Source organism: Musca autumnalis, unplaced genomic scaffold, assembly GCF_047663935.1.
Source record: "Musca autumnalis isolate F117 unplaced genomic scaffold, ASM4766393v1 scaffold_1, whole genome shotgun sequence".
Lineage (NCBI taxonomy): Eukaryota > Metazoa > Arthropoda > Insecta > Diptera > Muscidae > Musca > Musca autumnalis.
The window spans coordinates 134,855,894-134,927,982 of NW_027411644.1; the positions used below are offsets into that span (position 1 = coordinate 134,855,894).

The 72,089-nt window shown below is 33.3% G+C and overlaps 1 protein-coding gene and 1 pseudogene across 1 annotated transcript; both read right to left on the minus strand.

Moving 5' to 3' along the window:
- Positions 1-16,307: 16,307 nt before the first annotated feature.
- LOC141404799 (spermidine synthase pseudogene) lies at positions 16,308-37,967 on the minus strand (annotated as a pseudogene).
- Positions 37,968-38,606: 639 nt separating this feature from the next.
- Positions 38,607-54,968, minus strand: SpdS (Spermidine Synthase). The gene is made up of 2 exons (XM_073955679.1): positions 54,823-54,968; positions 38,607-39,426 (listed from the first exon to the last, which is right to left on the minus strand). The coding sequence occupies exons 1-2, from the start codon at positions 54,954-54,956 to the stop codon at positions 38,688-38,690; spliced, it is 873 nt and encodes a 290-aa protein (XP_073811780.1). The 5' UTR covers positions 54,957-54,968; the 3' UTR covers positions 38,607-38,687.
- Positions 54,969-72,089: the final 17,121 nt, after the last annotated feature.

The window sequence follows — 72,089 nt, forward strand, 5'->3', positions numbered from 1 at the left end:
GAAATTATGGGGGTTGATTGCGGCCCCACAGAGGAAGAAGCCTATTGATTTTGGTGATAGTCGGATAATATTTAGGGATCGGAATGGGGAAAAACTCTGTCTCCACATGAGTTCAAAGTTTTATTCTTTGTCAACATATCGGCTTCTAGTAGGGGTATTCCAAAAGCAAAGCCTGTCAATGGAAGAAGAAAATATTACCTTCACATTGGTGTAAAGTAGGTTGGCGAAGGTGGTGAAACAAAGGAGATACCACAATAGTTGGTAATGCATCCAATTCTTCCATTTTTTGCAATCACGCTACAGGTCGCAATTTTGATCGGATGGTCTCTCCCAGAGAGAAAGAGGCATATTATGTTTGGTGGCAGTGAAAAGCTATGCACAGAGGTAGTGGTGTAGGGTATCACATGGTCGGCCCCGTCCCGACTATAGCTTTTGCTCACTTGTTTTTAATGTTATTATTTTATTGTTTTATTATAATTGTAATTTTTCATATATTTACTTTTTTACCTATATTTTATTACTACTTTACATACTCAGCTGAATTGTCGTCAACATTAATTTTACCATAGATTAATGGCCTTTATATGTTCAATCTTGTGCAAAATAAATAAATGTAAACAATCACTTTTTTGATCTAAAGTAAGGTACGCAAGGGATTCTACACAATGTTTAAAATAAGTCAGAATGAGATAATGAACATGTTTCAAAAGACAAGAGTCGCTTTTTACACTTTTTCAGGCACTTTTAGGAGACGCATTTGCTGAGAGAAGATATTTTTCACTTCCAAATGTTTGGAGGGAAAGCTATCGTGGCTGCTGATCCAATGCAAAGCAAACGAACCAAACGACATACATACAAACACACATACATATAAATATAATGCCTCAACAGTGGTCATTGCTTCATAATTAGATCAATGAACAGATGGACGGACGGACAAACGAGACCACCAACGTTGATCATGGACACGATTCAGCATGCTTACGGACAGACAAACGGGACCACCCACGTTGATAATGGACACGAGTGAGCATTACGGACAGACGGACGGACAGGTGGAATTCCCAGAAGTTCCCACGGTCACCCCATCTCATGGTATGATATTTGTTTACCTTATAAATGAGTCTGGGGGGGAGCAACATTTTTGGAATTGATACTTTTAATTACTATAGGGCTTGTAATTTGATATTTTAAATTGCCGTGGAATCCTTCTCATTACTCTACTGCCGTTTATACTTGTTTTACTTTTATAATTAGATCGCGTTAGGATAAAGATAGTGGACAGGGACGAACAAATCAGACAAAGTCAGAGAAAGCAGGCATTTTTTCTGTAACTCACAGGCAACCAAACTAGCAAGCGAAGAGGAAAAGAAAAAATTGCACTAATTACTTTTTGTTGTTCTTCTATTTTTTGTTTGGTCGTTAATGCGAGAAATGCAGTTTAACTTGTATTTCAAATCTGGTAACTCAATTTTGACACAGTTGCAGTTAATCAATCGGACTAAAACTTTTTACACTTTTCAGATTTGGATGACAATACATGAGTATGAAATTAAAACAAAGATTGGTCCATTTTTTCCTATAGCCCCACCCGATTTAGTTCAAATCTAGTAACTCATTTTTAACGCAGTTGCAGTTGACCAATCGAACTGAAACTTTCCACACTTTTCAGATTTGGATGATAATACATGAATATGGGCTCATTTTTTCCTACAGCGGTTTTTATCTTCATTTTTGCCCGAATTATCTGTCATTTGGCATTTCCAATAATACAGACATTTCCCCACCAAAGATTGTGAACATAGGTCCAGGTTTTGGTATAGCCCCCATATAGTGGTACCACCCGATTTCAAGTGTTTTAAGGATTTTATCTTCATTTTTAGCCAGAATTGGCTGTAACTTGGCATTTGGAGTTCCCAATGGTAAAGAAACTTCACCACCAAAAATTATGGACATAAGTCCAGGTTTTGGTATAGCCTTTATATAACGGTAATACACGACTTCAGGCATTTTAAATTTTTTATCTAAATTTTCGGCCTAAATTGACTACAATTTTGTTCTCAGTGGTCAAAAAAATGTATTTACTAAAAAGCTAAAAACAAAAAAATAATTAAAAAAATTAAGTATCAGTTTTTTATTTAGAAATGCACATAAAACTAGAAAATAATTTGTCGCTTAGCCTCAATAAATATATTCTTTCTCTATTAAAATAAATAAGATTTTGTTTTTATTATTTTCCGATATTTCGCAATGGTTACATTGCATCTTCAGGGAATCTACAAAAATACATGTTTTTAATTTATTAGCACAGCATATGTATAAATGTATCCATAATCAAAGACATCAACAATAAACACAGAAAAATATAAATATTTCGCTTACATGTAAAACTAAAAACTAAGTCAAGAGTTGCTTAAAAGTACGATAGAACTTCACTATCATCGTCTACTGTAAATATTGCACTGAGTTGCTTTACATATTGCACGATCTATTTGTTTTTCTGTGTGAGATGCCGGTAGCAGTAAGCAGCATTGTCCGTGTCGCTCTTAAAGTTTATTCTCCTTGTTATTGGTAGGTTGTTGATGTGAAGCATTTCTAAGTATTTTATTTTAACATTTTCAAAGTTTGGTAGGTGATTATTTCTCTTGCAATGATCTGCAAGTGGTGTTGTTTGTGTAATATTTTGGGTTCTCAGTTTTATATTCGATTTATGTGCTGACATCCTCGTCTTTAATTTATTTTTTGTTGTACCTACGTATATTTTTCCACATTCTTCATTGCTATTACCATCGCATTCTATCTTGTATATTACATTATGTTTATCTTCGTTTTGTATTTTGTTTTTGATGTTACTAAATAGTTGTTTTAGAGTGTTGTTACTTTTCTGGGCTATTGTAATTTTGTTTTTGTCATATAAGTTTGATTTTTGGAACCTTTCGGATATGTGAGGTATATAAATCATTGATTTGTATGTTTTTTTCAACGTGTTCTTCTCTTCGCTGCTTGTTTCTCTATTCAATAAGGTGTTAGTCACTCTTAATGGAAAGCCGTTCATTGTAAGTATTTCTCTTATCTTGTTTTTGTTTTGGGTATGGAAGTTTTCCTCACATATGCTCAACACTCTATGTATAAAATTTTTTGCAGTGTTTATTACCATTTGCTTCGGATGTTTTGAGTAGCAGTTTATGATTCTACCCGAAGCTGTTGGTTTTTGATACCAATCTACTTCCAACTTGTCGTTGTTTCTGTATATTAATGTATCCAAATAGGGTATACATCTATCGCATTCTTCCTCCATTGCAAATTTTATGTTGTCATTAAGGCTGTTTAACATTGTCAAAGTATCTTGTATTGCACTTGTTTCAAGAATCACAAAAAGATCGTCAACATATTTCGTCAAAATCGTCGGTTTCGTCGTAAGTTTTTCCAAACAGGTGTCAAGTACTTTCTCCATTACCAAATCGGCTAAAATCGGAGAAGCCGGTGAACCCATGGGTAGTACTCTTTTTTGTTTGTATACTTTGTCGTCATATTTAAAATAGCGGTTGTCCTTGATGCAGAAAGTTAGAATACTAAAAAATAAGCCCTTTGTCATATTAGTGTATTTTTTAATTTCGTCCCATCTATCTTCTACTATTCTTATTCCTAGATCTACGGGAACGTTCGGAAATAGAGATACAACATCAAAAGAAACCATTCTTTCAGTTTTCTTGATGGTAAATTGTTGTTTTTTGTTCTTGAATGCAATAGACTTTTTGATATTATACTTGGAGTTGTTGGTTAGATTTTTTAAAATATTAACAATGTATTTGCGGAGATGGATAGATGAGGTATTGACCGAGGAGGTAATCTTCCTTGTGGATTTTAGGAAGTCCGTATAATCTCGGAGCTGTGGCCACGTCAGTTTTGAGCTTTTTTCTTTCAGTTTGTGAAATAATTCCATTTCTGAAGAGTTCTTCCACAAGTTCATTATTTCTCTTAATCAAGTTTGTTGTTGGATCCTTAATTATACGTTGATATGTCATCATGTCAGATATTATGTTAGTCATCCTTTGCCGGTAGTCATTTTTACTCATTGCAAATGTTGCATTCCCTTTATCTGCATTTACAATTAAGATATCTTGTTTTCGCTTCAGAAATGTACGGGTGAGTTCCACTGTGTTGTTTATGATATTGTCTCTCCCACTCTCTTACATTTTGTTCATATGTGTGTCTATCACTGTCGTAAACTTCGTTCTCATGATTTCGTGTTGTTCTCTATCTTTCCATGTTTGAATAACGTCGTCTCCATCAGCTATGAATTTGAATAAGGGAAACTGTGACTTCTTTGTTGGTAGACCAAATTTTTCGCCAAGAGATAGGAGCCACTTAATTTCTTGGGGAATTTCAGTTTCCGTTTTGTTGACGAACCATTTCTCGTTATGTCTAATGTTTAGTTCTATCATTTCTTGCTTTTTAAGTTTGTCAAATTTTTCTTTCTGAGTTGTTTTTAATTTATTTTGCATATTTGTTTTTATGTTAGTTTCGTTGTGTATGATGCTTTCTTTTTCTTCTTGTGTTAGATGTTCGTTCAATTCTTTTTCTATTACAAGTATTTCGTTGTGGTTATGTTTCAATTCCAAGTGTTTTTGTTTTATAATTAGGTTAAGAATTTTGTTCTGGAAAATATCAATATATCCTTTTAAGGTATTGCGAATGTGGAAAGGATGTGTATTTTTAAACAGTTTATGTACGTTTTTTGAGGCATTTTTAATGAAATTTGGAGTTATTCCATGATTGCGGCATCGTATACTTTTCTAATACCTTTCTTTTTGATATTTTTGTAGAGCATTTTTGTTGTTGTTCTCGGTGTGCTCACCGTACTGTAATTTATTCAATGTTGTTTTTGTTCGACCTTTTCCAAATTTATTAAAATAAATAGGAGTTTTTTTGAGCTTGAGGCCAGATTTTGTTTTTATTATTTTCCGATATTTCGCAATGGATTACATTGCATCTTCAGGGAATCTACAAAAAATACATGTTTTTAATTTATTAGCACAGCATATGTATAAATTTATCCATAATCAAAGACATCAACAATAAGCACAGAAAAATATAAATATTTCGCTACATGTAAAACAAAAAATTAAGTGCCAAGTTGCCAGAGTTGCTTAAAACTACGATAGAACTTCACTATCATCGTCTACTGTAAATATTGCACTGAGTTGCTTTACATATTGCACGATCTATTTGATTTTCTGTGTGAGATGCCGGTAGCAGTAAGCAGCATTGTCCGTGTCGCTCTTAAAGTTTATTCTCCTTGTTGTTGGTAGGTTGTTGATGTGAAGCATTCCTAATGTTAATCTCTTATTATAATTGTTCTCTGTTTGGAGTATTTTAACATTTTCAAAGTTTGGTAGGTGATTATTTCTCTTGCAATGATCTGCAAGTGCTGTTGCTTGTGTAATATTTTGGTTTCTCACTTTTATATTCGATTTGTGTGCTGACATTCTCGTCTTTAATTTATTTTTTGTTGTGCCTACGTACATTTTTCCACATTCTTCATTGCTATTACCATCCCATTCTATCTTGTATATTACATTACGTTTATCTTCGTTTTGTATTTTGTTTTTGGTGTTACTAAATAGTTTTTTTAGAGTGTTGTTATTTTTCTGGGCTATTGTAATTTTGTTTTTGTCATATAAGTTTGATTTTTGGAACCTTTCGGATATGTGAGGTTTTCTTCTCTTCGCTGTTTGTTTCTGTATTCAATAAGGTTGTTAGTCACTCTTAATGGAAAGCCGTTCATTGTAAGTATTTCTCTTATCTTGTTTTTGTTTTGGGTATGGAATTTTTCCTCACTTATGCTCAATACTCTATGTATACAATTTTTTGCAGTGTTTATTATCATTTGCTTCGGATGTTTTGAGTAGAAGTGACTACCGGCAAAGGATGACCAACATAATATCTGACATGATGACATATCAACGTATAATTAAGGATCCAACAACAAACTTGATTAAGAGAAATAATGAACTTGTGGATGAACTTTTCAAAATGGAATTATTTCACAAACAGAAAGAAAAAAGATCAAAACTGATGTGGCCACTAGGGTTATGACTTTTTTACAACCTCATATCCCTGTATCATAGCGTGATGAGTTTTGCCATAAGATTACATCAAATCTTAATTATAAGGTGATTCGGTGAAAAAACCTCACGCACAAAATGATTTTAAAATTTGAATTTATCAAAATTATGGACAATTTTTGAAGTCACTGAAAACAGATATATAATTGAAAATAAACTTTAGAGCCACATGAGATAATTAAAATGACATAAAATTTATTTCTCACTATTTTTCTTCAATTCTGAGAATCGTAAAAATGTCGTAAACGCTTTTATTCAAAAATATAATTTTTTAACAAAAAACAAAAAAATTTAAATTTTTTCAAAGTGACTTTTTTCGCGACTTTTTTAATATTTGAATGAAATAAACGTTATTATAGTTATTAGTAGGCTTATATTTATTCATTCGTGCAACAAAAAATAATTTTTTGAAACATTTTTTTTTTCATTTCATATATTTTTTCAAAAAATTATTTTTTTAAAATCGATTTGTGCGTGAACTTTTTTTATATTTCAATGGAATAAACGATAGCATAGTGATTAATAGGCAAAAGTTCATTCATCCCTGCTACAGGAAATCATTTTTGAGGAAAAATGTCAAAAAGTCATAACCCTAGTGGCCACAGCTCCGAGATTGTACGGACTTCCTAAAATCCACAAGGAAGATTACCCATTAAGACCAATTTTTTCCTCGGTTAATTCCCCATCTATCCATCTCTGCAAATACTTTGTTAATATCTTAAAAAATCTAACCAACAACTCCAAGTATAATGTCAGAGACTCTATTGCATTCAAGAACAAAATACAACAAGTTACCATCAAGAAAACTGAAAGAATGGTTTCTTTTGATGTTGTATCCCTATTTCCGAGCGTTCCCGTAGATCTAGGAATAAGAATAATAGAAGATAGATGGGACAAAATTAAAGAATACACTAATATGACAATGGGCTTATTCTTCAGTATTCTTACTTCTGCATCAAGGACAACCGCTATTTTAAATATGAAGACAAAGTATACAAACAAAAAAGAGTACTATCCATGGGTTCACCGGCTTCTCCGATTGTAGCCGATTTGGTAATGGAGAAACTACTTGACACCTGTTTGGCAAAACTTACGACGAAACCGACGATTTTGACGAAATATGTTGATGATCTTTTTGTGATTCTTGAAACAAGTGCAATACAAGATACTTGACAATGGTATACCCTATTTGGATACATTAATATACAGAAACAACGACAAGTTGGAAGTAGATTGGTATCAAAAACCAACAGCTTCGGGTAGAATCATAAACTTCTACTCAAAACATCCGAAGCAAATGATAATAAACACTGCAAAAAATTTTATACATAGAGTATTGAGCATAAGTGAGGAAAAATGCCATACCCAAAACAAAAACAAGATAAGAGAAATACTTACAATGAACGGCTTTCCACTAAGAATGACTAACAACTTTATTGAATACAGAAACAAACAGCGAAGAGAAGAAAACGTAGAAAAAAACATACATACAATGATTTATATACCTCACATATCCGAAAGGTTCCAAAAATCAAACTTATATGACAAAAACAATATTACAATAGCCCAGAAAAGTAACAACACTCTAAAAAACTATTTAGTAACACCAAAAACAAAATACAAAACGAAGATAAACATAATGTAATATACAAGATAGAATGCGATGGTAATAGCAATGAAGAATGTGGAAAAATGTACGTTGGCACAACAAAAAATAAATTAAAGACGAGAATGTCAGCACACAAATCGAATATAAAACTGAGAAACCAAAATATTACACAAACAACAGCACTTGCAGATCATTGCAAGAGAAATAATCACCTACCAAACTTTGAAAATGTTAAAATACTCCAAACAGATAACAACTATAATAAGAGACTAACTTTAGAATAAAGGAGAATAAACTTTAAGAGCGACACGGACAATGCTGCTTACTGCTACCGGCATCTCACACAGAAAAACAAATAGATCGTGCAATATGTAAAGCAACTCAGTGCAATATTTACAGTAGACTATGATAGTGAAGTTCTATCGTAGTTTTCAGCAACTCTTGACACTTAGTTTTTAGTTTTACATGTAAGCGAAATATTTATATTTTTCTGTGTTTATTGTTGATGTCTTTGATTATGAATAAATTTATACATATGCTGTGCTAACAAATTAAAAACATATATTTTTTTAGATTCCCTGAAGATGCAATGTAATCCATTGCGAAATATCGGCAATAATAAAAACAAAATCTGGCCTCAAGCTCAAAAAAGCTCTTATTTATTTTAATAAATTTCGAAAAGGTCGAACAAAAACAACATTGAAAAAATATATTCTTTCTCATGATGGAATCTCTCAAATAAAACGCTTGCATTTAAATTATAAATGGTGGCAAAATTAAACTGCATGAGAAAGACTATATAGATTGAGGATAGTTTTAAGTGCATTTCTAAATAAAACACTGAAACTTAATTTTTTTAAATTATTTTTTATCTTCACGCCCATAGATAAGACTGGGTTTTGGAAAATTCGTCCTTGAAGGGACTAAATATCATAAGTTGAATCCGTAAGTTCTTACTTTAATTCTTACCATCAATGTGTAGTAAATTCTAAATTATACATTTCCACCACTATGCTTAACTTAATCAATTTATGTATCATACCGATAGTTGTCTTTAATGGAATGAGCCACATCCTACAGTTTTAACCCTTTCGATATATGAGGTTATATAACTACTTGAAGGTAGTTTTATATGATAATGCATTTTTTACAACGTTAACTTTCATTTATTACTGTTTACGTGTTAAGAACATAAAACAAAATTAAGTATCACATTATATACATATGTATTTGTAATACACATACCCCGGCTCATTTGAATATGTCTGATTTTTATATTTATACACGGAGGAAAAAAAATCGCTCTAACATATGTCCCAAACATGCTGTATAATAAGCATAAATAAATGTTTGCAACTGTCCCAACATAACATATGTTTGGGCCATGCAAACAAATATATGTTTATGTGTAAACAAATATATGTTTGTGTGCAAACAAGTATTTGATTGGGTGCAAACAAATATTTGATTGGGTGCAAACGATTTTATGTTTTTTGTGGAAACAAATATTTGTTTGGGTGAAAACAAATATATATTTGCAAACAAACATTTGTTTAGATGCAATATAACTACAAACATATACACCAGCCAGAGAGCGCTTACTGAGAGCAAGTGAGCGTAAATTTCAATGTAAAACGTATTACTCACTTGCTCTCAGTATGCGCCCACTGGCAATACCTGACATACACACATTTATACTCGTAATGGTTTAATGAAAGAAAAACTGAATTTATAAAAAAGTAAATAAATAATGGCTGGACCGTTTTGGATAATTCTTTTTGCAAAATGTTCGCCATAACCCGACATAGGTTTTTATGCGAAGAAAATTTGACCTAGCCCACTTTTTTCAATTTTTATATTTTCTACAAAAACTTTTGAACCGATTTTCCGGAAATTGTCAGCGAAAAATAGGCTACAAATTTAGTTGAATTTCGGAGCGGGAGGGGTACTTCTCCTATACAATATTTTTTAAAAATGCTACATTTATAATAATTACGAATGTATCGTTTCGGAAATTATTTTGCGAGACAATTGTGGTTGTGTCTGCGATCTTATGTACTTATTTTGGACCCAAAGACCCGACCACGCTGAATCTAATTTCATGAAATTCTGAGAAAATGTTCTGTCCCGTGGTCCAAAATGCTGTTTGTTGATGAATTTCGGGGGCCTATTACTTTATAATCGCTATATTTGCTAAACTTAAGAATGCATCGGCTTGCAAATTAATTTTCGAGACAATGTTGGTTGCGCCCCCATGAAATGTTCTTTCTTGGTCCCCCAAGTCCGACCACGGACAGTTTTTAAGTATGTTATATCTCGAAAACTAAAGAACCGATTTTCATGAAATTTTGTGGAAGGTGACGCGGTACATGTAGGCATGAAATTCGTAGGTGGCGCGGTATCTCGACTATTCAGAAAAACTATATATTTACAAATCTCCTAAAATGGTGAAGTTCAACGGTCCATCAGCCATGAAAAACTAAAAACATATAATTCTCAATAAGCGGGAGAATTCGACTTTACCATTTTTTCAACTTTTTTTAATTAGGTCGTTTTAGGATAAAGATAGGGGACATGGGCTGCAATAAATCCTAACCGGCATAAATGGGTGAACAAAATCGACAAAGTCCGTAAGAGAAAAGAAAGGTTACAGGCAAAATCTGTTGATAAATTTAATATCCTGAATGAATAACTTGGTTTGACAATTGCCCCGAAGAAATGAGGTAGAAAATACCTATTTTTGAATTGTAAAGCATAAAGTCCATAAAAAGTTGACATTAAAACTCAATACGACGGGTCAGCAACGCGGTCCCGGGTCTGCAAGTAATGTAATAAATAGGTACATCCATTCGGAAAATAAAAAATAATTTAAAAAAAAAATTAAGTTTCAGTGTTTTATTTAGAAATTCACTTAAAACTAGCCTCAGTAAATATATTCTTTCTCATGATGGAATCTCTCAAATAAAACGCTTGCATTTAAATTATAAATGGTGGCAAAATTAAACGGCATGAGAAAGAATATATGGTAATATTCAAAAAAGTTTTTCAATCGTTGAAGTTGAGGTTCACCGTTTAATAAGTCGCGAACTGTTAATATATTTTATAAAATATGAATATATTTATATTAATTGAAGTGTTTTAGCCACGATCTCATAATATGGACCATAACAAATAATTTTCGTGGAAGGTGCGTTGGTTGTAATATAAAAAAAATGGGAAATATGTGTTGAAGTAAACATTTTTTTTGTGTTCTTTTTTGATTTCAAAGAAAGAACTAAACAATACCCCTTGGGCAACATGGTTCTAGTGTATGACTTTTGGATATATACACTGCATCCCCCTAAAATCGATGCCGATATTTTGAAGTTTTGATTTCAGTGCTTTTCGAATTTTTCTTATAATTAGAGGGTGCAACTAGATAATAATCCAAACTAGTTTATAGGATTCCACGTCGTTCGATGTATATCTCATGAGTGTGCTCCGTAGAGCTTCCTAGTAATAGGAGTCCAAAGGCGAAAATTTGTTGCGTAAATTTTCTGACAAAACCTATTTTTTGGCTTTAAACTTTACAACTGTCGTACAGGTACTCCTGAACCCCGCGTGATTTAATTTTTTTAACGTGCCGGATCTAATGAGCTCTTCCGCGGTCGAATCCATCCACTAAAACGCCGGATGTAGATACCTTGAAAGTAGGAAAATCTGCAAAAATATATTTTGCGAATTGAACCGCGATTTTCTTTGATTATTTTTGCATAAATGTAGTCCTTCATACGAGATTATAATATTTGCCAAAAAGGTGTGTCACAAATTACAAAGATTCAGGAGTAATATCCCTTTTTATCCCAAAATAGAATGCGGTGTCACTTCCGCAGTTCTTGACGAATCTGTCTAAAATAATTTATATTGACGTATTTTTAATAGGGGGCCATTGAAATCGGATGCACCTTATAATCATATGCACATCGCGTAATTTTTGCCCACTTGAAGGTTTTTTTGAATAGTAAGATGCAACTGATGGCACACTTTGGCCGCTGAATGAAACATGGGAAAATCCATGCATATTGATAGACATGGACTCCCTGTATCCGAAAAGCACATGCACCTCAACCGATTTAAACCAATTCGCGAATTATACGGTTTTTAACTTCTATGTTTTTTCTTTGATTGTAATTTCAATATTACTCTCTACTTCTTATTTCTATTGCTTATCACAGAAAGCTAATATACTTTCACGATGACTAATTACTTTTCTCGTAGAAGTTTAAGCAAAATACTCCAGGATTTGGATCGAAATTTAGCGAAATAATAGAATAACTCCCAACATTTATTTTTAAAATTTTTCGTATTTATCCAAAAATATATTTTTGAAATAATTTCCAAAAATAAGTTTCCGTTCTTTGTTGTTGCTGTAATATGCAAGTTATAAACGCGATCTTTACACATTTTTCTACGCGTTGTCTAGATTCTGTACGTATTTTTAAATTATTTTTTTTAGAGATTTTTTGGACTCTGATTTAGAATAAATAACATTTATTCCAAGATTTCTTCAATATTTTTTGATTTTCCGCGAAACTATTTTAGCATCTACGGATAGATATCAAATGCTGCTAACGATTCATCTATACATGTTCTTATTACAACACAATAGGAATTTTTAAATATTTTTTCTTTACAACCGCATATAACTTTTGAGTGCAGCATCCTATTTTGTGAACGCGAACAGATTTGAAACCACGATTTTTTTTCGTAACCCATAAAAAATATTTAAAAATTCCTATTGTGTTGTAATAAGAAAGTAAAGGAAATTTGAAATTTACCATTTTTATTGAGGCTAGTTTTAAGTGTATTTCTAAATAAAACACTGAGACTTTATTTTTTTTAAATTATTTTTTATCTTCCGTCTTCGACATCATTTGCAGTACCATTCAAATACAGGCACCAAAAATCAAGACAATTCACCGCCTATACAACCGGAAGAACACCAAAAACCAAAATTATTCTAGCTAAATTCTGGTCACCTTATGACAAAAATTTCTTTTTAAAATGTGTATCAAGTTTTAAGAAACAAAATAACAACAAACTACTTCTTTGTACGATTGGTTACGCTTCGAATTCTACATAAATGAAAATTTATCCAATACTAATTATCATTATCTACAAGAAGCTATTCAGTTAAAGAAAAAGGGCCTGATACAATCTGCTTACTCCTTTCGCGGTCTACATATATCAAACGACTCAATTGCAAAGAGCCCATATGTATTTACGATTCAAAAATCATCGATGAATTACGCTATGGGGAGCCAGGAGTTTCGGAAACCATATCACAAAATAAAACAACATATCCCGTTTCTACTACTGTTTATACTTTTATATCTCATATTTACTGTTTTAAACACGCAATTAACTCCTTTCAAAATATCTTTTCTCGATTCTACATTTAATTTCGTTTTCATTTTTGTCAGTTTAATTCAGTTTTCACTTTACAAACGCGCTGCTGATAATTTAAATATTCACACTTCTCTATTTATTTATGAATCAAATCGGTAATGCTATTAGAGATTCCAAGGACGTAATGCACACCTTAATCAAAATCCTTGCGAATCAAAGACACTGTTTAAGGATATGTCACATAAATTCACAGAGTTTGCTCAGCAAAATCGATGAATTTAAATATATATTTGAGTATTCCGGCATGGATATCGTATGCATTTCAGAAACGTGGCTAAACTCTTGTATACCAGGTAGCTTAATAAATCTGTGCGGATATACTGTGTTTAGATTCGATAGGGAACGTCGTGGAGGTGGTGTGGCAATATTTGTAAAAAATAACTTAAAAGCAAAATTCAGATTAAAATCTGCTTTAGGAGAACAAATCGAATATATATTCATCGAACTTGTGTTGATTACAAAAAAACTACTAGTTGGTTGCATATATCGCCCAAAAAATACAATCGACAACAAATCTATACTGTACTGGAAGATGTTACACTAGGATACGACGACGTAGTTATTGCTGGGGATTTTAACTCCAACATCTCCAACTCCAACACCCTCTTTGGTTGAACACGTGTCAAGATGGGGTTTATGTTCCGCAAACTTCACAACTCCAACACTGCTAACACCCTCTTAGATTTATTTTTCATTAATAGTACCTCAAACGTTTTAATCCTGGGTTAATTTATGGATGCGAACTGTTCGCTGGCTGTGACTCATCCAGCCTGCGTAAATTGAACGTAGCCTATAATAATATTATACGCTACGTTTATGGATTGAACGAAACCAACACGTTTCCCATCTTACCAGCACTCTTTATGGTGTTAGTTTTTATAATCTTCTCAGGATTAGATCGTTAATATTTCTTCACAAAATTATTGAAAAACAAAAACCAGAACATCTTTTTGAAAAATTAAAATTCACACGAACAGAGGCAGAATGCTAATTCCACTAAGACGACGAAACTTAATATCTGAAAGACATTTTTTTATAAATTCCATACGTCTTTGGAACTCTCATCCCCACGAAATTCGAACCATCAGCAACGCGTTTATCTTTAAAAAAAGACTTTTCAATTTTATACTGACTGAATCAAATATTCAATAATTTCCCTTTAAATTTATTTACAATAAATTGTTTTAAATTTTTTCCACTTTTATTATCACTGTAATTCTATTATTGTCATTGTAATACATTGTAATTCTTTTTTATTTCATATCGTTTTTAATGTTTAAAGGATAGCTCATAAAACTAAAACTAAACCTGTACTGTAATTATAAGATTTATTCTTGTTGTGCAGGTATTCACAAATAAATAAATAAATAAATAAATAAATATTTATGAATCAAATCGGTAATGCTATTAGAGATTCCAAGGACGTAATGCACACCTTAATCAAAATCCTTGCGAATCAAAGACACTGTTTAAGGATATGTCACATAAATTCACAGAGTTTGCTCAGCAAAATCGATGAATTTAAATATATATTTGAGTATTCCGGCATGGATATCGTATGCATTTCAGAAACGTGGCTAAACTCTTGTATACCAGGTAGCTTAATAAATCTGTGCGGATATACTGTGTTTAGATTCGATAGGGAACGTCGTGGAGGTGGTGTGGCAATATTTGTAAAAAATAACTTAAAAGCAAAATTCAGATTAAAATCTGCTTTAGGAGAACAAATCGAATATATATTCATCGAACTTGTGTTGATTACAAAAAAACTACTAGTTGGTTGCATATATCGCCCAAAAAATACAATCGACAACAAATCTATACTGTACTGGAAGATGTTACACTAGGATACGACGACGTAGTTATTGCTGGGGATTTTAACTCCAACATCTCCAACTCCAACACCCTCTTTGGTTGAACACGTGTCAAGATGGGGTTTATGTTCCGCAAACTTCACAACTCCAACACTGCTAACACCCTCTTAGATTTATTTTTCATTAATAGTACCTCAAACGTTTTAATCCTGGGTTAATTTATGGATGCGAACTGTTCGCTGGCTGTGACTCATCCAGCCTGCGTAAATTGAACGTAGCCTATAATAATATTATACGCTACGTTTATGGATTGAAACGAAACCAACACGTTTCCCATCTTACCAGCACTCTTTATAGTGTTAGTTTTGATAATCTTCTCAGGATTAGATCGTTAATATTTCTTCACAAAATTATTGAAAAACAAAAACCAGAACATCTTTTTGAAAAATTAAAATTCACACGAACTGAAGCAGAATGCTAATTCCACTAAGACGACGAAACTTAATATCTGAAAGACATTTTTTTATAAATTCCATACGTCTTTGGAACTCTCATCCCCATGAAATTCGAACCATCAGCAACGCGTTTATCTTTAAAAAAAGTCTTTTCAATTTTATACTGACTGAATCAAATATTCAATAATTTCCCTTTAAATTTATTTACAATAAATTGTTTTAAATTTTTTCCACTTTTATTATCACTGTAATTCTATTATTGTCATTGTAATACATTGTAATTCTTTTTTATTTCATATCGTTTTTAATGTTTAAAGGATAGCTCATAAAACTAAAACTAAACCTGTACTGTAATTATAAGATTTATTCTTGTTGTGCAGGTATTCACAAATAAATAAATAAATAAATAAATAAATATTTATGAATCAAATCGGTAATGCTATTAGAGATTCCAAGGACGTAATGCACACCTTAATCAAAATCCTTGCGAATCAAAGACACTGTTTAAGGATATGTCACATAAATTCACAGAGTTTGCTCAGCAAAATCGATGAATTTAAATATATATTTGAGTATTCCGGCATGGATATCGTATGCATTTCAGAAACGTGGCTAAACTCTTGTATACCAGGTAGCTTAATAAATCTGTGCGGATATACTGTGTTTAGATTCGATAGGGAACGTCGTGGAGGTGGTGTGGCAATATTTGTAAAAAATAACTTAAAAGCAAAATTCAGATTAAAATCTGCTTTAGGAGAACAAATCGAATATATATTCATCGAACTTGTGTTGATTACAAAAAAACTACTAGTTGGTTGCATATATCGCCCAAAAAATACAATCGACAACAAATCTATACTGTACTGGAAGATGTTACACTAGGATACGACGACGTAGTTATTGCTGGGGATTTTAACTCCAACATCTCCAACTCCAACACCCTCTTTGGTTGAACACGTGTCAAGATGGGGTTTATGTTCCGCAAACTTCACAACTCCAACACTGCTAACACCCTCTTAGATTTATTTTTCATTAATAGTACCTCAAACGTTTTAATCTATGATCAAATTTCGATCAACAGCAAGACTTTCTCAAGGAAAATATTGTTCGTATCTATAACGACACAGTGCCACTAAAAACAGTATCTCCTAGAGCAAATAATAAACCTTGGTTTAACGCCAGGTGGAAACGGGTTTAAACACCGGAACTATATGATGAATTCCGGTCGGCAAGAAGGGAAGTCAACAAAAAAATAAATTCTGCTAAAACGGCATATTATTCAAGTAAATTTCGTTAAGCGATTGACTCAAAAAGTAGATGGAAGGTCATAAACGATTTGGGAATGGGTAAATCAAAATTTGTAGCATACTTCAACGGAGACATAAATGAACTTAACAAACAATTTATTAACAATTATACCAATTGACAATTCATTCTACGGTGCTTCTAACGAGTCAGGAGACAATGGAAATATAGAGTTCACTTTTGAGTTCAGGTGTGTTGCACCTGATGAAGTACTAAAAAGTTTTCAGCTTGTAAAGTCTAAGGCAACCGGACTTGACGACATTGACCCTAAATTCATTCGTATTATACTTCCGCACTTGTTGCCGTATTTCACGTATTTTTTTAATACTATTTTAACTTCGTGAATGTATCCCACTATGTGGAAGCATGCCAAAGTTATCCCAATTCCGAAAAATTCCAATGAATTCCGTCCGATTTCCATACTTTGCTTTTTATCTAAGGTTTTCGAGAAAATTATCCATATTCAAATGTCCGAATATCCCCAATCTCGTTCTTTGCTATCAGATAAACAATCCGGATTTCGTGCCAACCACAGCTGTATAAGCTCCTTAGCCGAAGTTACTGAATCAATAAGATATGACACTGATGACAACAAATTTTGTCTACTTGTTTTACTTGATCATTCGAAAGCGTTTGACTCAGTAGATCACAAAAATCTCTGCAGGAAGCTAAAGCTGTTCTTTGGATTTTCCTCCACTTCCATAAATTTAATTATGTCATACTTGAGTGACCGTTGCAATCCGTTTGCTTAGGCAACACAAAATCCATGCCCTTGGTAGTACCAAAGGGTGTTCCCCAAGGATCAATCATCATACCAAACCAACTTGTCCATAGCAACGTTAGTATTTATGCTGATGACGTTCAAGTCTTTTTAAGTTTGTATGTTGATAGAGTTAGTGAATGCATAATTAAATTTAACGAAGATCTTTCCAGTGTGTATAGATGGGCTACAGCAAATGGCCTTTTATTGAATCTTAAAAAATCAAAATGCCTCGTTATCCATAAAAATAAAAATTTCTCCTTGCCAAACCTGAATATTGTTATTAATTATGAAAACATTGATATTGTTTCTTAAGCCAAGAATTTAGGAGTACTTTTCAACAATACCTTAAGTTGGTCCAATCACGTGAATGCAGTTGCCGGGCAAACGTATGCTAAGCTGCGAGCATTATGGGTTACACAGTCATTTACACCAATCAATATCCGCATACTCCTGGCTAAGAGTTATGTGATTCCTGGGTTAATTTATGGATGCGAACTGTTCGCTGGCTGTGACTCATCCAGCCTGCGTAAATTGAACGTAGCCTATAATAATATTATACGCTACGTTTATGGATTGAAACGAAACCAACACGTTTCCCATCTTACCAGCACTCTTTATGGTGTTAGTTTTGATAATCTTCTCAGGATTAGATCGTTAATATTTCTTCACAAAATTATTGAAAAACAAAAACCAGAACATCTTTTTGAAAAATTAAAATTCACACGAACAGAGGCAGAATGCTAATTCCACTAAGACGACGAAACTTAATATCTGAAAGACATTTTTTTATAAATTCCATACGTCTTTGGAACTCTCATCCCCATGAAATTCGAACCATCAGCAACGCGTTTATCTTTAAAAAAAGACTTTTCAATTTTATACTGACTGAATCAAATATTCAATAATTTCCCTTTAAATTTATTTACAATAAATTGTTTTAAATTTTTTCCACTTTTATTATCACTGTAATTCTATTATTGTCATTGTAATACATTGTAATTCTTTTTTATTTCATATCGTTTTTAATGTTTAAAGGATAGCTCATAAAACTAAAACTAAACCTGTAAATAAATAAATAAATAAATAAATAAATAAATAAATAAATAAATAAATAAATAAATAAATAAATAAATAAATAAATAAATAAATAAATAAATAAATAAATAAATAAATAAATAAATAAATAAATAAATAAATAAATAAATAAATAAATAAATAAATAAATAAATAAATAAATAAATAAATAAATAAATAAATAAATAAATAAATAAATAAATAAATAAATAAATAAATAAATAAATAAATAAATAAATAAATAAATAAATAAATAAATAAATAAATAAATAAATAAATAAATAAATAAATAAATAAATAAATAAATAAATAAATAAATAAATAAATAAATAAATAAATAGATAGATAAATAAATAAATAAATAAATAAATAAAAAAATAAATAAATAAAAAAATAAATAATAAAAAATTATCGTGTAAGTGTGTTGTGTGATTGTGTACGTGTGGCTCTGTTGCGTGCGTGGGTATGTGTAAACAAATTTTTAGGTACATATATCTGAAATATGGATGTACCTATTTCGTCGTATTGAGTTTTAGGGGTCGATCATCGATAATAATTATCGTTGAGTGGCGTTGCCAGTTGTCAAAATTGATCCACGTATGGCAACACTCAACTGAAGTTGCGAATCTCAGTTGACGAAGCGGCTGTTTTCAGCAACCACCAATTTTCAGTTGCAGTGAACATTTTCGAAGAAACAAGAAGTAAAATAGAATTAAAAATAAACATTTTGTTAACAATTATTGATTCTTTGCATCATTAATTAATTTTGTGTATCAATATGGTGAAAATAACGACAAAGCAACAGTTCGAAATATTAATTGATAAACTGAGTGAAAATTCAAACTTAGCTCGAGGAGTTCGGGTTTTTGGTGAAACCAAAGCCACAGCGGATGAAGCGTGGAGGTCCATTTCGGACAGTTTAAACAGCCATAGACCTCCAACACGAACACCTGAAGAGTGGCAGAGAGTCTGGATTCACTTTAGAGCTAGGTTGAAAAAGAAAATGGCTCAAAATAAAGGAAACTTCAACGACACTGGTGGTGGTCCATCACAAGAAGTGAATTTATCTTTTTTGGAGCAGACAGCAGCAAATCTTTTGCAAACGAATTTGGTGACAAATCCAGTAGGTTCAGTTTAAGTACAAATGACGACATCCTCCTTTGAACCCAAAATGTACATATGTGTTCCATCTATACAGCCAACTACACCAGGGAATTTCGTTTTTGAATAAAAATGGTTTTTATTTTGTCTTTTTTCCTCCTCCGTCAACTTAGAAACGATCCAATTTTGGTCAATTTGTCCTCTATCAAGTGGACAACTTCCTTCAATACGCTCGACAATGTAGATTGAGCCATGCAATTGTTGAAATCATTGCCATGGGACTTTTGGAAACTTCCGTCCGAAAAGAATCTCAACGCTGCGCACACTCTTAAAAGTGGGGGTATTGTTGTTGATCTGTAACTTACTTTGAAGTCATCCTTTAACGTTTCCACAATGTAAACTACGGCATCCTTTGGCAATCGAAAATACGCCTTAAACCTGAAATAATTTACTGATTATACAGATCTTTCCACATGAAAATCAACTTACTGTGCAGATGGCAATTCCAATGGATTCGACTTGTCCCTCAAATTTCTTCTAATAGATGCAATGTCCTGTACATTTTCTTCATCATCAAAAAATAATTCCACCGAACTTATCATTTTTTGGGACAGCAAATAAAACATGAAGATCCGAAGATTCAATGGCCAGGTTATATTCCAATCTTGGGTTGTTCTCCAAATTTGCTCTAAAATATTAAAATATTGTCCAGAATACACAAAAGAGTTATCCAAAGCGCAATTATTTAACAAATAGTTTTTTTTGGCGAATAGACGTCACAAGTTTGAAAAAACACTGATCGATAACATGTTTATCGACCACCCAGTTGAGTTGACATTAATGGTACAACATTTCATCTCAGTCGCGCAGACAACTGACAACGCAACTCAAGTTTAGTGGCAATGCTAGATCGACCCATTAATGTCAACTTTTTATGGAGTTTATGCTTTACAATTCAAAAATAGGTATTTTCTACCTCATTTATTCGGGGCAATTGTCAAACCGAGTTATTCATTGAGGATATTAAATTTATCAACAGATTTTGTCTGTAACCTTTTTTTCTCTTACCGACTTTGTCGATTTTGTTCACCCATTTATGTCGGTTAGGATTTATTACAGCCCATGTCCCCTATCTTTATCCTAAAACGACCTAATTAAAAAAGTTGAAAAAATGGTAAAGTCGAATTCTCCCGCTTATTAAGAATTATATGTTTTTAGTTTTTCATGGCTGATGGACCGTTGAACTTCACCATTTTAGGAGATTTGTAAATATATAGTTTTTCTGAATAGTCGAGAAACCGCGCCACCTTCGAATTTCATACCTACATGTCCCACGTCACCTTCCACAAAATTTCATGAAAATCGGTTCTTTAGTTTTCGAGATATAACATACTTAAAAACTGTCCGTGGTCGGACTTCGGGCACCAAGAAAGAACATTTGATGGGGGCGAAACCAACATTGTCTCGAAAATTAATTTGCAAGGCGATGCATTCATAAGTTTAGCAAATATAGCGATTATAAAGTAATAGGCCCCCGAAATTGATCAACAAACAGCATTTTGGACCACGGGACATTCCAGAACATTTTCTGAGAATTTCATGAAATTAGGTTCAGTAGTTTTGAAAAAATTATGTGTTGAAAAGAGTGGTCGTGGACATCAGTTTTCAAAATACATTTAAAAAAGTGGGCGTGGTCCGGTAATTTGGCTCCAAATATGTACCTAAGGTCAGGGACACAACCCCATTGTCTTCCAAAATTAGTGCTGAATATACATATAGCGTTTAAAAGAAAGGCGTGGGAAAGTACCCAACCTCCTCTGATATTCATAGAGCATACATTATCACGGCAAACCTTGAGCGTTTGCTGTAAATTTCATGGAAATCGGTTCAGTAGTTTTGGAGATTTAACATATTTAAAACAAGTAAGCGTGGTCGGGTCTTTTGGTCCAAAATAAGTACGTAAGATCGGAGACACAACCGCAAAATAATTTCCGAACCGATACATTCGTAATTATTATAAATATAACTCTTTTAAAAAATATGGTTTAGGAGAAGTACCCCTTCCGCTCCAAAATTCAACTAAATTTGTAGCCTATTTTTCGCTGACAATTTCAGGAAAATCGGTTCAAAAGTTTTTGTAGAAAATATAAAAATTGAAAAATGTGGGCGTGGTCAAACCCTAAGTCGGGTTATGACGAACATTTTGCAAAAAGAATTATCCAAATCGGTCCAGCCGTTCTCTACTGATGTCATTACAAACGAACGACATTTGATTTTTTTTTTATAAAGAAGATATAGCATTTTAAAGAAATAGAGTATAGGGAAAGTACTCCGCCCCTCCGAAATTCAACTAAATTTGTAGCCCATTTTAACCGGAGGCCTTACCTGTAAATTTCCTGACAATTTCAGGAAAATCGGTTCAGTAGTTTTTGCATAAAAGATAAAAATTGAAATTTTAAAAAGTGGGCGTAATAAAATTTTCTTTGAATAAAAACCTAAGTCGGCTAAGGCGAACATTTTACAAAAAGAATTATCCAAATCGGTCCAGCTGTTTTCAACTGATGTCATTACCAACGAACGATATTTGATTTTTATTTATAAAGATATAATCATTTGATTTCAGATACCGATTTCCCGCTGACGATTTCAACATTGAGGAGAATGTGTTTTATTTCACAACAAACGTGAAGCGGTCAACGGTGTTTCTATATTTTATAATTAATTGTTTTTATATGTTTTTGTCCTTTTATTAGTGTGACACGCATTATTATTTACTCTGCAAACAAAAACTATCGCGGAAGTGACTTAGGCGTGTCGCCCAGGGCGATGAAAACAGTCGCGGCGATAGTCGCAGAAGTCACCCTGAAGTGACCTCCGTTGTGAAGAAACCCAGCAAAAAGTTTGCCTCCAAAGAGGCAGTTAAATGATATGTACAAGTGATCTGGAAGTGCATCAAATTATGCATTTTCACTCATGATTTTTACAAGAGCGTGACTACGGAAAGAGGCACTCCATTGCACTGCATTTTAACTGACCCTTTGGCACTGCATTTTAACTGACCCTCTGGCACTGCATTTTAACTGACCCTTTGGCACTGCATTTTAACTAACCCTTTGGGGTAGAATAGGAGGCAGTCCAAAGCACGTGTTTAGATACAGGCATTCTGCGGAAATTGTGCAAGCCATTACAAAATATGCCAGAACAAATAAAATGCATTATTTGTGTAAAACAAAAATATTAAGAACTTTATTACATTAACACAAATTATGAAAATTCTCCATTGAATTCAATCGCAAACATGTGTGTTTCCTCCGCTCTCCATTTGTTCCAAGCTGAACAGTTTTTGTTTCATTTGCTAAATGGGTTGTCTTCCCATCACCAGTTAGTTTTTCGACATGTACTCCAACAGCACTCCATTCGGAAATTTTCTTCTCTTGAGTTACCGGAAAAATGTTCACAAATGAAATATTATTCAGTTTGTATTAACAAATGTTTGAAAATATTAACACGCTTATCTCTTATTGGAAAATTTATGTCGCTGCCTGTAGAGATGTACAAACTGATTTATGTACATGTAGGGATCTCTAACAACTGCTAATAATATGTAGCGAACGGAGTGCCTTTTTCACGACTCCGTTTGGACTGCATCCGGATGCTGTTAAATTGTGAGGAATTGGAGTGAGTGCCTTTTTCACGACTCCGCTGAACTGCATCCGGATGTTGTTAAAATGTGACAAGTGGATGTGATTCTTTGGATTGCATCCAAATGCAGTTAAAATGTGAGGACTGGAGTGCCTTTTTCACGACTCCGTTTGAACTGCATCAAAACATGCCGTGACAGAACTAGTCCACATTGCACTGCTTCCAATTTATTTTGCTGGGTACATGTAGGGATCTCTAACAACTGCTAATAACATGTAGTGAACGGAGTGCCTTTTTCACGACTCCGTTTGCACTGCATCCGGATGCTGTTAAATTGTGAGGAATTGGAGTGCCTTTTTCACGACTCCGTTGAACTGCCTCCGGATGTTGTTAAAATGTGACAAATGGATGTGATTCTTTGGATTGCATCCAAATGCAGTTAAAATGTGAGGACTGGAGTGCCTTTTTCACGACTCCGTTTGAACTGCATCAAAACATGCCGTGACAGAACTAGTCCACATTGCACTACTTCCAATTTATTTTGCTGGGAATGAACCACGCCGGCGTGTCGTCTTGGAAGTCACTCCAGCGACACTTCTAGAAGATCATTTCCGCGATAGTTCTAGAAATGAAAAAAAATATATATTTTTATATTTTTTTCTATTTATTTTTATTTAAAACTTTTATTTTATACATATTTTTATTTATTTTTTTAATTTTTTTTTTATTTATTTTTTTAATTTTTTATTTTTTTATTTATTTATTTCTCTTCTCCTTTAGAGAAATTATTCTTTGCAATTTCCGCCTACATTAATTTTGTCATTTTAAAAATGTGATGTTTTGTTGCCTGACTTGGGAAGCGAACCAGTAGTGCGATTCTGTAACTCCTTAACGACAGAATTAACGACGAATGTCGGTAGTTAACGATAATTTTCGGTAAGTGCTATTCTGTAACCAATTTTAACAATTTTTGTCGGTAAATTTTGTCGTTAATTACCGAAAATTATTGTTAAGTTAACAACCAAAAAAAGTAGTTGTTAAGTCTTAACGACAGTAAATTATTGCAATATTTTGCTGAATTCTTTTAACAACGGTGTTTTATATGAACATATGCTATGTCAATAAAGATGGTACACAAGGTAAATTCCGCCTTATTGAGAAAAATCTTTTTAAGGCATTTACATAAGGGTTAACTATGTAGGATAACAGGGGGAAGCTTCGCCACTGTTGTGCTTTCGCCGGCGCCGATTTTATTTAAGCTGCATAAAGATCACCAAAGAGAAAGTTGTAGATCTTCGATTAACTCATAACTTTCCCTTGGAAGATCTACATGTAGCATCAATTAAATCGGCGAAGGCGCAACATTGGCGAAGCTGCCCCATGCTACTACCCTACGTATGAAGACGTTAGCTAATGCTTCAAAAGAACTCAAGTGTGGTACTGCTATGTAAGACCTATACCAATGTCCTTAACACTATCTTTCTAGGAGGCGCGTGACGTGAATAAAATAGTACGTGACACGTGAAGAGTATTACTATAACCTACTTTGTTCTGTGATAATCTCATAGATTTAAACCCAGCATCACTAACAATCAGAATGCTAAACATGGCGTATAAGCTTGGATTTTCGAACTTTTCATACTCTCCGCTATGAGACATTTTTTTAATGTGGGCGTGAATTGAATATGTGAATATATAAACTCAAATGACGGTAACGTGGATCCACGATCACTGAAGGGGCTTAAGTCATGTCAAATATCACAGCTGAATTTTGATACAGAGCGCCACAACCCAAAATATGATCCCAACTTTTAAATAAAAAATACAACTGCGCTTTTAAAAAGATTAATGGTGGTTTTATCACTTTTATTACTTTTAAATCACACACACAATAAAAACATCTTAAGAAATGCTTCATTACTGGCATCCGTAGCCATCCAAAAGACACACATTTGAGCCACATTCCTTCAAAAGTCTGAATTGTTTCCTTCTTAAACGCTTCATGTTTTGTATTCGCGACGAAATAATGTTTTCAGCTTCAAAATATATTTTAATTAATATAAAAATATAATATTTGACATTTCCTTCCAATTGATATTCGTCGGTATGAGTTAACGATTTCTACAATCGGTAACATAAAGTTACAGAATAGGACATTCGTTAACTCAACCGAATATTTTCGTTAACTACCGATGTTGGTTCGTTATTAAAAAAAGTTACAGAATAGCACTACAGGACCTTCAGAGTGCAAAGCGAGTATGCTTACCACTGCACCACCGCCTCATATAATCATCAGATAGAAAATGTTCTATATTTGTTCAAATGTGTTGAATCATTAAATAAATGTAAACAATCGCCTTGGAAGTCACTCCGAAGTGTCGGCATACGCGATAAAACGTAATCACAATAAGGCTATAGAAATTGTTTGTTTAATATGCAGTTAGGGACAAAAGTTTACATACACCCCATAAATATGTAAAAAAAATGTATAAATTTTGCTGCTAATTACATAAATTTTACGGAAATATACATATTTCCTTGGGTGTATGTAAACTTTTGTCCCCATCATTTTTTGGTTTTTGTAAAATTTACCGTTATTTGTATTATGGATTATACTTTTGTTATTTCAAATATTGTTTATTATCATTACATTCACGATTTTCACCCAAACAAATATTTTTTTCACCCAAACATAAATTTGTTTTCACCCAAACATAAATTTGTTTCCACCCAAACATAAAATCGTTTGCACCCAATCAAATATTTGTTTGCACCCAAACATATATTTGTTTGCACATAAACATATATTTGTTTACATGGCCCAAACATAAGTTATGTTGGGACAGTTGCAAACATTTATTTATGATGTATAATACGAGGGCAGTTCGGAAACTTCTTAGCCTAGCACATAAAGCGCGGTATAAACAGAAAAAAGTTGAGTGTTTTGGAAACTTCCATCTCTGTTATGAACACATGTTAAATTTTGTTTCGATCTGGCAACTCCTTCATATAGAAACAGGTGTTCAAAAAAGACGCATCCGCAATTTTTTTACAATGGAAAAATTAGAAATGCGTGCTGTCATTAAATATTTATATAAAAAAGGTTTATCGGGACAAGATATTCATAATGTTATGGTGAATGTGTTAGGTGAAAGTGCTCCTTCATATGCAACAGTAAAAAATTGGGTTGCTGAATTTAAACGTGGTCGTACAGGCATTGAAGATGAACCACGTAGTGGACGTTCCAAAACAGCAACAACAACAGAAATTGTAGCCAAAGTGCATGATATGGTATTAAATGATCGACGAATAAAAGTGCGTGAAATTGCTAATATCATGGGCATCTGAAATGATCGAGTCCATTTAATTTTGCATGAAGAACTACAGATGAAAAAGCTTTCCGCAAGATTGGTTCCGCATTTGTTAACAGTCGATCATAATATAATGAATGAACATTTCTCAAGCTTGTTTGGATCGTTTTAAGCGAAATAAAATGGATTTTAAGCGTCGTTTCATAACTGTTGATGAGACATGGATCCACTACTATACTCCAGAGACAAAAGAACAATCCAAACAATGGACTGAAGCTGGAGGAAGTGCCCCAAAGAAGGCAAAAACAATTCAATCGGCTGGTCAGGTTATGGCAACGGTTTTTTGGGACTATCTGCAAAAGGGTAAAACAATAAATTCAGAGTACTATTGCAACCTTTTGGATCAATTAAATGTACAAATTCGAGAAAAACGTCCTGGCTTACCACACAAAAAAATAATTTTTCATCAAGACAACGCACCAGCGCACAAGAGTGTTTTAACAATGGCTAAAATAAACGAATTAAAGTACGAGTTGCTTGACCACCCACCTTATTCTCCTTATTTAGCTCCCAGTGACTTTTACTTGTTCCCAAATCTAAAAAAATTCCTTGCTGGCAATCGTTTTACCTCAAATGAAGATGCAATTACAGGTGTAAACCACTATTTTGAAGACCTGGGGAAAACTATTTTAATCAAGGGATAGAATTGCTAGAAAAGCGTTGGACTAAGTGTATTGAAGTTTCAGGAGATTATATTGAAAAATAAAAATATTTTTGAAAAACTAACTATTCTCTTTCATTGATAGGCTGAGAAGTTTCCGAAACGCCCTCGTATGTTTGGGACATACATATGTTAGAGCGATTTTTTCCTCTGTGTATAAATATAAAAATCAGACTATTTAAATGAGCCGGAGTATGTGCATTACAAATACGTATGTATATAATGTGTTACTTAATCTTGTATTATGTTCTTAACACGTAAACAGTAATAAATGAAAGTTAACGTTGTAAAACATGCATTATCATATAAAAATCCCTTCAAGTAATTATATAACCTCATGTATCGAAAGGTTAAAACTGTAGGATGTGGCTCATTTCCATTAAAGACAACTATCGGTATGATACGTAAATTGATTAAGATAAGCATAGTGGTGGAAAAGTATAATTTAGAATTTACTACACAGAGATGGTAAGAATTAAAGTAAGAACTTACGGATTCAACTTATGCTATTTAGTCCCTTCAAGGACGAATTTAACAAAACCCAGCCTTATCTATTGGCGTGAAGATAAAATCGATTTTAACTAGCGGATACAAAAACCACATAGGTGGTATAACAGTATAATAGTTGTATAACAGATTCGTACAAAGGTAAAAACGATTTTGAATGACGATTTTCAAGGATATATGTATGTTTTAGAATATTGCTCATGATATAAAAAAAGATGCACGCATGCATAGCACTAAGTATTTCATTGTAGAAATTTTGAGAAAATCGGAAATTTTTTATTATTTATTAATTATTACACAAGAAAGTTCAACAAAATCGACCCATGATGAAATGCCTTCATATATGGGATGGACCTATTGAGGGGCCTCCTTGGCCAAAATTGGGGGGGGGGGGTGTACGGGATAGGAATTTTTGGCGTATCCAGCTAACTAGAGCATTGTCTTGGGTATCAGAATATGCTGATATCCAATGGATTCATTGTAGAAAGTCAAACAAAATCGACCGATGATGAAATGCCTTCACAGATTTCGCCTAGGAGGCCCCTTAATAGGTCCATCCCATATATAAATTTATGAGTCCTGCGGATATATGGAGGGCACCGTTAAATAGGGTATTGGGAGCACTTTCAGATTATATTTATTTCAACACATGATGATTGTAGAAATGTTGAAATATTGACTGTTTATGAAAACACTCTATATTTGTGGGTGGACCTATTGAGGGGCCCTCTTGGAAAAATTTATGAGTCCTGCGGAAATATGGAAGGCATCGTTAAATAGGGTATTGGGAGCACTTTCAGATTATTTTTATTTCAATACCTGATGATTGTAGAAATTTTGAAATATTGACCGTTTATGAAAACACTTTATATTTGTGGGTGGACATATTGAGGGGCCTTCTAGGAAAAATTTATGCGTCCTGCGGATATACGGAGGGCACCGTTAAATAGGGTATTGGGAGCACTTTCAGATTACATTTATTTCAATACATGATGATTGAAGAAATTTTGAAATATTGACCGTTTATGAAAACACTCTATATTTGTGGGTGGACATATTGAGGGGCCCTCTAGGAAAAATTTATGAATCCTGCAGATATATTGAGGGCACCGTTAAATAGGGTATTGGGAGCAATTTCAGATTATATTTATTTCAATACATGATGATTGTAGAAATTTTGAAATATTGACCGTTTATGAAAACACTCTATATTTGTCGGTGGCCCTCTAGGAAAAATTTATGCGTCCTGCGGATATATGGAGGGCGCCGTTAAATAGGTTATTGGGAGCACTTTCAGATTATATTTATTTCGATACATGATGATTGTAGAAATTTTGAAATATTGACCGTTTATGAAAACACTTTATATTTGTGGGTGGACCTATTGAGGGGCCCCTTTAGGAAAAATTTATGTGTCCTGCGGATATATGGAGGGTACCGTTAAACAGTGTATTGGGAGCACTTTCAAATTATATTTATTTCAATACATGATGATTGTAGAAATTTTGAAATATTGGCCGTTTATGAAAACACTCTATATTTGTGGGTGGACCTATTGAGGTGGCCTCTAGGAAAAATTTATGAGTCCTGCGGATATATGGAGGGCACCGTTAAATAGGGTATTGGGAGAACTTTCAGATTATGTTTATTTCAATACATGATGATTGTAGAAATTTTGCAATATTGACCGTTTATGAAAACACTCTATATTTGTGGGTGGACCTATTGAGGGGCTCTCCAGGAAAAATTTATGCGTTCTGCAGATTTATAGAGGGCACCGTTAAATAGGGTTTTGGGAGCACTTTCAGATTATATTTATTTCAATACATGATGATTGTAGAAATTTTGAAATATTGACCGTTTAGGAAAACACTCTATATTTGTGGGTGGACCTATTGAGGGGCCCTCTAGGAAAAATGTATGAGTCCTGCGGATATATGGAGGGCACCTTTAAAAAGGATATTGGGAGCACTTTCAGATTATATTTATTTCAATACATGTTGATTGTAGAAATTTTTGAAATATTGACCATTTATGAAAACACTCTATATTTGTGGGTGGACCTATTGAGGGGCCCTCTAGGAAAAATTTATGAGTCCTACGGATATATGGAGGGCATCGTTAAATAGGGTATTGGGAGCATTTCAGACTATATTTATTTCAATACACGATGATTGCAGAAATTTGGAAATATTGACCGCTTATGAAAACACTCTATATTTTTGGGGGTGGACCTACTGAGGGGACCTCTAGGAAAAATTTATGAGCCCTGCGGATATATGGCGGGCACCGTCAAATAGGGTATTGGGAGCACTTTCAAATTATATTTATTTAATACATGATGATTGTAGAAATTTTGAAATATTGACCGTTTATGAAAACACTCTATATTTGTGGGTGGACCCATTGAAGGGCCCTCTAGGAAAAATGTATGAGTCCTGCGGATATATGGAGGGCACCGTTAAATAGGGTATAGGGAGTACTTTCAGACTATATTTATTTTAATACAGGATGATTGTAGAAATTTTGAAATATTGACCGTTTATGAAGACACTCTATATTTGTGGGTAAACCTATTGAAGGGCCCTTTAGGAAAAATTTATGAGTCCTGCGGATATATGGAGGACACCGTTAGATAGGGTATAGAGAGCACTTTCAGATTATATTTATTTCAATACATGATGTTTGTAGAAATTTTGAAATATTGACCGTTTATGAAAACACTCTATATTTGTGGGTGGACCTATTGAGGGGCCCCTTTAGGAAAAATGTATGCGTCCTGCGGATATATGGAGGGTACCGTTAAACAGTGTATTGGGAAAAATTTATGAGTCCTGCGGAAATATGGAAGGCACCGTTAAATAGGGTATTGGGAGCACTTTCAGATTATTTTTATTTCAATACATGATGATTGTAGAAATTTTGAAATATTGACCGTTTATGAAAACACTTTATATTTGCTTGTGGACATATTGAGGGGCCCTCTAGGAAAAATTTATGCGTCCTGCGGATACACGGAGGGCACCGTTAAATAGGGTATTGGGAGCACTTTCAGATTATATTTATTTCAATACATGAGCGGTCAATATTTCAAAATTTCTACAATCATCATGTATTGAAATAAATATAATCTGAAAGTGCTCCCAATACCCTATTTAACGGTGCCCGCCATATATCCGCAGGACTCATAAATTTATATATGGGATGGACCTATTAAGGGGCCTCCTAAACGAAATCTGTGAAGGCATTTCATCATCGGTCGATTTTGTTTAACTTTATTGTGCAATAATATTTTTTTTTTGTTTCAAAAATTTCCGTTTTTCTCAAAATTTTCACAATGAAATACTTAGTGCTCTGCATGCGTGCATCTTTTTTTTATACCCTGAGCAATATTCTAAAACATACATAAATCCTTGAAAATCGTTTTTCAAAATCGTTTTTACCTTTGTACGAATCTGTTATACAACTGTTATACTGTTATACCACCAATGTGGTTTTTGTCTCCGCTAGTTAAAATCGCTTTTATCTTCACACACATGCCTTATCTCGCACATTAGCACAAAAATTGTCCTATTGGTAAAATTAAAAGCTAATATTTTCAGCAGTCAGTCATCACCCAACTCTTTTATATATTAAGATATTACAACACATATGCACATACACACAAATGTGTTGCAGTTGTTCCTTAAAAATCTAAAAAATACTAAAAGTAAACATTTTATTTATTTTCATCTGAAAGCTCTTTTTAAGAATATAGTTTAATTTCATTTTTAAACACATTACTACTCTTCATAGAAGTATTTCTCAATGTATCGAGGAAGTATAAATGAAGCCGCGAGTATAGCACTTGTGTAGTACTTTAAATTCATTTTATCTATTTCTTTGGAGTTGAAGAATTCGATGAGGGTATTCAATGAACGCTTGCTGTCCAATGAACCCAATACAAAGCCAATATGTCCACAAGGGTATGATGGTATTGATGTAACAGCATAAGATACATTTGGAAAATGTGCTCGACATCCTACCCAGCAAAATGTTCGATGCCAAAGATGACATTCAATCATGGGTGCAAGTGATCTAGCATGTCATCTTTTTAGCATCTTCATCGATGAATTTTATATGAGCGTGGACCCCAAAAGATGACGTTCTTTTCTGGATCCTAAGCATGTCATTTTAACCAATGCGTTGACATGTCATTTCTACCAATGCTTTGGCATGTCATTTCCACCAATGATTTGACATGTCATTTTCACCAATGCTTTGACACGTCATTTTCACCCATGCTTTGACATGTCATTTTAACCAATGCTTTGGCATGTCATTTTCACCAACCCCATGGCATGAAATTTTCATGTGTTGTTTGGAAAATGGAAATGCTGTATTGAAATATGGTTTTCATGAAAAACAAAACTCTTTATTAATTCAAACGAATTCATGAAATAACTACAATTAATTTATCAGTTTAGTTTTTCAAAAGTTTACATCCAAAATTGCAATGTAATCACCACCGCTGCAACGCAAAAGATTACTTCCTCCGTTCTCCGCAACTGATATTCTTTCATCTTACAAAAGGTTTTTTCAATTATCTTCCCATCACCAGTTCAGATTTCGACATGGACTCCAAATGCACTCCTTTAAGTATTTTTATTTCGTAAATTACTTTTATTTTATAATTTTGTTATTTTATAACAACATTTTGGTAATTTATACTCTTTTGTTTAGTGACGGAAATATGTAGGAATCTACAACCCGGCTTGCTTTAGGGATCTCTAAGAACAAAATTTAACGAACGGGGAGGAGAGACTTTTTATGGAAAATACCATTTATGCTTAATTATTTTATTTTTAATTGTTTCTTTCCAAAAGTAGTTTCTTCTTTATTTTCAGATTCTTGTTCCTTTTCGTTTCGGACTTTTTTTTCAAATTCCAAGAAGCGAGATTTGATTGATTTCATTCTATGTCAGATTTAGAACAGACAAGGGAACTTTTAAAATAGCAATGTGTGCAGTCCGATTCTATTTTTAGCTCGATGGTTGGGACTTCATATAATACCAACTGTTTAGAAGTTTTAGTTGTTTGATATGCAGGAAATGTAAGACAACATCACGACGACAGTTCTAACAACTTTGGTCTGTTCCAGAAACTGCAAGAATCTACTTATTTTTACTACGATAACAATTTTTCCTTTATGTTATCGGAAAAAATAGTAAAAATTAGTAGATTTTTGTAGTACTGGAACATACCAAAATGAAAATAAGCAGGTGTGTAAATAAAAACACAAACATCATCTCTATTGGATCGATGGAATGGGTACAAATGCTGATGAAAAGATCGGATCTTTCACGACTTCCTTTGCATTGGTTCAAATCCTAATGAAAAGATCGGATCTTTCACGACTTCCTTTGAACCAATGCAAAAGATGACATGAAATCACGTCATCGCAAAGAACCCCTTCCGTCAAATTTTGCTGGGCTAATATTACATTTTTAACATGTTGGGGGTCAAGCCAGAAACTTCCTCCTTGTGAGCATACTATTCCACCTTCTCGCAACGCTGCTTTCATAAGTCCGTAATAACTCTCTTTAAATAGATTTTCTGCAGGTCCCACAGGATCCGAACTGTCCGTAATTATAACATAGAAATCGTTAATGTGACCCTTCATGTATTGAAAACCGTCACCAATTATAAGTTTTAACTTGGGGCTATCAAATCCACAAGACATGCTTGGCAGAAATTTTTTCGACAATTCGACAACACGTTCATCTATTTCAATTTGGTGGACTTCTTTAACTTTTGGATGTCTTACGACTTCCCGTGCAACACCACCGTCACCGTCACCAACAATTAGTACTTTTTCTGGATTTGGGTGGGAACAAAGAGGAAGAAATGATATCATTTCTTGATATGAAAACTCATCCCTTGTAGTACATTGTACAATTCCATCCAGAACAAGGCACGTTCCATATGTTTCCCTAGAAGAAAATTATATTATTATGTTGCTGTGTAAATGTTTAAGCTTAAAAAAAAACAATATATATTTCAACAGATTAATAAATTCGAAAAAGAATTTTTTTTTTAACGGATTAGCACTCGTGATTACAATTTTTACATATAACTCTAGTATGTAACCTTCACAGGCATCTACTATCAATGTCAAAATTGGTTAAGTAAGCAAAAAATACAGGTATAAAAATTGTCCGTTCATTAAATTGAATGAAGAACAAAAGATGAAAGAAATGCAAGAAGTCACAAGAGCCGCGCAGGTGGAGATTGCCTGTAGCCAATTCGATGGCGCGACCCCATACAAGATCAGTAGTGGGATTCTGTAACATTTTTTCTACCGAACCGAAATCGTTAATTAACGAAAATGTTCGGTTGAAATACCGAAAGTGCTATTCTGCAACTCAATGTTATCGATAAAAAAATTTTAGCGACGAATATCGGTAGAATGACGGAATTTTAAAGAAGATGCAGGTCATTTCAAAATGAAATGGAAAAAATCACACTCTAAACGAAATAATGCGCATTCAAAATTCACATATTTCAAATTTCTAATGAAATTATTTAAATTACTACTGTTTATAAAATGATTATGTTTCAAATTACATGTGGAAAAATTCAACTTAAATATTAAAATATCCCAGTTAAAACTATAAATGTACGTCTACATATAACTATATTTAGTAAATCCTGTGGATTTTCATTTTAAAATCCATTGCGTATACGTATTACTAGAGTAATTTTAAGAAATTGCAGTAGTGGGGAACTCGATCTAATATCCCCTAGTTTCATGCAGGATTACAAAGCAACTGACGATTCGGAAGTCACCCTGTTTTTTTCAGAATTTTTATGATGTAGAGGGGTATTTTTAATTCCATCGAAAGTAGAGTGAAACGGAGGATGTAGAATCCTAACATTTCGTATGTATATATTGAACATTAATTTATAAATTGTGTATATTGATCAATTATTTCAGAATTACGTATTATCAGGGAATATGACGACCATGGTGATATTCTTCCTTCTTTTATTGTTGATGCTAATCGATACCACCAATACATTTTTATATGGGTAGTAACTGTTACGATATATATGCTTATAATAATCGTTCGAACTGAAAACAGTTATTATTTTCTCAGAAATTTTTCCCGCAATTCTGGAGGTTTCCAAATAACCCCCAATTTCATCCATTATTTCATAAAATGTATCCATCTTCAATTTGTAATGTGTCATAAGCCTCCTATCACTTAGATCGAAAGGATCCTCATCATGTAGCAGAATTTCCTTTTTATGTGTAAAGAAATTTATATCTGCTTACCTTTTTATTTGCAATGAAATATATTCCAAGGTCATTTCTTTAAAATGTGATTTTCAATGATTTTTTGTTTAAAATAGGAAAAGTCTTTTATGTCGGTAGACATAACGACTCCTTTTTTTCGTCGGTAACTGACCGAAAATTTTCGATAATTACCGACATAAAATACCTCCAAAATCTGTAAAATTTGTATACAGAATAGCACTTACCGACAAATATCGTAAACTATAGACATTTGTCGTTAATTCCATCGGTAGAGGGTTAGAGAATCGCACTACTGGTATGCATTTTTTGAAAGTACATATTGAGACTATAAAACTTCTAGTAGGGTTTTGTCCTGTCAGATCCAGTTCGGATTTTATGACCTCATCTAAACCGGGCTAAAGCTACAGTTTTTTGTATTTATCGGACCTTTATCTCTCTGAGGGGGTGGAAGGGGAAGAAGCCTATTGATTTTGGTGATGGTCGGATAATATTTAGGGGTCGGAATGGTCAAAAAACTTATGTGGATAAAAAGACAACGTTTTTTTCCAAAGCGAATATCTCAGCTTCTATACGGGGTATACCAAAATCAGAACATGACAATAAAAGTAGAAAATATCACCTTTCTAATGATGTATGGTAGGTTCTCGTAGGTGATCAAACAACGAAGATATCACAATAGTCGCAAATAAAGCCCAAATTTTCATTTTTGCGATTTTAATTATAATGACGAATATCACAGCTTTAGGAAAAATTTATGAGTCCTGCGGATATATGGAGGACACCGTTAAATAGGGTATAGAGAGCACATTCAGATTATATTTATTTCAATACATGATGATCGTAGAAATTTTGAAATATTGACCGTTTATGAAAACACTCTATGCGTCCTGCGGATATATGGAGGGTACCGTTAAACAGTGTATTGGGAAAAATTTATGAGTCCTGCGGAAATATGGAAGGCACCGTTAAATAGGGTATTGGGAGCACTTTCAGATTATTTTTATTTCAATACATGATGATTGTAGAAATTTTGAAATATTGACCGTTTATGAAAACACTTTATATTTGTGGGTGGACATAATGTACGTCTACATATAACTATATTTAGTAAATCCTGTGGATTTTCATTTTAAAATCCATTGCGTATACGTATGACTAGAGTAATTTTAAGAAATTGCAGTAGTGGGGAACTCGATTATTTCAGAATTACGTATTATCAGGGAATATGACGACCATGGTGATATTCTTCCTTTTTTTATTGTTGATGCTAATCGATACCACCAATACATTTTTATATGGGTAGTAACTGTTACGAAATATATGCTTATAATAATCGTTCGAACTGAAAACAGTTATCATTTTCTCAGAAAATTTTCCCGCAATTCTGGAGGTTTCCAAATAACCCCCAATTTCATCCATTATTTCATAAAATGTATCCATCTTCAATTTGTAATGTGTCATAAGCCTCCTATCACTTAGATCGAAAGGATCCTCATCATGTAGCAGAATTTCCTTTTTATGTGTAAAGAAATTTATATCTGCTTACCTTTTTATTTGCAATGAAATATATTCCAAGATCATTTCTTTAAAATGTGATTTTCAATGATTTTTTGTTTAAAATATGAAAAGTCTTTTATGTCGGTAGACATAACGACTCCTTTTTTTCGTCGGTAACTGACCGAAAATTTTCGATAATTACCGACATAAAATACCTCCAAAATCTGTAAAATTTGTATACTGAATAGCACTTACCGACAAATACCGTAAACTATAGACATTTGTCGTTAATTCCATCGGTAGAGGGTTAGAGAATCGCACTACTGGTATGCATTTTTTGAAAGTACATATTGAGACTATAAAACTTCTAGTAGGGTTTTGTCCTGTCAGATCCAGTTCGGATTTTATGACCTCATCTAAACCGGGCTAAAGCTACAGTTTTTTGTATTTATCGGACCTTTATCTTTCTGGGGGGTGGAAGGGGAAGAAGCCTATTGATTTTGGTGATGGTCGGATAATATTTAGGGGTCGGAATGGTCAAAAAACTTATGTGGATAAAAAGACAACGTTTTTTTCCAAAGCGAATATCTCAGCTTCTATACGGGGTATACCAAAATCAGAACATGACAATAAAAGTAGAAAATATCACCTTTCTAATGATGTATGGTAGGTTCTCGTAGGTGATCAAACAACGAAGATATCACAATAGTCGCAAATAAAGCCCAAATTTTCATTTTTGCGATTTTAATTATAATGACGAATATCACAGCTTTAGGAAAAATTTATGAGTCCTGCGGATATATGGAGGACACCGTTAAATAGGGTATAGAGAGCACTTTCAGATTATATTTATTTCAATACATGATGATTGTAGAAATTTTGAAATATTGACCGTTTATGAAAACACTCTATGCGTCCTGCGGATATATGGAGGGTACCGTTAAACAGTGTATTGGGAAAAATTTATGAGTCCTGCGGAAATATGGAAGGCACCGTTAAATAGGGTATTGGGAGCACTTTCAGATTATTTTTATTTCAATACATGATGATTGTAGAAATTTTGAAATATTGACCGTTTATGAAAACACTTTATATTTGTGGGTGGACATATTGAGGGGCCCTCTAGGAAAAATTTATGCGTCCTGCGGATATACGGAGGGCACCGTTAAATAGGATATTGGGAGCACTTTCAGATTATATTTATTTCAAAACATGAGCGGTCAATATTTCAAAATTTCTACAATCATCATGTATTGAAATAAATATAATCTGAAAGTGCTCCCAATACCCTATTTGACGGTGCCCGCCATATATCCGCAGGACTCATACATTTATATATGGGATGGACCTATTAAGGGGCCTCCTAAACGAAATCTGTGAAGGCATTTCATCATCGGTCGATTTTGTTTAACTTTCTACAATGAATCCATTAGATATCAGCATATTCTGATAGCCAAGCCCCACAGATTTCGCCTAGGAGGCCCCTCAATAGGTCCACCCATATATGAAGGCATTTCATCATCGGTCGATTTTGTTTAACTTTATTGTGCAATAATATTTTTTTTTTCGTTTCAAAAATTTCCGTTTTTCTCAAAAATTTCACAATGAAATACTTAGTGCTCAGAGCAATATTCTAAAACATACATAAATCCTTGAAAATCGTTTTTCAAAATCGTTTTTACCTTTGTACGAATCTGTTATACAACTGTTATACCACCAATGTGGTTTTTGTCTCCGCTAGTTAAAATCGCTTTTATCTTCACACACATGCCTTATCTCGCACATTAGCACAAAAATTGTCCTATTAGTAAAATTAAAAGCTCCTATTTTCAGCAGTCAGTCATCACCCAACTCTTTTATATATTAAGATATTACAACACACATGCACATACACACAAATGTGTTGCAGTTGTTCCTTAAAAATCTAAAAAATACTAAAAGTAAACATTTTATTTATTTTCATCTGAAAGCTCTTTTTAAGAATATAGTTTAATTTCATTTTTAAACACATTACTACTCTTCATAGAAGTATTTCTCAATGTATCGAGGAAGTATAAATGAAGCCGCGTGTATAGCACTTGTGTAGTACTTTAAATTCATTTTATCTATTTCTTTGGAGTTGAAGAATTCGATGGGGGTATTCAATGAACGCTTGCTGTCCAATGAACCCAATACAAAGCCAATATGTCCACAAGGGTATGATGGTATTGATGTAACAGCATAAGATACATTTGGAAAATGTGCTCGACATCCTAATATTAGATTTTTAACATGTTGGGGGTCAAGCCAGAAACTTCCTCCTTGTGAGCATACTATTCCACCTTCTCGCAACGCTGCTTTCATAAGTCCGTAATAACTCTCTTTAAATAGATTTTCTGCAGGTCCCACAGGATCCGAACTGTCCGTAATTATAACATCGAAATCGTTAATGTGATCCTTCATGTATTGAAAACCGTCACCAATTATAAGTTTTAACTTGGGGCTATCAAATCCACAAGACATGCTTGGCAGAAATTTTTTCGACAATTCGACAACACGTTCATCTATTTCAATTTGGTGGACTTCTTTAACTTTTGGATGTTTTACGACTTCCCGTGCAACACCACCGTCACCGCCACCAACTATTAGTACTTTTTCTGGATTTGGGTGGGAACAAAGAGGAAGAAATGATATCATTTCTTGATATGAAAACTCATCCCTTGTAGTACATTGTATAATTCCATCCAGAACAAGGCACGTTCCATATGTTTCCCTAGAAGAAAAATTATATTATTATGTTGATGTGTAAATGTTTAAGCTTAAAAAAACAATATATATTTTTTAACAGATTAATAAATTCGAAAAAGAAATTTTTTTTTAACGGATTAGCACTCGTGATTACAATTTTTACATATAACTCTAGTATATAACCTTCACAGGCATCTACTATCAATGTCAAAATTGGTTAAGTAAGCAAAAAATACAGGTATAAAAATTGTCCGTTCATTAAATTGAATGAAGAACAAAAGATGAAAGAAATGCAAGAAGTCACAAGAGCCGCGCAGGTGGAGATTGCCTGTAGCCAATTCGATGGCGCGACCCCATACAAGATCAGTAGTGGGATTCTGTAACATTTTCTCTACCGAACCGAAATCGTTAATTAACGAAAATGTTCGGTTGAAATACCGAAAGTGCTATTCTGCAACTCAATGTTATCGATAAAAAAATTTTAGCGACGAATATCGGTAGAATGACGGAATTTTAAAGAAGATGCAGGTCATTTCAAAATGAAATGGAAAAAATTACACTCTAAACGAAATAATGCGCATTCAAAATTCACATATTTCAAATTTCTAATGAAATTATTTAAATTACTACTGTTTATAAAATGATTATGTTTCAAATTACATGTGGAAAAATTCAACTTAAATATTAAAATATCCCAGTTAAAACTATAAATGTACGTCTACATATAACTATATTTAGTAAATCCTGTGGATTTTCATTTTAAAATCCATTGCGTATACGTATTACTAGAGTAATTTTAAGAAATTGCAGTAGTGGGGAACTCGATCTAATAACCCCTAGTATCATGCAGGAATACAAAGCAGCTGGCGATTCGGAAGTCACCCTGTTTTTTTTTCAGAATTTTTATGATGTGGAGGGGTATTTTTAATTCCATCGAATGTAGAGTGAAACGGAAGATGTAGAATCCTAACATTTCGTATGTATGTATATATTGAACATTAATTTATAAATTGTATATATTGATCAATTATTTCAGAATTACGTATTATCAGGAAATATGACGACCATGGTGATATTCTTCCTTCTTTTATTGTTGATGCTAATCGATACCACCAATACATTTTTATATGGGTAGCAACTGTTACGAAATATATGCTTATAATAATCGTTCGAACTGAAAACAGTTATTATTTTCTCAGAAATTTTTCCCGCAATTCTGGAGGTTTCCAAATAACCCCCAATTTCATCCATTATTTCATAAAATGTATCCATCTTCAATTTGTAAAGTGTCATAAGCCTCCTATCACATAGATCGAAAGGATCATCCACATGTAGCAGAATTTCCTTTTTATGTGTAAAGAAATTTATATCTGCTTACCTTTTTATTTGCAATGAAATACATTCCAAGGTAATTTCTTTAAAATGTGATTTTCACTGATTTTTTTGTTTAAAATATGAAAAGTCTTTTATATCGGTAGACATAACGACTCCTTTTTTTTCGTCGGTAACTAACCGAAGATTTTCGATAATTACCGACATAAAATACCTACAAAAATCTGTAAAATGTGTGTACAGAATAGCTCTTACCGACAAATATCGTAAACTATAGACATTCGTCGTTAATTCCATCGGTAGAGGGTTAGAGAATCGCACTACTGGTATGCATTTTTTGAAAGTACATATTGAGACTATAAAACTTCTAGTAGGGTTTTGTCCTGTCAGATCCAGTTCGGATTTTATGACCTCATCTAAACCGGGCTAAAGCTACAGTTTTTTGCATTTATCGGACCTTTATCTCAGAAACTATTAGGAATTTGGCCTTGCTGTCTTTTTCAATATTGTAGCCCTAAACTAGTAGAACTTATCTTTTGAACAGACAACATAAAAATCGAACATTTGCAACTCAAACGCCTATATCAATCGCATTTAATATATTTTTAGGGACATTTTGTGTTTTGAAATTTATGTATTTTTGTAATTTGATTCTTTATTGTCCCTACCTTCAAGATTTAAAAATAGTTATTCACTTTTTATACCCTACACCACTATGTGGGGAGGGTATTATAAGTTGTTTTTGGCCAAAAAGTTTGTAACGCATCGAAATAATGGTCGTAGACCCATGCTATATATACCAAAATGAATGTCTCGACGAGCTGAGTCGATCTGGCTATGTGTGTCCGTCAGTCCGTCCGTCCGTCTGTCCATCTAAACCTTGTAATCACGCTACAGGTCGCAATTTTGATCGGATCGTCACGAAATTTTGGATATTGATGGGGGTCCCGGAGGGGAAGAAGCCTATTGATGTTGGTGATGGTCGGATAATATTTAGGGGTCGGAATGGTCAAAAAACTTATGTGGATAAAAAGACAACGTTTTTTTCCAAAGCGAATATCTCAGCTTCTATACGGGGTATACGAAAATCAGAACATGACAATAAAAGTAGAAAATATCACCTTTCTAATGATGTAAGGTAGGTTCTCGTAGGTGATCAAACAACGAAGATATCACAATAGTCGCAAATAAAACCCAAATTTTCATTTTTGCGATTTTAATTATAATGACGAATATCACAGCTTTGATTGGAAACTTTCCAAAAGCAATGCCTGGCTATGAAAGTAGAAGATCCTATCTTTACAGTGATGTAAACTAGGTCGGCGTAGGTGACCAAATAACGAAGATATCGCAATAGTCGGTAATACATCCCATTTTTACACTTTTTTGGAAATCACGCTACAGGTCTCTATTTTGATCGGATCATCACGAAATTTTGAGGGTTAATAGGGGCCACATAGATGAAGAAGCCCATTGATTTTGCTGATGGTCGGCTAATATTTAGGGGTCGTAATGGGCAAAAAGCTTATTTGGAGAAAAAGACAACGTTTTTTTCCTAAGCGAATATCTCAGCTTCAATATGGGGTATACCAAAAGCAGAACGTGGCCATGAAAGTAGAAAATATCGCCTTTCTAATGATGTAAAGTAGGTTCTCGTAGGTGATCAAACAACGAATATATCGCAATAGCCGCTAATAGAACCCAACTTTTTATTTTTGCGATTTTAATAATAATGACGAATATCACAGCTTCGGTTGGGGATCATCCAAAAACAAAGTCTGACTATGAAAGTAGAACATCCCATCTTTACAGTGATGCAAAGTAGGTTGGCGTAGGTGGCCACATAACGAAGATATCACAATAGTCGGCAATACATCCCATTTTTCATTTTTTTGTAATCACGCTACAGGTCGCAATTTTGATCGGATCGTCACGAAATTTTGGGGGCTAATGGGGATCCTACAGAGAAAGAAGCCTATTGATTTTGGTGATGGTCGAATAATATTCAGGGGTCGGAATGGGCAAAAAACTTATTTGGAGAAAAAGTCAACGAGTTATTTCAAAGCGAATATCTCCGCTTCTAAAAGGGGTATACCAAAGGAAAACCTGCTAATGAAAGTAGAAAATATCACATTTGCAACAATGTTACGTAGGTTGTCGTAGGTGGTCAAACAACGAAGATATCGCAAAAGCCGCTAATAGAACACAACATTTCATTTTTGCGATTTTAATAATAATGACGAATATCACAGCTTCGGTTGGGGATCTTCCAAAAACAAAGTCTGACTATGAAAGTAGAAAATCCCATCTTTACAGTGATGCAAAGAAAGGTTGGCGTAGGTGGCCACATAACGAAGATATCACAATAGTCGGCAATACATCCCATTTTTCATTTTTTTGTAATCACGCTACAGGTCGCAATTTTAATTGGATTGTCACGAAATTTTGGGTGTTATTGGGGGTCCCACAGAGGAAAAAACCTTTTGATTTTTGATAATGGTCGGATATTATTCAGGGGTCGGAATGTGACAAAAAAATATTTAGAAAAAAGACCAACGTTTTATTTCAAAGTTAATATCTCCCTTCTGTAGGAGGTATATCGAAAGCAAAACCTTTTTCAATTTTTGTGCAATCACACTACGAAATTTTGATCGGATCTTCACGAAATTTTGGGGGTTGATGGGGGTCTAAAAGAGAAAGAAGCCTATTGATGGTTGGCATACATCCCACTTTTCCATTTTTTATTTGGGTTGTACTGTCGATGCACTTAAATGCGTTTCAAAAAAGTTGACCTGTGTTAATGAAGACATTCAGAGCAAAGGCGCTAAGCTATCCCAATTTTAATATTTTGAATTTTATTAGTCAAAAGCTTATGAACAGGGGTAGTGGTGTAGGGTATCACATAGTGTAAAATATCGGAGGATCTCGTTTTTTGGCCTGCTCAAAACATTTGCAACTCCATGTTTTGAATATATATTACTTAATTTATGACGAGTTTTTTGTGTTACGGCCCAAAATTTTTATCAAGGATTTGCAAAAATTTTCATTTCATTTTCAAAATTGTAATTGATAATCTAATAATGATACGAATTATTAATCAGATCTCTCAGAGGTCATAAACAGATGTCAAATAAAGGCTTAACACCGATAAATCTATACAAACTTCTCCGATATATGCCATGGATACCGGTATAACAATATAGCAAATTTTAGGAAAACTGTAATTTCCAGGAAAATTTCAACTTTTCATAGACATATTGCAAAAAAAATTTTGGAATTGTTTTTGAAGTTATAAAATCGAGTACTTTTCGTCGACTTAAATCAAAATTTGAGTTATATGACTTGAAAAAATGGTGATCAAGACCAGGTCGAGTGATAATCGAATTTATCCCCTTATACAAAAAAGTTGACCCAAAATGTAGAAGGTGTTTTATATTGACCTGGAGGTATTTTTATGGACAGATATGGAACTGGAGGCATGAAGTCGAGATATTTGTTAGATGTAAAAACTAAACGGACATATAACATGTCGAAATCGCAACATGCGCACACCACATATGTCGTATAACAGGGTGTTTTGGCATAATACCGTCACTAAACGTTTATATAACCACGTAAAAATATTAATTTTTTGCAAATATTTCTTGTGTCATTATCAGACTCGATTAGCTTAAGTGATCTAAATTCATATAGGAGATTCTGGCACCCTAAAATGTACTCTATATTATTACATATCGAATGAAAACATGGTATTTAACAATTATCGTTTGAGACACGATTCCAAAGGATGTATTAATTTAATTAGTTAACTGGATTCTTTTATGATGTGTCCAGATAATAAATAAAAGGGTTATGTTACAATACATTATCAAAACAAAAATACTTTTCTCATATAACATGTCGAAATCGCAACATGTGCACCACAGATTTCGTATAACAGGGTGTTTTGACATAATACCGTCACTAAACGTTTATATAACCACGTAAAACTAGTATTTTTTGCAAATATTTATTGTGTCCTTATCGGAACAGATCAACATTAGCGATCAAATTCATATAGGAGATTCTGGGACCCTAAAATGGACTCTACACTATTAAATATCGAATAAAAACATGGTATTTTTAACAATTATCGTTAGAGACACGATTCCAAACGATGTATTAATTTAATTAGTTTACTGTATTCCATTATAATGTGTCCAGATAATAAATAAAAGGTTTATGTTACAATATATTATCAAAATTTGAATCAAAATTCAAATTTTCTCAGTTGCAAATGTTTTGAGCAGGACCAAAAGTGAGTCCAAATAATTTCTTTAAATCTTTAAAAATGTGTCAATAAATAATAAAATTAAAAAAATAGTTGCATTTCAAATCCATAAATTACCTCAGAACTATGTAAAAAGTAAAGTAGTCATTCCAGTTGCAAATGTTTTTAACAGCACTGTAATTGCAGTGGTATTTTACATCATTTCTTTTGCAACAAGTATTTCAAACACAGCGAGAATAAACTGTTATTGTGAACAGTTTATTCTCGCATTTCGGATTTCACCACATTATTGACATATTAATTAAATGGTCGCTGAAAAATATACTGAAAACAAAGTGATAGATTCACTTTACAACAATGACATGTTCTGAAGAGTTGTGTATTATATTCCAGGGAATATTTTTCCAAAGAAAACATTAAAAAATAACGGTTTTAGAGATATGGTGCGAAATGTATACAAATGATGATAATTTTTGATATTTTATAAAATTTGAGGCAGTAAATATAGTTTTTCGAGATCATTATTTCTACAAATATTTTATTCTTGCCATTGTCTACAAATATGCTTCGGAAGTGCGACGAAGATTCACATAGGTTTCAGAGATATAGCTAAGAATTGCTTAAAAAAGTCAATATTTAACCATGTTTAGATGGGACCATAAAATCCAAGCTGGATCTAACACAACAAAACCCAGCAAGGTTTTTTGTCGTTTGGGACTGTACTTTCAAAAAATCCTCGTCGCAAATTGTTTGCACAAGATTACCTTAAAAATGTTGCACAGTGGTATTGCAGTTATTGAATTTGTATGTCCACTCTTTCCAACACAAGATATGCAATAGCAATATGATCGCACACACAAAATCTGCACACACAATGTAAATAGCCCTAGAATAAGTTCTCAACATCAGTACGTAAGCTGTTAATATTGTCATTGAATTTCACTCGCAATAAAACACTCAACGAAGCAACACCGTTTTTCATTTCATCCGCTGCAGACACATCAAACAAAAATTAGTTTCAACAGAAAATTTATGCATAAATCGTTAACAGCATTCCATATCTATTCGCTGGTGTTCAAATATTTACTAACTTTATTTTATTTTCAAAATTATAAAATATTGAAGTAAATCCAAATTATCCTGTCCAGAATCCGTACAAACCTTAGAAACCAAATTAAAGATATCTACAGAATCTAGACAATGCGTAGAAAAATATAAAACCAAATTTATAGAGATTGGGTATATTATAGCAAAAACAAAAGATTGTTGAAATGTTATTCAAATATATTTTTTGGATTGATTAAAAAAATTAGAAAAAATATTTAGGAGTTCTCCAACTATTTCCATAATATCTTATAAAATAACTAATGCATACTGCTAAAACTTCATCAAGAAATATGGTTTACCATCGTAAAAGCTTAGATACTTATTGAGATAACTTATAAGGATAGGAAATTAAGAGTAATATTGAAATTACAACATGGACTAATAAATGTATAGACAGAAATTTTAGTGTAGTTCTTTTTCTCTAGGTGTCGCTCTTTCGAAATATGCTAGCGTTGTCACTCAATCGCACAATGTTTTGGGGTAAATTGCCACATTTTGTTGCATATTTTCATATGAGGATGTAGATCCGGCCAAATACAACCCACATATTGTCTTTTACCGGAATAAGTAGTTAAAAATTTATAGTGATTGCGATTTTAAAATTTGATTTCGAATGAGTGCATATTAAACAGACTCAGTTCGAACATACTCACTGAGAGGATTTCTTCGTCTATGTATTTATTAGTCTATGATTACAATCATTCAATAAATTTGAAAATTTAAAAGCTTGTTATTCACGAATTAGTTAAAATCAGTTGATGCTCATCCGATTTTGGATACAACGAATCAATCTCTTTCAATACTCGTATCTATGCATATTTAGATGTTTCACTCAGCGGCCAACGTGTGCCGTCAGTTGCATCACACAATGCGAAAAACCTTAAAGTGGGTAAAAGTCGCGCTATGTGTATACGATTCTGATGCGCATCCGATTTCAGTAATTGCAGTGGTAATTGCAGTGGTATTTTACATCATTTCTTTTGCAACAAGTATTTCAAACACAGCGAGAATAAACTGTTATTGTGAACAGTTTATTCTCGCATTTCGGATTTCACCACATTATTGACATATTAATTAAATGGTCGCTGAAAAATATACTGAAAACAAAGTGATAGATTCACTTTACAACAATGACATGTTCTGAAGAGTTGTGTATTATATTCCAGGGAATATTTTTCCAAAGAAAACATTAAAAAATAACGGTTTTAGAGATATGGTGCGAAATGTATACAAATGATGATAATTTTTGATATTTTATAAAATTTGAGGCAGTAAATATAGTTTTTCGAGATCATTATTTCTACAAATATTTTATTCTTGCCATTGTCTACAAATATGCTTCGGAAGTGCGACGAAGATTCACATAGGTTTCAGAGATATAGCTAAGAATTGCTTAAAAAAGTCAATATTTAACCATGTTTAGATGGGACCATAAAATCCAAGCTGGATCTAACACAACAAAACCCAGCAAGGTTTTTTGTCGTTTGGGACTGTACTTTCAAAAAATCCTCGTCGCAAATTGTTTGCACAAGATTACCTTAAAAATGTTGCACAGTGGTATTGCAGTTATTGAATTTGTATGTCCACTCTTTCCAACACAAGATATGCAATAGCAATATGATCGCACACACAAAATCTGCACACACAATGTAAATAGCCCTAGAATAAGTTCTCAACATCAGTACGTAAGCTGTTAATATTGTCATTGAATTTCACTCGCAATAAAACACTCAACGAAGCAACACCGTTTTTCATTTCATCCGCTGCAGACACATCAAACAAAAATTAGTTTCAACAGAAAATTTATGCATAAATCGTTAACAGCATTCCATATCTATTCGCTGGTGTTCAAATATTTACTAACTTTATTTTATTTTCAAAATTATAAAATATTGAAGTAAATCCAAATTATCCTGTCCAGAATCCGTACAAACCTTAGAAACCAAATTAAAGATATCTACAGAATCTAGACAATGCGTAGAAAAATATAAAACCAAATTTATAGAGATTGGGTATATTATAGCAAAAACAAAAGATTGTTGAAATGTTATTCAAATATATTTTTTGGATTGATTAAAAAAATTAGAAAAAATATTTAGGAGTTCTCCAACTATTTCCATAATATCTTATAAAATAACTAATGCATACTGCTAAAACTTCATCAAGAAATATGGTTTACCATCGTAAAAGCTTAGATACTTATTGAGATAACTTATAAGGATAGGAAATTAAGAGTAATATTGAAATTACAACATGGACTAATAAATGTATAGACAGAAATTTTAGTGTAGTTCTTTTTCTCTAGGTGTCGCTCTTTCGAAATATGCTAGCGTTGTCACTCAATCGCACAATGTTTTGGGGTAAATTGCCACATTTTGTTGCATATTTTCATATGAGGATGTAGATCCGGCCAAATACAACCCACATATTGTCTTTTACCGGAATAAGTAGTTAAAAATTTATAGTGATTGCGATTTTAAAATTTGATTTCGAATGAGTGCATATTAAACAGACTCAGTTCGAACATACTCACTGAGAGGATTTCTTCGTCTATGTATTTATTAGTCTATGATTACAATCATTCAATAAATTTGAAAATTTAAAAGCTTGTTATTCACGAATTAGTTAAAATCAGTTGATGCTCATCCGATTTTGGATACAACGAATCAATCTCTTTCAATACTCGTATCTATGCATATTTAGATGTTTCACTCAGCGGCCAACGTGTGCCGTCAGTTGCATCACACAATGCGAAAAACCTTAAAGTGGGTAAAAGTCGCGCTATGTGTATACGATTCTGATGCGCATCCGATTTCAGTAGCGCTCATCAAAAATACGTTAATATACACCTATTTTAGATAAATTATTCAAGAACCGTGGATGTGCCTCCAGATTTTATTTTGGGTAAAAGAACCATATTACTCGCGTATCTCTGTGAATTATGACACGCGTTTTCGCATATATTATGTCAAAATATATTTTTGCAGATTTTCCTATTTTCAAGGTATCTATCTACCTACCGTTACAGTGGATGGATTCCAACGGCGAAGGGCTCATTAAAACGCAAAAAATTGGAGTTTTAAGAAAATGTACGCATCAAATTTTGGCCTTTGGACTCCAGTTACTAGGATGCTGTATGGAGCACACTCATGAGATATACATTAGGCGACTTAAAATCACGAGTTCTATAATCCTATCATGAGTTTTGAATATTATCCTGTTGCGCGTCCGGATTATTAAAAAAATTCAAAAAACCCCGAAATTCCGGCTTCAAAATGTCAGTATAAATTTTAGGTGGATGCATTATGGGATCCTTCTTAAAACACTTAATTTTGGAATTCTTCAGTCATACTATATAGAATATGTTAACAGTTCGCGAATTTTGAAAGGGTGAAACTCGGAGTCATCGATTACATATTTAAAACACGATGTACCTAAAATATTATTTACTTTTTTATAAATTATTCTATTCCGTTTTACTTTCATTCTTATTTCTTGTACGATTTATAATTTTGTATGCACCTATGAGTCTGTTGTTGCTTTTTGTTTGGTATATCTATGCATTTCAATAAAAAAACAACCATCACAATTTGGAAACGTGTGTGTATGTGTTTATCCTGTTTGGTTTTGGCTTTTGTGTTCGTATTTAAAAACAAAAAACCAACAAAATAATTGTAAATATGAACATTTTTTATCGACTTTTGCATTTGTAATCAACAAACCTTATTATTGTATATGTGATAATTTTTTATCAGATTAAAAATCGATAATTATTGTTGTATATGTGATAACTTTTTTATCACGTAAAAATTATAGTACCAACAAACCAAAAAAATTCTTAGTTAATATGATAATTACTTTATCAAGATAATTTCTCAGGAATACGATATTTTTTATCGACGATTGCAAATATTAATATTATTTTTATCGACAAAAAATCAATCAATTTTTTTTTTAATTTGTTTTATCACATTACATTTTTGTGTAATGTGTTGCTACATTGCTGTTGTTCAGTTTGAAGAAATTTTAGCAGGCAAAGCTGCAAGTTTTCGATGATTTTGCTAATATGGCCTTAGCATTATAAACCTTGATTATACAAGTTTTTTAGATGTTTGAAAGTCAAATTTGACTTTAATGAAATCAATGGCAGAATAATTGTGTCGTAGTTTTTCATTGTAATGGCTTTTCTCTTAAAGTATACTACATGTATCAAATGAACCGTAATTTATCTTTCTGTGTACTATTTTGACGTCGCACAGAGGGGAAATTTGTGTTAAAAGTTGATCAAAAGCCCTAGAAAGCTCATTTATAGACCGATTGATATAAAATTTTGCACAAAGCATATCTTCTGTATAAGGATTAATCCTATAGAAAATAATGAAAATCGGTCCAGATTTGGATGCAGCTTCCATATATATTCGCATCTGATATGAAATAAAATTGCACCAAAATCACTGAAATTTGACACATGCAACCTGAACTAGCCTAAAAAACCATTGAGCCAATTTTCAAACAAATCGGTACAGATGTATATATAGTCCCATATACATATATTTCATTCCAAATTTTATTTTTTGAAACTTACTTAAATTAAATTTTTTCTCAATTCACATGAGAAAAGCGTGAATGTTTCTGAATAATGCAAACATATTTGATAGGTGTTGGTTTAGTCTGATAAATAAGAGCCCCGGTTATAAGGCGGAGCAAAATTTAGTGTGAGTAAACCTTGCAATTCCATATAAAAATATTTCATATTTTAGTTGAGAAAAATTAGATTTTTTCGGAATGGCGCAAATATGCGCAATTTTTTATGATTGAATCTGATATTTGAGACTCAAGCGCATAAAACATTAGAAGTAACTATGGTCGGGAAACGACGGGGAAATAGACTTTTTCACTATTGAAATTGTAGTAATCTTAAAAATTATCATAAAAAAATTTCATAAAGAGGATATGTATCACCATTACTAAAGAGCAAAGATGTAAAATCAATCTGAAAATTTTAAATGCTAATCTTGTTCGGAGACTGTACAAAAACAATAAATCTTGTAAAATATAAATTTTCGCGAAAATAATGTCATTTTAATGTTCACCTAATTTCTTAGTTTTCGAAAATTTACTTTTTTTTTTTCAGTATGGCTGAGTTCAATCGACTGCTGCATTGGATTGGTTAATCTTACAAAGTCGAGGATGGTTATAGCAAATGTAGAAAAGAGTCTGGTTGCCGTTTATCAACATTTTTTCATAAACAAACGATTTTCATATTTTGAGTTTTGAGCAACTTTAGGCCTATGTTTCCCCTCTGTGCGTCGGTACATTGAAACCTTTTTCAATTAATTTCCTTTTAATGGCCATTGGACCATGGCTTTCTAGCCCAAATAACAAAGCTTTGTAAGTTTTTTCGGCTTTATCAAATATGTAAAGAATTTGTATTTCTCATTCCAAATATTGTACATATCGTCAATATAATTTCAGACCGTTGAAATTTTTCTATTAGCAATTTTACAAATTGTTATTGGTCCCAGCAAAAAAGTCCTCCCAAAATCATGGGTTTCGTAAGGGATTTTTGGCAGCCGTAACTACTCTCAAATTCCCTTTCTTCCCCATTATTTTTACAAGGGCATGTCGCACTCAGTTTCTAGATATTTTATGACCACTAGAATAACTAGTACTTCTGTGGCCAATAGAAGTTGAAAAGTAAGGTGGAAAAAATCTATTTTTAAAACAGTTGATGTGGAGAACAACCTTCTTACTTTTATTTTACTTTATTTTATTTCGCTCCCTGCCCGAGTTAAACGCACAAACCCTTTGATTTCTAGCCAAACACACTACACAGTGTGCCATGCACACGAACATTAAGGGTTGCTTAAGAACTTAAATGTGCAGTGCACATGTGCACCACGAACTGTTATTTTTAACACGTAAGAAAGTCTATAGTCGGACGGAGCCGACCATGGGATACCCTATACCACTATCCCTGGACAATCGCTCTCCACGAAACTTCTTTTCAATGATTGTGAAAATGTAATTATCAAATATAAGAGATATAATGTATAATACTTATGATCAACACCAAAAAGTTATCTAGCATGACAAAGACATATTTGTAGCAGGAAAGGAAAATTTAGTTCACACAAACTAAAATATAATGAAACCCACTTATTTAGTACTAATACTTCCGTTGTTTAACCGCTACGTTGTTGAAATTTTTACCAATTTCACACAAAAGTTTCAGTCCATTTAACCCGCTAAGTATTATCTGATCTTCACGTTGGCCGCTAGAAAATTGGATAAATATTATGTTTTTGGTCCATTTCACCCGTTAAATATTTCACGATCATCACCAATAACAATAGGGATCTATTCTGATCTGAACCCGACCTCCATACAAAATTTCGTGACGATCGGTCCATAATTGCGGCCTGGAGCGTGTTTACAATTTATAATGGATAGACGGACGGACGGACACACATCTCAAAATCGCTTTATCTCGTCGAGATATGAAGATTGGTATACCACATTGGGGGTCTCCGGCGAATATTTCGCGGTGTTACATGAATTTTTACCAAAACAAACTTATAATACCCTTTTCCACATTGTGGTATAGGGTATAATTAACAAAAAGTTATTGTTTTTGTCAAAAACTCGCGTGCCGACGGTGAGCGTTGAACACACAACCCTAGGATTTATAGTCGGACACACACACTGTGCCGCCGTCCTCATTATTTAGTGAGGAGTAAAGTTAGTAGGTTTACCTTGTAATTTTTTTAAGAAGTAACCCATTACTTTTCAGATTACTTGTAATCCGAAAAGAAGCTTGTTTACATTACTACAACGTAATGACTACCGGATCCAAATTTTTGCTGGGGTAGAATCTGTGGTTTCACTACACTTTGTTCTTGTACATAATCTAAATCGTCATCATCAACCGTTTGTGGTGAGGCATAGCACGGCGGAATAAGAAAGTGTTACATCAATAACAATAATTGTGCCATTTACTATACAAAGCTTCAACATTTGTAGACAATAACGCATTGCTGTGAATTGCTTGTTTAACTTTCCGCCTGTTTCTTGCGCTTTCGAGGTTGAAAAAAAATTATTTTCTGTTCATGTAAACACCTTCGAAAATCTATGCAGCCGACAAGCCATACGAAATAACACGTAAACGTACAGTTTTCCATGTAAATTTGAATTTATGTATTTCGAAAAGAATGTCTCTTGTAAAAAGAGAATGTCAAAATCACTCACTTGCTATGTAGCTGTCGAGTAGAACGTAAACTCGCGAATAGCACCGAACATCGTAAAACAAATTTATGCAACACATTCTTGAAACAAAATAAAAATTTTATAGACACGTTTTCAAGGCGGTTTCATTCATTATTTTGAAGAAATCAATTAAATAAAATAATTCAAAATACCGATTTTATACCACACATTTTATTTTCTCAAACAAAACAAATCACACAGATTCCAATGTTTGTATTTATATGTGGATTTTGTTTTTATTTCTTATTTGGCTCTCATTTTTGGAACATAGTTATACAAATTAGTAGTATTCGCACAGGATATATAACCTGGTTGAGAATGTCATTTTATTTACACAGAAGAAAAATTACCGCCAATTCTTCATATTATGTGAATTATTTTTGACATATTTGTTTACATTTTTGTCTTCTCTTTTGTTTGTCATCTGTTTATCAGGGTTGCCATCAAGCAACACATATTAGGTGCAGATGCAAAAATCACAAAATAAGAAATGGAAACCATGAAATATAAAAGCTTTTCCGAAATAAACAAAAGCTTTAAGATAAAGACGAATGGTTTGTAAAATTTCACAAAAACCAAATATTGAACGTATACGTATATTTTGACATTGAAGCTTGATGGAAGACCAAAAAAGAGAAGATACGTGTCCCGACGTTCGTCGGTATCTCATGCACTTTCACGTCAATGGTCTCCAAAGGCTTGAGGCCTTGATGTCAAAAGGGATCATTTGTCAAGCTCATATCATCCAAACCGTTAAAAACATTGATTTACTGCCAAAGGCAACGATTCAACTTTTGTCATAAACAACAACACTTGTAAACACGTAACACCCATAAAATGTCATATTGAAGGTCAAAATCGGTTATTGGCTCAAAGCCTTAAGGTTTTTATAGAAAGAGGAATATATTTTCAGGCTCAGTGAATGAATGAGATACGAGAATATCTTTTATTAATATTCACAGAATACCGACAACAGAGATAATATCGTTTGATATAAAAAGACACAATTGCATATTTTTAAGATACTAGGTTGAGAAAGTAAAGCATCGATATTCAACATTCTTACATTCTTTCGGGAAAACACATAATTTTAAGAAACTAGTGTACCCGTTGCACCATACAGACGGTTTAATTTAACCTTTTTACTTTCATGTCAAAATTTCAGTGAAATTATTCTAAAGTGGACCCTGACTAAGGAAAAAAGAAGTTATACAAAAGTTTATATGCTGCTCATATGTGATGTATAGAAGTTAAATCCGAAAGCAGACTCAACGTTTGAGTAAAGTTTTGCGTCATTCTTCTTTCACTAGAAATGACGCAAAACGTTATTCAAACCTTGACTGCCTTTTCGGCTTAACAATGGTATTAAATGTATTACATGTTTGTTTATTTTGATTACAATTATACAATGTATTGAATTGTTACATAATATTTAATGGATCTTACGTTTCTATAACCTGTATGTCCTGAAACTTGGATTTTTCGGTGTGAAGAATACTTTTCACTTTTAAAGAGAAACTTTGGCCAGGCCATAATTCATTTTGTATTTCACTGAACCAACCGTTTTGTATTGCGTCCATTTTGCTACTGTCGTACATACAGCCATTGGCTTAACATTTTTCGAAGCTGAAATTAAAAAAACATTATGTTAAAGTGTGCATCGGATGTTGACACATACTAACAATATGTGTACATAACAATACATAGAGTTTATCAACGTAATGTTTTTGAACCAAGAACATCGTAAAACAAATTTATGCAACACATTCTTGAAACAAAATAAAAATTTTATAGACACGTTTTCAAGGCGGTTTCATTCATTATTTTGAAGAAATCAATTAAATAAAATAATTCAAAATACCGATTTTATACCACACATTTTATTTTCTCAAACAAAACAAATCACACAGATTCCAATGTTTGTATTTATATGTGGATTTTGTTTTTATTTCTTATTTGGCTCTCATTTTTGGAACATAGTTATACAAATTAGTAGTATTCGCACAGGATAAGAAAACAATTTTTTGTACGTAATAATTTATGATAAATGTCGAGATTTTGACAAAAAATGTTATGTCGGCTGTTCCAGTAGTGCGATTCTCTAACTCATTTTTGAGTGACCGACAAAAATCGGTAAAATTAAAATGCTTATAAACTCCGTAATTAACGATTTTTTTGGTAAGTTAAGGACCCAAGAAAAGTAGTAGTAAAGTTCTCCAATAGGGAGAGTGCTGTCAACTTTCATTTGAGCTCTTCATCAGAGATGGTCTGAATGATGATTTTTTTAGGTTTTCGATGGCCAGAAAGTTGTAATCGTGGAAAACGTAGAAAATGTATAAAAAGTAGCAAAAGTCATAAACCACAAAACTTTATGTTACCAGCATATTTTTCATTTAATAATAATTGTACCGGACTGTCTTGGTTATTGAAGAGCCTCCGTACCTTGTTTGAAAATAAATTGGGTTACGCACTTAGCAAGCCATCTATACGATTCAAAGAGTTTGATGGTGAAATAATATACATATTTATTTATTAGGAGGGTTGGCGTTTTTTTGTTTGGGATGACGACTTCTATTTTGTTTTTCAAAATAGTCAGGCTTAATCCCATAGTCGTTGTTTTAATATTTTATTAAAACAACTAATTTATTAGTGGGAAAAATTGGCGATGTTTACCAAGGGGTAAGGCAGGGAATACTATAGTTTCAGATCTCGCCACAGATCTTCATCAGTTCCCTTATTTCTTGTTTTTCAACAAGAAACTTTTTATACCCAAGTGTTAATTGCTAGCTCAAATATATACGTGCGCAAAAAAACACTCTGATCGAGAATTTCTTTGGCACTACCTAAACTCTAGCAACTTCACTTGCAAACAAAACCAAATTTTTCCCACTGCTATGCGTTCGTCGATTCTCGACGAAAAAGCACATAACTAATTTATATATTTTTTTTTATTTTTTTTTATTTTGTTCATTTATTAATTTATGTACAACAAGATAAAATATCTTATAAATTAAAGTACAGGAATAACTAATATAATTAAGGGAAACAATTAAAAATGAACAAGTAGAAAAAGCGTTAAGTTCGGTCGGGCCGAACTTTTTATACCCTCCACCACAAATTTCAGCCATTTCGGTGGATTAATGTGGCCACAACCTTCAAAATACCGAAAATCGGAATGTGCGGTTTTATGGGTGCTATATGATGGCGTGTACCTACATATATCTACGAATTTCTGGGGGAAAGTTTTATACCCCAAACGAAGACTAAATACCAAATTTCAGCCATCTCAGTGTGATAATGAGGCCAAAACCTTCAAAATATCGAAAATCGGGAGATATCGTCCTATGGGGGCTATATCAAAACGTGGACCTATATAGCCCGCTTTCAATACCAAAAGTCCTACGTACATATAATAGATTTTCCCAAAATTTCATCCACCTACGTCAATCTGTTCGGACGCTAGAGTGATTTCCACAGACGGACGGACATGGCTATATCAATGTAGAATTGCACGCTGATCAAGAATATATATATAGTTTGTGGGATCTACTATGACTATTTCGAGTAGTTACAAACGTAGTGACAAACTTAATATACCCCCATTCTATGGTGGAGGGTATAAAAATACAAGAAAAATATTAATAAAAAGTAGACTATTACCACACAAGATGTAAGTAAAGAATAAAATGAAAACGGGAAATAATTAAAATATTATACATATATTTTTAGGTTATTGTATCAATATTCCGAAAGTAGTTTTGAAGTTTAATTTTGAATATATGAACGTTGCTGATGCATTGCAATTGACTTGGTAGAGAATTCCATAGACGTATGGTACCACCCTGCAAACATTTGGAAGATTGTTGGAAGATTTTTTGATAAGATTGTTCTTCTGCGCTTCTTTCCGGCGATCTTTTAGCGATTTTTTATATAAAATTCACCCACGCGAGTAATTTGCCATTCGTAGACGATTCTCTACAATTATTGTTTAATATCAATCGCTACAACGAATCTTCTGCTATGCATCTCGGCGATCTTTTCGCGAATTTGTATTATGTTTCGCTTGTTGTTAGCGCAGGCGAATAATATATTATTCTTCCGAACCCCGATCACGCGATTGTTACTAAAATTTTTGATTTGGTTCCATATAATTCTCATATACACATTCTACATAACTTTGATATAAATGGCACGTAATATATTATGAGTGTTGACAAACAAAACACATGTCCGGGTTGTGCCAACTGAAATGAAGCAAGTGAATGGAACTAGTATACTCCACTACAATATAAGAAATAGTTAAAAGTTATAACAAATCAGAAAACAAAAAAGGGTAAAAATCAAAGATAGCAAATGAAAGAAACAAAAAACAAGGAAGAATGAAAAATAAATTTTCTTTTTAATTTTTTTTTTCTTCTTCTTAAGATCTTCCACATGATTCGTCAGCGAATCTTGGTCGTGATTCGCATTGCATAAGCACTTACTTTAGGTTGGTGATACGCGGAAGATTTGTAGGCGATATCGCCTGCGGCAAATTAATCGCCCAGGAGAATCGCGAATTATCCTTAGGCGATAGAAAATGTTTGCAGGGCAATAAGGTATTGTCATTCTGATACCAGACTTCGACGTTTTAAGGGAATTATTTTTCTCCCTCTTTTTGATCTAGTAAATGTTAATATTTTAAACAGGTAAATAGGATTTTGCTTGATTATAACCTTATGTAGAAATATTAGATTTTCGGAAACATAGGTTGGTCCAGGTACCACAAATATTTTTGCAAGGAGAGCATGTATTGTAACGTGGTTTTGTCGTAGGCTGGGGTAGACTTAGTCGTGTCCAGGGTCGCCATAAGGGCCCACTAAACCTTACGGAATATAATGCGAAAGTTAATGGACGTAAAACTAATTTATAATCTACTGATGGTGTATGCGATAATAGGTGTTTTAAAGCAAAGGTAAAAATTTCATCCACCTACGTCAATCCGTTCGGACGCTAGAGTGATTTCCACAGACGGACGGACATGGCTATATCAATGTAGAATTGCACGCTGATCAAGAATATATATATAGTTTGTGGGGTCTACTATGACTATTTCGAGTAGTTACAAACGTAGTTACAAACTTAATATACCCCCATCCTATGGTGGAGGGTATAAAAATACAAGAAAACAAGTAAGCAAAGGCTATAGTCGAAAGGGCCGACCATGTGATACCCTACACCACAACCTCTAGGAATTAGCTACGTTCAACCGCCTTGGACGCTGAATGTCCGGGTTCGATTCCCAGATTTGGCCACATCAAATTTTCAACGGTGGCAAAATACCCCTTTGAAATGTTGGCCATATTTCCTGAGTACTTCGTCTCTACAAGTAGCAACTTAGGACACGCCGCACGGACTCGGCGATAACAGCTAGGTCACATATCTATACATATAACTTAATATGAAACCGATCCGATACGAGTCCTCAAACTGCACTTTTCCCAAATTTTGTGTGGGAGGTACTCGAACCACGGCACTGGATGAAATAATACGATGTGCAAAGTTTGGACCAATAAGAAAATCCCCTTCAGATTTATCTTGCGAATTTGCTATTTTATTTAGGTTTCTTGTTTGTTTTTCAGGGTTTCTTGGAGCTTTTCGACTTGCAATTGTACCATCGTAAAGGGGACCGCAAGGACAATCTGCTGAAAAAATTCACAACGATTCGAGAGGAGTCTTAAATTTCACTTTTCCGAATTTTGTGTGGACGTATCCGAAGGTGTGGACCGATATAGTCTTACCCGATCTATCGATCGATGCCTCACATCGCCTGTTATCGTTCACACAATTTTTCGTACAAATTTTAAACATGGAGTCTAAAACCATTATTTCGATGAGACACATCTTTGGTCGTATTTTGTATGTATTCCCTTTACAGTAAATCCTGAGGTATAAAATAGTTGGCGAGGGGACCCCATGCTACAATATTTTTATAAAACATTCAATTGAACAACTGAACTGAAAATTTCTCTGTCATGATAGAGGTAATTTGTAGTATGTGAGGAAATTGTGGTTCTCTTATAGGCATTTTTTCTTATAGGCATTTTCTTCAACCTAAACTCTTACCTCGTGCAAAATTTCGTGACTAGTGAGCAATAATTGCGACCTCTAGCGTGTTTATGATTACAGTACAAACAAAACACTGGATATATTAGGTTGTAACTCTGTTATCTTATCACATACATTAACATAATTGACATCAATGGAAAGGTCAAGATATCGTCTTCCAAATATAATTTACGAGGGAGGAATGTGTCTCTCAGGAACAAAGATATAAGCTGTATATTAAAAAAATTTACAATTTTCACACAAAAGTTATGGTCCATTTAACCCACTAAATATTATCTGATCGCCATCTCAAATTGCAAGCATTTTCTTTGTCATATACTCTTACCTAATGTAAAATTTCGTGTTGATCGGACTATTATTGCGACCTACAAAGCAGCTAAAAAATCGGGTAAAAATTTTGTATTTGGTCCATTTCACCCGCTAAATATTTCACGATCATCACCAATTAAAATAGCGATCTATTCTGATGTGAAACCGACCTCCATACCAAATTTCGTTACAATCAGTCCATAATTGCGGCCTGGAGTTTGATTACAATTTATAATGGACAGACGGACACACGGACGGACGGACGGACGGACGGACACACATCTCAAAATCGCTTTATCTCGCCGAGATATGAAGATTGGTATACCACATTGGGGGTCTCCGACGAATATTTCGCGGTGTTACATGAATTTTTACCAAAACAAACTTATAATACCCTTTCCACATAGTGGTGTAGGGTATAAATATTAATAAAAAGTAGACTATTACCACACAAGATGTAAGTAAAGAATAAAATGAAAACGGGAAATAATAAAAATATTATACATATATTTTTAGGTTATTGTATCAATATTCCGAAAGTAGTTTTGAAGTTTAATTTTGAATATATGAACGTTGCTGATGCATTGCAATTGACTTGGTAGAGAATTCCATAGACGTATGGTACCACCCTGCAAACATTTGGAAGATTGTTGGAAGATTTTTTGATAAGATTGTTCTTCTGCGCTTCTTTCCGGCGATCTTTTAGCGATTTTTTATATAAAATTCACCAACGCGAGTAATTTGCCATTCGTAGACGATTCTCTGCAATTATTGTTTAATATCAATCGCTACAACGAATCTTCTGCTATGCATCTCGGCGATCTTTCCGCGAATTTGTATTATGTTTCGCTTGTTGTTAGTGCAGGCGAATAATATATTATTCTTCCGAACCCCGATCACCCGATTGTTACTAAAATTTTTGATTTGGTTCCATATAATTCTCATATACACATTCTACATAACTTTGATATAAATGGCACGTAATATATTATGAGTGTTGACAAACAAAACACATGTCCGGGTTGTGCCAACTGAAATGAAGCAAGTGAATGGAACTAGTATACTCCACTACAATATAAGGAATAGTTAAAAGTTATAACAAATCAGAAAACAAAAAAGGGTAAAAATCAAAGATAGCAAATGAAAGAAACAAAAAACAAGGAAGAATGAAAAATAAATTTTCTTTTTAATTTTTTTTTCTTCTTCTTAAGATCTTCCACATGATTCGTCAGCGAATCTTGGTCGTGATTCGCATTGCATAAGCACTTACTTTAGGTTGGTGATACGCGGAAGATTTGTAGGCGATATCGCCTGCGGCAAATTAATCGCCCAGGAGAATCGCGAATTATCCTTAGGCGATAGAAAATGTTTGCAGGGCAATAAGGTATTGTCATTCTGATACCAGACTTCGACGTTTTAAGGGAATTATTTTTCTCCCTCTTTTTGATCTAGTAAATGTTAATATTTTAAACAGGTAAATAGGATTTTGCTTGATTATAACCTTATGTAGAAATATTAGATTTTCGGAAACATAGGTTGGTCCAGGTACCACAAATATTTTTGCAAGGAGAGCATGTATTGTAACGTGGTTTTGTCGTAGGCTGGGGTAGACTTAGTCGTGTCCAGGGTCGCCATAAGGGCCCACTAAACCTTACGGAATATAATGCGAAAGTTAATGGACGTAAAACTAATTTATAATCTACTGATGGTGTATGCGATAATAGGTGTTTTAAAGCAAAGGTAAAACGGATCGTTGTCGCTGGGTTTGGATTGTTATTAGGTGGGATGCGGCGATTTGTAGACACCCTGGAGCTGTGTGACTCGGGCCTCAGTAATATACGGAAGAGCGACCGGCCAATGTCGGTTGGCGGACTACGAACACACAACTGTACTGAAACCCGTATGGATGGCTCCCTGCAGTAGCAAGCCTCACCTTTCCCCGAAAAACGATTGAGAATTACACCGCATTCGTTATCCTGTTGACTGCCTCCAATCGGACTGCAACACACCTCACAAAGTAATGCATCTTGACCCAACAGTGTGTATTAGCTGACTTGCTGTGACTCTTTTGTGGGCTCTGTTGTTGTTTGGCTAGTTGTGATGTTGTTGCGTAGTGGGGTGTTGCTGTTGTTATACCCTACACCACACTGTGGTACAAAAGGAAACGAAGTATACCCATAGCTCCTTTTGGGGATATACATATCGCTCATTTACTCAAGGAGTGGCATTAATCAAAAAATGCGTTTTCTGAGTTAGCAATTTCTATTTTTTCTACGACTTCTACTTTATATTGTGTCAAGTTTTCATGCTGATATCTCTAAAACTCGACGAGTTACAACTCCTTTACTACGAGTTTCGGATAATTCAACACAAATGTTTGATCTTGCACAGAAGTTTAACACTGATATCTGGCTAGCTTTTTACAAAATATGGTCCAAGTAGTTATTTTAGTTTTTGTATAATAACCTTGGGAATTCAAATTGGGAAGTCAAATTTCAATCACCAACTTAAAACGCGTTTTTCTTGAAAGTCGATTTTTTGGGATGTGTCACTCTTTGAGTAAATGAGCGATATAATCACTTTCTGAGTCGATTTATGCATGTCCGTCTGTCCACGTATTTTTGTTCGCAACGTACAGGTCGCATTTTTTGTCCGATTCAGCTGAAAATTGGGTAATATAATTTTTTTAGGTATAGGAAGAACGCTATTGCTTTTGGTGAAAATCGGTTCAGATTATAGCTCCCACATAAATTTTCGATTTCGATGAAATTTGGAATGTATGACTGAATTAAGTCTAAAAATAAATGTGCTAAATCACATCGAAATCGGTTTAGATTTTGATATAGCTCCCATATATATTTTCGGCCGATTCGACGTATTTGCTGCACCAAACACGCTATATAAGTCTGAATTTGATGAAATTTGGAATGTGTGACTGAATTCGGCCTAAAAATAAATGTGCTAAACTACATCGAAATCGGCTCAGATTTGGATAAAGCTCCCATATATGTTTTCGGCCGATTTGATGTATTTGCTGCACCAAACACGCTATATATGTTTGATTTCGATGAAATGTAGAATGTGTGACTGAATAATAAATAAATAAAAATAAATGTTCCAAATTACATCGAAATCGGTTCAGATTTTTCGCCCGATCTGTCCAATTTTGATGAAATTTGGAATGTGTGACGAAATTTTGTCCAGTAATAAGTGTACCATCTATATATATAAAATTGAAATTTGTTTGTCTGGTTGTTCGTTTGTGCCTTATAGACTCGAAAACCGAATAAATTTACACACACATATATTTTCGGTCGATTTCCTTATTTTATGTACCAAACATGCTATTTATGTCCAATTTCGATGAAATTTGGAATGTATGATGGAACTTGGTCTGGAAATAAACGTGCCAATTTATATCAAAATCGGTTCAGATTTGGATATAGCTCCCATACACATATATTTTCGACCGACTTCCTTATTTTATGCACCAAACACGCTATATATGTCCAATTACGCTGAAATTTTGAATTTCTCACGGAATTTGTTCTAGAAATAAATGTGCCAGATTATATTGAGATTGATTCAGATTTGGATATAGCTCCCATACACATATATTTTCGGCCGATTTCCTTATTTTATGCACCAAACACGCTATATATGTCCAATTTCGCTGAAATTTGAAGGGTCTGACGGAATTTGTTCTAGAAATAAACGTGCTAAATTATATAGATATCGGTTCAGATTTGAATATAGCTCCCATATATATTTTCGCCGATTTCCTGTATTTTATGCACCAAGCACGCTATATATGTCCAATTTCGCTGAAATTTGAAATGTGTAACGGAATTTGGTCTAGACATAAATGTGCCGAATTTTATCGAAATCGGTTCAGATTTGGATATAGCTCCCATATATATTTTCGGCCGATTCTTTTTTTTCAGAAAATCAATACATCGAAAGCTTCCTAGCCAATTATACATGTATTGGAGATTACTATAAAAATCGAATACTATGGTAGTAACAATTATAATTTCATAAAGCAAAACAAAAAAATACAATCATTAGGTAATTAAAAAAAAGAAAAAAATAAAGAAGAAAATATTACGGCTCCCCAGCCATATGAATATTGAAGATTTAAGTTGTAGGTCTCATAGTACAGAGGAATACTAAAAAACAAGTGATTATTTAGATCACAATTGGAAAAAAATACATTTTCAGCCTTTTCTTAAAGGTGGAGTAGGAATATGAAAACATTCTCAAGAAAGGAGGAAAAAAATTCCAAACTCGATAAACCCGAACGAGAAATGAGTGTTCAAATGTAGAATTTCTAATCAAAGGAACACCAATTTGTATGTTACGCGTTGAATTAATAAATGAAAATTGATTAGCTAATATTTCAGGCTCATGAAATTTTATAAGCTTATAAAAATGTAAAATGACTCTTTGATTAATATAATACTGAAATGTACAACCAAGAAATACTTCCATTAGCTCAAAAGTACGCACATGATCATATATGCTTATTTGATAAACATATCTAACAATTTTTCGAATAATACTTTCAATTCTATCTAGATTATATGACCAGGTTCAGAAAAAACTTCAATTCCATAATTTACCAAAGACATCAACAAAGAAAAAGCTAGTTTTTTCCTCACAGCAGTTGGCGTATACGCTTTTAGACGATAAAGTCTTCTTAAAATAAGGCAAACTTTTCTGGAAATATCATTAATATGCTCACTGAAAATAAGACTCGAGTCAACATTTACGCCAAGACATTTCATAGAATCCACAATCTCAATATATGTAGTACCAATTTTAATTCTGGAGCGAGTCGATCTTTGATTCCGCGGACGAAAAACCATTGCATTGCTTTTGAGAGGATTTATTTCCAACTTATTTAAAGACAGTAAATTAGAAACATGAAGAAGGTGGGAGTTTATAGCAGTATCAGAATCATAAGACGTAAATAAAAGAAAAAATCATCAGCAAATACATAAGGATCGCAAATTGGGCTTTTGAAGGCAGTCACAATATCGTTAATGTATGAAAGAAAAAGTATGGGACCCAGTATTGACCCCTGCGGCACACCTGACGTCACAAGCCCTATAGACGATTCAAATCCATTTGCCGAAACATACTGTTTTCGATTTTTAAGGTATGAGCAAATTAACTGACACGCAGTTTTAGAAAATTTACAGTGGTCGCGAAGCTTTTCAAGCAAAACATAATGATTGACACGATCGAACGCTTTTGTAATATCCAAAGAAACAAGTGTACAGCTAGAATGTTGATTTAATTGCTGCCTAATGGAATCAGTAATTGAAAGTAGAGTCGAGGTTGTGTTGTGGTTTTTTCGAAAAGCAAACTGAAAAGGACAAAAAAATGAGGTTCGACGATAATGCTCAATTACTTGGTCCTTCATAACATTTTCAAGAATTTTTGATAAAGAAGATAGTATGGAAATCGGTCTATAGTTCCTAATATTGTTTTGAGCATCTTTAGGTATCTGTATAATTTTACCAAGCTTCCAAGCATCAGGAAAACTGGACACAGTAAGAATAGTATTTAAAATATGCAACAAGACATCAGAAATTGCAGGAAATATTTGTTTAATGAATTTGATCGGCACCGAATCATAACCTGAGGCGTTTGATTTAATAGAAGTAAGTGATACTAATAGTTCATATTCAGAAATAGAACGAAAAGAAAAAGAATTTGCATCTTCAACAAAACTATCAAAATCGAAAGAAGCATTATCTAAGGGACACATATTACTCAAGAAGTTATTTGCTATTGTTTCAACTTCACTTTCTTCAATTTCAACATTTTCACGATCAATGCAACCTAATTGCCGAATTTTTTCCACATTTGAGTGCGATCTGCCAAACTGAAAACGTATTTTCCTAATTATTGACTTGGCCATATTCCTTAAGCGCTTATAAAACTTCCAGTTTTCATTGTTTGGATTTCTAATAAAGGCAGAATAGGCTCTATCCCTCTCCTTCCTAGCTTGTATAATTTCTCTCGAATTCATCCACGAATGATCCATAGAGTTTGCTCTTACTCTTGCTATTGGAACATTAGAGTGGAGTAGATTGATAAAGTTATTTAATATTGATAATTTGGAATCAACATCATAAACACGATATACAGAATCTAAATCAAACTCATTTATAAGTTGAGAATAATCATTGATTCTGAATTTGTTATAATCTTTAAAATCAATCCACCTTTGCCTTAGTTGAGTTTCGAACTTTAGAGAAATTAATATCAGACTGTGATTAGAAGAGAAAAACGGATATTGAATCTGGCTTTTGTGTGCTACATAAGACGGCTGACTTGTGAGAAACAAATCTAACAATGAAGTGCTGTTTGTGGGAAGATTAATATGCGTAGGTAGCGAGTTGTGAACACAATGAAGACCACATCTGTCAATAAGTGAGCGGAAATTAAACGATTTTACAGTATCAAAAAGGTTATAATTAAAGTCACCCATTACAACTATATTTGAGTATTTATCGAAGATACCTGAATGAAGACTCTCAAAGACATCAACCGAACCACTTGGTAAATAAGCCACACCAACAATAAATGAAGAGTTTACGCCGAAAATTTCCACAAACAATGACTCACAAATACCATAACGCATGCCCCTAAAAATAACTTTGAAACGTAAATTTTTTGATATGTATAAACATACACCACCTCCTCTGTTTGAACAGCGGTCATTTCTGATCAGGGTATAATCTGACAGGTCTAAGGAAGTGGAATAAATATTGGGTATGAACCAGGTCTCAGAAATTCCCACAATGTCCAAACCGCAATCACCAAAAATGTGCTTAAATTCTTCTAACTTAGCATTAGAGTTAGAAGGACACAAGCTTTGAGCGTTTATATGTCCAATATTAAGGTTATTAGAAAAAGAAGATGTAATGTTTTTCAATATAGTATTATCCGTAGCTACGTGATCAAGATTAATGTTAGGACTCATCAAGATAGCAGTAATATTCATATATATTGGGGAACCGAATAGTAAGTATATATAATATATAAAAGATTTCAAATAACATTTTCAATGTGAAAAAAATTCATTTATAGTGGTAAGACCACTTGACTGAAAAAAGAAAAAGGTTTTACCAGCAAAAACACTAGGTGTGAGATTAATGGAAAATCTAACAAGTTAAAAATTACTTTTGAAGAAATCAACACATTCTTGAAAATTCAACATTTTTGAAACATTATTAAGCATGATAAATTTTACTTTAAGAGTTTCTCGATTTATGAGATTAAAAGATATAATTTTATTCTCCTTCTTAAGATTGAGGCAAATTTTCCAAACTCTATTGGCCAAATTAGAATAGTTATCAATTAGATATACGCGAGTTCCATCAGATCCACCAATTACATCGGAAACTTTAAGGGATTTGGTCTTATAATATGCAGCCATAACTTCATCACGCTTGCCAATATTCTTAAATTTGATTAGGATGGAATGTCGCTTTCTGATATATATGACACTATCAATATGATCCGAAATAATATCGACTTTGAGAAGACCACAGATATAAACAGCAATGTCGTTTAACTTATCAAGATTCTCAGGCAGGCCGGTTACAAGAATATCCGCTCTGTTTAATATGTGCTGAAGACAGTGATTTTGAAGCTCAAGCTCCATGAATTTATTTTTATTAGAGACATCGTTAGAACTAACAAGATCTCTGCACTCTTGTACATCATCTCTTATTTCCTGCAGACCCTTTGTTAAATCACATCGAATTTCGGTCACCATGGTTTCAAGTGTTTGTTTGAATTCAATTTGATCTTTTTTCAAATCACTGGCAAGTGAACTAAAACACTCTTTCATTGCAGCAAATTGTTGTCTAATTTCCGCTTTGAAGCCATCATCAATATCGTCTGTAGGATGATTTCCTGGATTTCCTACACACTTGGAACAGGTGTATGCAAGATTTGCGTTTTTTGACAACATTGTGAAAAAAGTCTTCGTTATGTTTTCACAATTTGCATGGAACCATGTTTCATATTTATTGCAGAGAACACAATTAGTGTCAGTTGTGTTAGCATTACATTTTCCACAAGGATGACTCATTTTGATCGAAAATTTGTTGGATTTATATTACGAATGGGGTTCAAATAAGAATGCCAAAAAAATGTAAACAACGGTATAGCACAAAGCTGATTTGTTAATGGTTAACGGCAGACAAAATATATTGACGTTGTGTGATGGCGACGGCTAGCTAGATCCTTAGCACGCCGACGGTGTAATGTTGATAACGGCGTCAAGCTGTTAACGGCGTATAGACTTAAGAACACGGCTTACGAAAAAATTCAGATGAAAAAAACAGCAACAAAAAACGTCTGATCCTCAAACAGCAGCGGCAACCAACAACAAAACGCACTATGACAAGGCAAAATTCGTGCTAGAAATAAATGGGACAAATTATACCGAAATCGGTTCAGATTAGAATATAGCTCCCATATATATTTTCGCCGATTTCCTGTATTTTATGCACCAAGCACGCTATATATGTCCAATTTCGCTGAAATTTGAAATGTGTAACGGAATTTGGTCTAGACATAAATGTGCCGAATTTTATCGAAATCGGTTCAGATTTGTATATAGCTCCCATATATATTTTCCGCCGATTTTCCGCATTTGATGCACTAAACACGCTATATACGTCCAATTTCGCTGAAATTTGGAATGTGTTACGGAATTTGGTCTAGGCATAAATGTGCCGAATTATATCGAAAACGGTTCAGATTTGGATATAGCTCCAATATATATTTTCGGCCGATTTTCCAAATTTTATGCACCAAACACGCTGTATATGTTCAATTTCGCTTAAATTTGGAGGGTCTGACGGAATTTGTTCCAGAAATAAATGTGCCAACTTATATAGGGATCGGTTCAGATTTGAATATAGCTCCCATATATATTTTCGGTCAATTTTCTGTAGTTTATGCACCAAGCACGCTATATATGTCCAATTTCGCTGAAATTTGGAATGTGTTACAGAACTTAGTCTAGAAATAAATGTGCCAAATTATATCGAAATCGGTTCAGATTTGGATATTGCTCCTATCTATATTTTAGGCCGATTTTCTGTATTTGATGCTCTAAACACGCTATATGTGTCCAATGTCGCTGAAATTTGGGATGTCTGACGGAATTTGTTCTAAATATAAATGTGCCAAATTCTATCGAGACCGGTTCAGATTTGGACACACTACATATGTCCAATTTCACTGAAATTTGGAAAGCGTGACGCAATTCGTGCTAGAAATAAATGGGACAAATTATACCGAAATCGGTTCAGATTAGAATATAGCTCCCATATATATTTTCGGCTGATTTTCCGTATTCTATGCACAAAATGTGAATGTAAGACGGGATTTGGTCTAAAAATAAATATGACAAATTATATCGAGAGCGGTTCATATATGAATATATATATTTTCGGTCGATTTAATGTTTTTGTTACGTATGTTCAATTTCAATGAAATTTTGAAGACTTAGCAGTCAGTAAAAGTCATCATTATTTACAGAAGTACTTATAGTTGGGAAGGAATTGACCAAGGCTGTTAAGTATCATATTATTGAGAGACTTCTTAAGATTTATGTTTTATTATGATATATCTAAATCATTAGGAATACTTATAGGCGGAAAGGCTTTCGAAGGAGTGTTACCTCCTGAAACTTAAAATACCATAGTAGCTCCATAACAACCCTGAATAGGTATATAACTCCTTCATATCTCCTATATTTATTCGTTAAAATATCAAAAACGTTAATATAATTATGGTATTCCATTATATTTTATCGTAGTCGGGGCAGCAAAGCGCGCCGAGTTCAGCTAGTATTATATATAAATCGGTTCATATTGATATACAGTTAGGCAAGAAATGTATTGCAAAAACCAAAATTGTAGAAAATTTCATATTAATTGTTCGTTTATGGCAACAAATTATGTAAAAACTATACGGTTTTTTGTGCAAATCTCTTGCTATAGGTCCTTACAACAATATTCTATCAAAATATGCAAAGGTTATTTGCGATTTATAACAAATACGGTCAAAAATAAGAATTAACTACTACTTGGGGGTGACAATAAAAGTATTGCAACGGGAAAATCAGTACTATAAAACTATACAATTTTTGCAAATTTTTGCGGTCATTATGCATTTTTATGGCTTTTGCGGCTAATAATAGACTGACAGTATTGAATGTAATAAAGTTCAGTGATAAAAAATGCGGTCATGGAGGGTCTTCAGACAGGTAAAAAACGCATGGGAACATATTAACAATAAACAATGACGAATCGGCCACAGGCAAGTATGCCAAGAATGAATATTTGACTCAATATGTATTGTAGGATAATGAGAACATCGAAATACCTTTGGAAAGTATATGGAAAAAATTTACACCAGTGTAGTATTTTGAAACGACCTACGACAGAGCACTATTTCGTCTCTAAATGGTATTGATATGGTTTAATTTTTACTAAGTGGATAGATATTATCCTCTGCTATCATAATATATCCAAAAAATTTCGCCAAATCCAATAAAACCCATCAAATATGGAAATTAAACCGCAACTGGAGAAGCTGGAATACCGAATATTTGGGTACTATATTCTTTACCATGGAAAATAGTATGCGAAATTGGGTTCACGGATATAATAATGATTGGGAAGACATCCCCACTGACATCATTAAGAAATTTTTATAAGCATTAGTCTGAAAGTCAGAAAAATCGATCCCGAAAGCTCGAACAAAGTCAACTACTACCATTCCAAAGACCAGATAATGACATGTTAATCTTATTTGTGTAAATTGCCGATGTAATATAACAATACAAAACTCTTAAGCATCCTGATATCAACCCTCATAAAATGTTTGGCTCCAATTTAACAAAAAACTCCAAAAACATCCTCCAACAAAGGATCAAGATTTAGTAAAAATTTGGGAACCACTATCCTTAGAAAGGAACATACCGAGCCTTAATTTTTGGTTTAACTAAGTTCATTAATGCTCCAATAAATGTCCAAAGTGGATAGACAACTCATTGAAGAAAACACCGTTGGTAATTCTCGAAGAAACCATCGATTTGGTAATTTTTGCAATACTTTTATTGTCACCCCGTTTCTTCCATTTCAACAGGTGTCGCAATTGTATAGTATTAACGTAATGTAAGCAGTAAAAACAAACCGATCCAGATTTACGTGTCTGGAGTAATTTTGTTTTCAATTAACAAATGTCGCACAACAGATTTTCTTTTTTAAACAAAAAAATTATTACCAACGAATTTGGAAAATTTTGATTTTTAATTTAAGATTAAAACAAAATTTAGTTTTTTACTGTTTAAAATATCATTAAGGCAATAAAATCAGAAATCGGCCAGAAATAACAACAACAAAAACTGTATGTACTTGATTTTTTGGCCTTGGTCTAAATGTTTGCAAATCAGTTAAAGTGCAATAAAATTGTGAATATTCCCACGATTTGTTTGCAATTAAGAATTTTTATGGCGTTCTTGGTATATAGAAATGTAGAGTCTATAACTTTTCGTCACTAAATAATTTAGGAAATCAATAATAGACCACAAAACAGAATCAAATTTTGGTTTTGTAATTGAAAACGATTTTGGAATTGTTGGAAAAGCATTATCACGAAGGGATAGGAAAAACCGCTGCTCTCCCCGTAAAATATTGGGAAACGAATTTTCTACAGAGAAGATTTCAAGCCCTTTAAAGTACTTTGATGACGTTATATTTTTTAATGAGACGAACATTATGTTGTATTATTACGAGGGGACCCAAAAAGTATGGCGCAACCATCTTACACCCTGGAAAATAAAATTGTAATACATACTGAAAACTTCGGAGAACTGTAAGTTATGGTACTGGCATAGACAAACGAATTGTATAGACAAAAGATTACTCATGCTGTGTGCTGTCAACAGGCTCAAACCAAAATACTGAATATTTTTCGAAGACGATTTTTGAGAAAAATTGCAAGATTTTCTTTTACATTTTTATCCGAGGATGTAGATTCCGTCAGAAAGTAACTTTATAGAATTGTATTTATTGTAGTTTTAATTGAGTTGTTCTGTCAACAAACTCGAAGTTAAGAACATTTTTTAGAGCATTCCTTTGTCTATATGTACATTTAATTTGTCTATGGCAAAGGGTTGTATATGAAGCAATGGCGTTAGGTAAAATAATTTTTCTGAGGTTTATTTGAAGATCTTCTACAACTTATTTAACGAC

Bases quoted from the DNA above. Each gene is read 5' to 3' on its own strand.
- SpdS (XM_073955679.1), bottom strand. From the start codon at position 54,956: ATGGACGCAATACAAAACGGTTGGTTCAGTGAAATACAAAATGAATTA. The intron at 39,427-54,822 runs GTAAGATCCATT...TTTTTCTTCTAG, and splicing joins GACATACAGGTTATAGAAAC to GGAAACATATGGAACGTGCC.